The sequence below is a fragment of the Chlamydotis macqueenii genome, chromosome 11 (assembly GCF_036417535.1).
Source record: "Chlamydotis macqueenii isolate bChlMac1 chromosome 11, bChlMac1.mat, whole genome shotgun sequence".
Taxonomy (NCBI): Eukaryota; Metazoa; Chordata; class Aves; order Otidiformes; family Otididae; genus Chlamydotis; species Chlamydotis macqueenii.
Window position 1 is genome coordinate 2,947,723 of NC_141566.1, and position 72,089 is coordinate 3,019,811.

At 40.5% G+C, this 72,089-nt stretch overlaps 2 long non-coding RNA genes across 2 annotated transcripts; both read right to left on the reverse strand.

Annotated features, from left to right (window-relative positions):
• Positions 1–18,791: 18,791 nt before the first annotated feature.
• Positions 18,792–31,945, reverse strand: LOC147599359 (uncharacterized). Its single transcript, XR_015259728.1, has 3 exons — positions 31,835–31,945; positions 27,389–27,535; positions 18,792–19,364 (listed from the first exon to the last, which is right to left on the reverse strand). It is a non-coding gene; the product is annotated as an uncharacterized LOC147599359 (long non-coding RNA).
• A 3,667-nt stretch (positions 31,946–35,612) lies between these two features.
• On the reverse strand, positions 35,613–55,125 carry LOC147599360 (uncharacterized). The gene is made up of 3 exons (XR_015259729.1): positions 54,995–55,125; positions 38,266–38,450; positions 35,613–35,743 (listed from the first exon to the last, which is right to left on the reverse strand). It is a non-coding gene; the product is annotated as an uncharacterized LOC147599360 (long non-coding RNA).
• Positions 55,126–72,089: the final 16,964 nt, after the last annotated feature.

The window sequence follows — 72,089 nt, forward strand, 5'->3', positions numbered from 1 at the left end:
TTACAGAAACTTAATTCCCTTGAGATACCAAGCTAGAAAAGAATATATGATATCATAGTGTCTAGAGACAGGGGTGGAGGGAGATAGGGTAACCGTCTTCAGATGCATCACTGGGCTGCTGCAGGAAGGATGAGTACAAGATGAGCAGGATGAGAAGAAAGAAGACTGAATCACAAAATATTCAGATTAGCCATGTAAGGATTTATCTAACAGTTCTAGCTTCGTTAACTAAATTGCTGACACAAGGTTGGAATGGCATCACTGGGGCTTTCAAGAACAGGTGAGTTGAAAGTGCTGGAAGGAAACCAGGTGTGGTTTGGTTCTACCTACTTGGTGGGCAAAGTGCCTTCAGAACCCATCCATCCCTTATTTGCTGAGATTCAGTTCACGTTAAGAGAACAGGAGACCCAGAAAGGCAGGGTATAAAACCACCATGAGGCATGGCATCCACTTATTTGTAACAGTTTGTACTGAGCCAAACAAAATGAACTCAACCCTGTCATCATCTCTGGCGGACTCCGAGTCAAAGCATAAAGAAACAAACAGGTCTAAGAACACAGAGCTCACTACAGTGATTCTCTGGGGGTTCAACATCTTTAGGTCTGACCATAAATTAAAAGGTTAAAAATTAAAATCTGTAGAGAAGAAAATAATAAATTATAAACAAGTTCCGAAAACCAGCTCGGTTCACTTCTTCTATTCTTTATTTAGAATTGTCCACCTTATTTCTCATTGTCTTATCTCACCCAAGTCATTAAATATTCAGGCAGGGGTTTCTTTTGTTACTTTGCTATGTTTTTTCTCCCCACTTCGGCAGGATTATTAAATTAATCAGTTTCCCTTTAAGGGCTGGACAGCCCTGCCAGCTTAGCCAACATGAAGCGTTTCCAAAGAAGTTTCTTGCTCATCGCAGTAAGGAACGAAATACTTTAAAACCCCAAACTTCAAAATCCCAGATGGTCTCGAAGTCCTTTTTAAATAAACTGTGTGAGTTTACAGTCAAATCTGCCCAAGAAAACCTTCTAATGGAGACTGAAAACTATAAATGTTCTCAGTTTATTAAAAAATGATTTGAGACCAGCACAGACCATTTCAATTTTTTTTCCTCACGTTGCAGGGCTAGACACACTTCTCAAAATATTTGCGTTCAGTAAAGTGACAGCAGCCCCTCAAGAAGTGTTATGTAAGAGCTAGTATTTGATTTTTTTTTGTTGCATTTCATATTATATTGTCTGTTGAATAAAATGCTTTAAAAACATTGATGTAATATAGAATTTCAGACTCTTAATCATTTTGACAGGTTTTCTGAAACTCTTTGGAGCAGCATGTGAGTGAAACCCCCGTGCAATACACGGCACCGAAATAGGTACAGGCCTAGGGGGAAGGGGAGAGAAGGGCTAGAAAGGTCCCCGCTCAAACACACATGCATTCATTAGAAGAGAAAAATGCCTGGAAATTTGGCAGAAAGAAGAGTGTTTAAATGAAGCCTGCCTGAGGGGATAGCCCTGACTTGCACTCCTACCAACTGGGTGGATATCATGTGACCGTTAACAAGTATTACGTACCGGGTAAAAAAATCTCTCCGTAAGAAACCACACCACCAGGCAACACCATGCGCAACTTCAGAAACAATACTTTCTCAGGAGGAAATGTTTCCAGATGGATGCACAGGCTATACACAAACACATTCGGGCAAAAACGACAAGCTGAAATCAAGACACACTACACCGTGCTTTAAGGATGTTCGCTAAAGGTGAATTTGGATCTAAACTTAATTAACAAATAGTCAGGGTTTCAGGTCAGCTTATTCTGAACGAGAGTTATTTCACACCTTAACTCCAGTTTTTCAGTGTGTGCCTTCACCCCGATGTATACTTTAACTTTTGGACCTACGTTCAGGTTGTCTTCATCTTACATCTTAGCTCTCCAAAAGGACTATTCAACCATTTCGGTGCCAAAGTCCACGTGCCAACTTATGTGCTCTCATCTGAAAATCAAATCCACAGTTGAAACAGAGCAATGGACTCAATGTGTATTTGGTTTTCCAAACCACAATTATTCCAAAAGATACTTCGGAACCAAAACAAAGCAGCCTTCGCTCACACTACAGAAAATTCTTGTATTGGCCTGAAGCCCTTGGTATTCGTTGTCCCCCAGAACACATGAGTAACTACTTTCAAATATCTATAAATAAAGCACATAATCTTTCATAGAAGGATCTACTCTGGTTCAAACAGTGTAAAAGGGGACGTACATGTAGCTGTCAGATGGAAGTGCTTTGTAACTTTTGTTCTACACACTTTCCCTTTTAAAGAGAGTTTGAATGAAAAGAACCTCATGCGTTGCTTTTCAAAACATTGCAGTTAGCAAAATAAACTAAAAGTTTAAGGTACATTTCTGTAAGTATACATTGCAACACTGTCAACATCACATTCAGATGGAGACAACTCCCTAAAGAACTACTGACAAGCTCATAGCCACCTTGGCCCATTTTTCTTTTAACTTATGACAGAAATGAATATTCTGTATGAGCCGCTTCCCCAAGAAAACTCTGCTCCGATCCAGCGTCTGGAGGCTGCTGAAGCATCGCGTTTGCCCACTTTCCCAGCTGCAGCTGACCAGCAAGAGAAGGGCAAGCGATTAACCCGAGGTCACCCAGTGAGTCAGGGCAACGGGATTACAATCATTAACACTCCCCTCCGCCCAGTCCCAACCCTCGTCCTTCAACCACCACATACGCAGCCTTTACCAGCTTTAGTACACGAAAATGATGGACTAGTTAATACCAGACAGAGAGGGAAAGGGCAATTTTCCCTGTACGCAGCAACGGCACCCCACTCACTCCTGACCTGTAGACGCTCTTCAACTCCAGCACAGCTCTGCCAATACATCTCACTTCTGGCCTGTCAAATGCCGGTGTTTCGTGCCGTGGGCCCCCGTTGAACAGCGACTGCCTGCTGAGCCAGATGGAGAGGTGGCTGTGGAACTAGACAATTAACTGGAAAATTCAACGCCAACCTGCACCTGCATCCAGCAGTTCTCTGACACCGCAGAAAGCAAGCGGAGTCGGATCAGAGCAAAACAACTGCAAACCTCAGAGCTGGGCTGGATATGCTACCGCGAAACAGTATTCTGTGGCACGGTATTTTGAGAAGAGTTAAAATGGCATCACTTAACCCATAAACAAAACGAATCACTGCCAGTTAGCACCAGTGCTATAGCATACACAAGCCAACCCAGAAATGGATGGTATATTCACGTCCTGCACACAGCAATACCTGCCTGCAAACACCCACTTATACTACAGCTAGAATGGCAAATACAACTCCAGATAGAGGTTGGAGATTACAGCAACTTCAGACTAAGATTCTGAAAATCTTATTTCATTAAAATCAAGTTTAAGTCATAGCGGACAAGAAGCTCAACATGAGCCCACAGTGTGCACTCGCAGCCCAGATGAAATACAGGTTCGATTGCAGTGCCCCCTGGCCCGCACCAACTACCTTTAATCAACTTGGTACCATCATCCATGGAAACAGGGGTGCAGAGGCTTTGCTCACCAAGACCACTGACACCGCATCCACACTGCTCTGCATTCAGGGCTGTTGGTGACCACGACCTGCAGACTGAAGTTTGCTTGGTTGTGTCTATGTGGGACCACAGGCAAGGCTCACAGTACTTTGAATCCATCGTTGCATGAAAAATGCTCTCCTCATAACCCAGTTTTGCACATCCAAAAGGTCTGGACAGTCCTGGAACTGTCTTCTTTTGTCAGATTTGTGAGCACTTTTTCGAAACAAAACTCTGAAGCATCCGTGGCTCACCTAGCGATGTTTTGCAATATCGTTAATCAATCACACCCAATACACTAGACTTCCTCCATGAAAACTAGAACCAGTTTCACCGCCAAAACCCTCCAACTGGTGTCACAGGGTAGTGGCGTTTGTCAAGCAACAGCGCTGTGCGGGATACAGTTTCAACAGCCAACTTATTCTGCTCTCCAGTCAACAGCACGGGATCACGTGGAAAGATTCAGAACTGAAAACACATGGGGAAGCTATCTAACTCTTGAAAGGATAACGCATTTATCCTACAGCAGTGCTTAATTCCTTTTAGGTTTTTCTAAGGACGTTACAGGTATCGCTCAGAACAAAATATACCTGCATAATGTGAATATTGCAATTCTATGTTTTCTTATCAATTATAAATGAAAATATTTTAATAGCTACTAATTATACACATCAGTGCTATGCAGGTACCATTAGTTGGTTTTGATGCTGGAATGAGGGAAGAGACAGAAAACCTGAAAGCTATGTACATGGCATCAGTGGGTAACTTTTGAAGCTATGAGATAGGCTTAAGATGCATGGGGAGACAGGAGTTAGCTAAAAGGAAAATAAAAGCAATTCTCTGGAGCCTTCTACATACGGAGTGACCCTCTATTTTTCTCTGCCAAGCAGCTTGACACACTAAGCACTGTGGGTGCTTTTAAGCGTCACCACTCAGAATCTTGGACAGGTACAAACAGCAAATTGGAAGAGGGTCAGACGCAGGCAAGATAGCCACCTGTAGTCAACCCAGAGGCAAAGGCCACTGTTTCTCCTCACTCACACATACGCTGTCTCTTGAAGGTGGTACTTTCCAAAGTGACATCATCTCCATCTCTGCTGCTGCTGCTGCAAGAAGCAGTATTTCCAGAGAGCTCAGATCTTAAACAAATGAGTCCTCAGACAGCTAAGCATGTACAAAACAAAATAGGACAGCAGTGCTTGCATAGCACCTTTTATTCTAAGATCCTACAATAAAAATATCAAATAAACCAAATAATGCCTCTGACTTGAAGACAGTTCCTTCAATTCGATCATTAAAAGAATAATAAAACAACAAGAAAAATGAAATTAGCACAGTGCATGGGGCCTTATTTACAAGTCTTCTGTCCCCATTTCAGTCCCAGGGTTGGTCTTTTAAGCCAGATAAGCCTGCCTCCAACTGGCAAGTATCTTCAGTTCTCCAGTTCCCAAGCATTCAAGACTTCAGCCACGCAGTGGTCACTAAAGCTCTTAATTAGTATTTGTATGAGGAAGATCCTAAATCAGCTGCTTTGATGGCAGTGAGAGACAGGTGTACATCTGTAGTAACAGATTTCACAGAAGAAAAGCCAAAGGGTTTTCTCTAAGTTGTACAAGAAGTAGGCATTTCAACTGCTCCCACATTGTAGCAGTAACCCAATCCGTTGCCACGCAAGGTACCCCATTCCCAGTCAATTCAGCCGTCTTTTTGAGGGAATTTCCATCATTATGGAGAGCACCCAGGGCAGGAGCGAACACCTTGCATCTCTCTGCTGTAACTCACGTGGACATATGGAAGGAGGCAGTGATGCCTGTGTTCTTTCTGGCCTAGGAAATACCATCTGCAGCTGTGAAATTCACACAAGCACCGAGTTGGTAAAGAAAACAGATGGCAAACAGAAGCACACGGTTAAAATTTTCCCTCCACTGCAACACATGTGAAATCCCTTATTCCAATGGGCTGCAATAAACCTGTGACTGTCAGTGCACATATAATGTGCTGAAGAATTTTTCTTCACAAGGAAATAAATCTGATTTTTATCTAAGCTGGCAGTAAACAGGGTCAAATATTTAACCGTTTCTGTGGCAACTTCCCTATTGTTTTTCAAATTTTAGTTTGGGGTTTTGTTTTGTTTTTTTTTAATCGTGCCAACAAAGTCAGAACACTGCAGCTACACATCACAAGGATGCGAATAAAGGTGAAGAAGGTCAGTGGCAAACACCAACTGTCAAATGAGAAAAGTAAACGTTTGCAGTAAAGAGCTAACGGCGGTGCCAGATAGAGGAACTTTGCTTCACCATCACTGGATTTATTGTGCGTGGTTCAGTCAAGTGATTTATATGGATTACACCACATTTTCCCTTTTTGTAGCTTGCCTTGATAATCAAAAAATCTTTTTGTAATTTACATTAATAGCTCTGCAACATTGTGGAAAATATTAAAAGAGAGACCTTTATATTTCTGGCACCTCCTACTGCAGAGGACTGCACACAATCAACGCTCTTTTGAACTGTTCCAAAGGGTTTGGCAAGAATTTGAGGTACACCCAAAATGTCATGAAAGACCCTGTACTGAATCCTCAGAAAAGCTGGTCAGCGAGTGTCCAGGTCAACAGTTTTCTTAGGCCCAAGTCCGCAGCACGCCCCCGCCAGCAAGAAAAAACATTACGCATACGAGTCACTTCCATTATCTTAACTCAGTGGGTTTCAGTAATAAGAATAATGCACATTATATAAGTGTTATTTCCACAGTCCGCGGATCTCAAGTTGGGGAATACTTTCAGACCATAAAAGGATAACACCGCAAAAAGATTTCAGAATGAAATAAATTTAAAATTAGGCTTTTTCAGCACGTTACTGCCTCAAAGAAAGCACAGCAGAGAAAAGTGCAATACAGTAACTCAGGAATGGAATTCAGAAAATTGAACAGTTTTTGACTGTAACTACTGTTCTGACCTCGGACAAGAGTTCTTTTATTTATAAGAAAATGTAAATAGGGAAATAAAAACTTCCTATCTCAGAGTAGGGTTGAGTGAGTGACTGAAAGGAAAAACCGAAGTTTTGTAAATGCAAAGAAGTCAGCCCTTACCGAAATCGTGTGGATGCACCACGCAGTGCCGGCGGTGCTCTGTAACGCAGGCACAGCTTAACCTAGCAAGAACTACTGCCAAATTGCCATCAAGACTAGTATGCTAGAAAGAAAACAAGAAAAAACAAAAACAAAACCCAAACACTCCTATTCCCCAAACGAAAGAAAATTAATAAAAGTTGGATGTTTCTGTCAATTCATAAACTAGTACTCAAGAAGTACCCCCCAAAAAAGCATACAATGTAGGAGGAAACGCGTGGTGGGTAAGAATGGGAAGCGTATGAAACTCAGTTCATGGTCCCAAATTCCAGCTGAACTGAAGGCAAACTTTTTCCAAAATTTCCCTCCAGGATGATGTGGCTTTCTCACTTCTGTAAATGTAGATATCTTGCTTTTCTTCCACATCTTTTGTGCCTTCTTTGTGAGCTTCAGGAAAACTTGAATCAAAAGAGGATCTGTGCCAGCCTTGGGCACTGAGCACAGGTACCAAAAGGTATCCACCTGTCCACTAAATACTTGGAGCTGTTCGACAAATTGTAAAGATACATTTTACTCATTTTTATTAGTACAAGGGAACGTACGTATAACAACTGATGTAAAATGCACCAAGATGTCCTCAACAAAACGCTGGTCCACAGAAGAACCATTCATTTCCCACGCGATTCTCAAACTAGCGAGAGGCCTTTGGAGCAGTGGCTCGGTTTCCTAAAGGAGATTAGCTGAGAAGTGCCACTCAGAAAAATCTGTCTGGTTGTCAAGCTGTCAGTCCCCACACAAGCAAGCACGGCGTCTTGCTGCACTGGGGCTGCTCACACAACACAAGGACGAGGCAGAATTTGAAGCCGATAATTTGCTATCACTAAGGTATCAGGCCTATGGGCTACACGAAGCCAACACCTAAACTCTCTGATTTAAGAATATAAATTCTTAAATAAGTTAAGCTCTCATTGTTAAGCTAGAGCCAAACCTTGTTCCAAAGATACACAAGACCTAGAGCAGCTCCCAGGGCCAGAAATCAGTAACTCTAGTAGAAAGCTAGGGACACCTAAGATTTCCCCATACACATATTTCTTGTCACATGCAGTGAATCATCCTAGGAAAACTCCTTCCAAACACTCTGGGACTAGCGGGACACATGGGATTTGGATGTCGTAGTATTTAAACACAATGGAGTGAAAGGAACAAAACTGACTTTTACAGCCTGACTCAGAAAGGAGAAAAACCTCAAACAAAACCCAACCCTTAGTATCTCAGAGAGGGATCTCTTTCCCACATATTGAATATTAAGCAGAAATAATTAGGTAGGAGAATAAGCCTGCACGTTTAAAAACAAAGCCACAGGCACCAGTTCCCCTCGTGAAGCGTAACAGCGATCGGATCTGTTAACTACACGCAGCAGATAAAAGCTGCGATGAATTAGCACCAAAGAACCAGGCACTGCGTTCTCTCTGGTTCTCACTGGTCTGAATCACTGGGATTCCAGGAGTTAGCTAAAAATCTAACTACATATGAACAGGATTGACTTCCAAATTTTTGCAGCTACTCAGATACCAGTTACTGTTAACATCTGGATCAGCCCGGCTTCAGAATCCACCCAACCCCGAGCTAATTCTGTATTTAATCGTATTAATTCCAACCTCAACAGGGACAATATGTAAGCCTTGTCCACATGCTGAACAAGAAGGAAAGGCAGAAATTTCTCTCTTAAAATAAAATACCAGTGATTAATAAATCACATGTTTATATCTCTTTGGAGGAATACTTCTAACACAAAGCCATTCCAGCCAGAGCATTCCATGCCAAATCAAACACTCATATGAAAAGACAACGCAACTTCTGCCAGTTCCTATGTTCAAAAACGCTTTAAAAATTGGAAAAATGAAAGCATTTGCCCTCTTTCCATGAAAACCCAGAGTGCTGGGCACCAGGAAACATAATGTTCCCACTGATCTCCAGTAACAGAGATGAATAATAATAATTTCAGAGTTATGAGAAGTAATTCGATGCATTCCACTGTGTGGGGGAAGGAAAAAAAAAAAAGCAACTCTTTTTGATACTGTAGAGAGTTCCCTAAAAGATAACCGCATTGTACAATAATTCAGATTTCTTTCCCCCCCTGTATTGTCCAACTGATGATAAGATGCTTTTCCCCCCACTTACACAGAATTTGGAAAAGCTGTCAGAAAAGAAGTCAGAATAATTTTTTTTTTTAAAAAAAAAAAAAAAAAGACTTGCCTATCATTTTCCCGTACTTGATGGGATGCTTATCAAGATGGTCAGCTTATAAAGCTCGATTTCAGAAAACAGTCAGCTCCAAGGATGAGGTAAAGCAGTAGTTGCAGAAACACTTCATTCAAAAGTGCTAACACAGAGCTGAATACTAGTGGAAATAGCATCTTTCCCCCAAAAAACAAAACAAACAAGTGTTCTCTGGAAATTCTAAAAGAACTTTGGGAAGTCTATTAATTTAAAGCCAATTTGAAATTTAAACAAAGCTAACCAAACAGCCAATAACAATTAAAAATACCCCAACAAAACCAAAAAGCCACCCACAAACAAAACCAAGCAAGAGCTGAAAATAAAAGAGACCATTATTGGCAACCAGGACATTTAGTTCTATCTCCATTTCTCACCAACCGTACAAACTGCAAAGCCATTTCATTTTCCCCATAAATGAAGGTAATATTGATCAGGACAGTCTTTTCCTGAAAAAGCACCTCCCAACACACTGGTTCTGAGGCAACCTTCACCAGTCATGGGAACGTGAGATGTTTCAGAGCTGCCTCTGCTCTCAGAGACCAACCTATCAAATAACACTGTCTCAGCTATAGCCCATTCTTCACCCACTGGCTTCTCCGTGTTTTTCTCCACCTACCTTTTCTCCATTATGGCAAATTCGAGTTCATAATCTCCATTTTGATAACAGTAGTAGATATGCTGAAAAACTGAAACAATCCCAGATTGAACACCCACCTAGTGAAGGTTCGGTTCCCAACAACATAATCCAGTTAAGACAAAACTGGCCTTTTTAGATGAAGCAAATTTGAACAGATGACATGCAAAATATTCAACTGAGAAACATTTAGAAGTCGCACCATTTTTATTAAAAAAAGATGTTCCCTTGCCTGACTAATTTAAAGTTCTCTAGAAAAAAAGAAGCCCACCATGCCGTAAGTTCCACTGTACGAAACATGAGCCATATTGAGTCAGTTCTGGCAAAATCTGTAGGAAATGCCAAGAATAAGTTTTGTTGGAAAACTTGTTCAACAGAATTACTGAGAAAACACAGATAATATTAATTGCTAATGGCACAGAGCAAGGAGGCCAAAGAGAGCTAAGAAAATGCTATTATTTGCTCTCCATTGTAAGGTTTCAGGTTCTGCTATAGCAGAGGAGGCAGCTGCTGTGCTGAAAGCATCACTTCAAAGGTAAAGACAACCAGCAAAGAGAGCTGGCATTTTCCTCTGACCTTGAAAAAGCCAGCTGGAAATGACACCCGCAATAGGAAGATCTCTTCTTCACAGGTGTCTCTTCCAGGTGGGTTCTGCTCTCCTATCTGCCCACGATGGCCTGCGGTGCAGATAGCGTAGCAGTCACTTGGTTGGGGTTTGTTTTTGTTTGTTTGTTTTTGTTCTTGTTTGGTTGGTTGGTTGTTTTTTTATATCTGCGCAGACAGAACAACTATGATAATTGAACTGGAGTAGAAGCTTTTTTTATCCACTCTACATAGCTGCTCATGATGATACAGGCAGAATCTGGAAAAGAAACCATGTTAGACTGCACATTACATCAGCTCAAATGTCCATCCAACCTACCTCAAATAATTGTCTTCACTGGATACCGAGTAAGGATGAAATCAAGGTAAGCATGTGACACTTCCCTTCTTTCCCAGCCTTGACCTATTTTCAACTCCAAGTTATTAATCCTCAACAGGCTGCTCTTTACGAGCTTGCTCTGTCGCTTCTGAAACCTCCACAAGCTTCTAGCATCCACGACATCCTTTGGCAAGTTCTACAGGTCTGCCACCCATCACGTGAGGGACCTCCTTTTCTCCCATGTTGAATGGCTCCATATCAGCTTTATACGATATGCCTTAGTTCTTCTATTAGGAGAAGTAATAAACACTTGAACCCCTCTGTGCCACTGATGACTCTGCAAATATCCACCATTTTATTTGTTTCCTTCCAGACTGAAGAGCTTACTCATACCTAATACTGAAGCTGCTCCACCCATTTTTTTTCCCACCTTTTTTTGTCCCTCTCTGTTACATTTTCACTTCTTTTATGTCCTTTTAGAGATCCACGTAGTGCTCAAGAGGCAGGCAAGTCAGACTTATCTCTAATCCGATACTACCGATTCACAATAATTGATTTACACCGTTACCAGGTACTGAGAAGATCTTTCCATGAAACTGTTGTCATCATCTCCCCCCTCCTTTTAAGTGGTAAGGATCACATTTTACATGTGAAGGTAGTATTACCACTTCCCCACATGCATAATTTTGTGCAGCATTTATTTACACTGAATTGCATCAGCCATTTCACTGCTAAGTCAGTCTCAAAGTCTTTCTTAAACTTGTCATAATCTATGTTATTTCTCTCATAACACATTAATATGGCACATAATCCTATACACTGTGATATAGGCTTGGAATTTTAAGGAGTAGGTTTATCTGAGGTGATTGAGTATATTTTTAGAAAGATATTACAATGAATTATTCTAGAGAGAAAAAAGGGTTATTACAGGAGGATATTCAATTCTACTTGCTACTAGAAAAATATCTCATGACATGAATTTCTAAGAGTTCTCAGAGGTTCATTGCTTTATTTCAAAAGGAAGTCAGCTGCAACTCCCTTTCCCACTGTGCACACACATCATTTTTCTGTAGAACAGCATTAAAATAGTTGTACAGGAAACTGTAGCAGAAAGTTTTGAATCCCTCTATCCTACCCCCTAAGGCAGCCAAACAAGCCTGGTAACTAAACACAAATGGTGCTGCTAGCAGGGGCTGGGACGCCCATCTCGCCTCACACAAGAGCCCTGTGACAAAAACAGACGTTCACTCACTCTTACCTTTACACAATAGAAGGAACCTTCATTTTTTTGTGCAAAGCGGAGCAGCTTCAACAGGTGAGAAACTGTTCTCTCGCTTTTCCCATATTCCATGTACAGGAGGGAGGGAGGAACAGATGCTCTCCTTGGTTTACTTAGGGAAGACGCAAGAGTTAACAAAGCAGTTTGTCCATGGTTAACTCTTGTAAGCGTCCTCTCAGCATGGCCCACAAGTCCAAAGAAAAAAAAAAAAAATCTCAGAACACTTCATTTATGGCTCCCAAGACAGCTCATGCAAAAAGAGCAGCAGGGTTTTTAACTTGCCAAAAAGTTCTTCCAGCACGCTCAGAAACAGGAATTTAGGATCCTGTTAAAAATATTGGTATGTCTCAATCTTACACAGCTCCTCGTTTTCACAGTACACAACCTATAGTCAAGCCATGCTACGAGATACTGTCTACGCTAAAAGTTTACAAAGGTTCAAGGGAAGATCAGACAAGCGAATGAAAGAAATTCAGAGGGTTTTAAAGCACTATCTGTCTAAAGCAGTTGTTGAACTCCAAATTCTTGGGAGAAAGTTTGGGGAAAGTATCTCTAAGATAATATTGCAATATTTTTTCCCTAGGCATTTGCTTTTCACTGGATAAAACAAGAACCTATGCTATAAGTCCTCGTACCTCATCTAGGGTAATGAATAATCCCTGTGTCAGCACCCAGACAGATAAATAACAGAGATTCCCAGGCCAGCCTGCGCCACTTGCACCCACAAGCAGGCACCGCAGCCTGGAAGATGCTGTGGGACTCAGGTCTTGCAGCTGACGGGATGGACCAACCTGCTTTATCAGCCTGCAGGAACGAGGCTGGACAGTTTTCTGCTGGTGATTCCGGAAAGACTATGGAATGTTTAGGTTGCTGTCCCAGCTTTATCCCAACAGTGAAGTGCTTTACAGGACAAACCAGTTCATATATTTAGGTCTAACTTTCCCCATTGGGGTAAGCTTTCACCTTTATTTTAAAGCAGTTGTGCATTAAATTAGAAAAAAAAAAAAGTCACAATCTTTTTTTTTTTTCTGTAGTTATGAAAGTGGACGGATGTCTTTTCTCCCTGGGTTATTCTGGATTCTTCTTTAACAGCTCTGAAAATTTAAAGCCATCTGGTAGCAGCTGTGTCTTGACTGCACACCTGTGCTTGAGCTGAAATGGGGAAAAGTTCAACAAGGATTATACTGTAGGTGCCAGAACATCTCATTCGTTCCAGAAATATCGCACAGATTTAATATTCCCCACCACTTGCCCTTAACTGGTTTGTGCTTTACTCAAAACACACAGATTACAAAGACAAAGCAATTTCTGGAGAGTACAAAGCCCTCGCTGCTAGGTGCACAGCAAAAGTTTCCATGAATCTCTGTTGATCCTGGACCCGCGCTTGCAAAACTATATTGATTCAGGACAAAAATAGGCCCTTGGCTGAGCACCATGGCTTTCCATAGATATCTGCTCATCAGCAAGCCAAAGCAAACAGTGCTGACAGTGAAAAAACACCACCCTGAGCAACCAGACAATACCGAGCTTGGTAACGTCTGCAGCTGCAGGGACCATACAGTCAAGCGCGCTGAGGGAGCACCCTCGGGATAGTATCTCTGATTAGTTCTTTATCTGCCCCTTCCTTTAAATTCAAGAAAATAAGAAAGCTGTGTATGCAGGACACACAAAGAAGAACCCGCCAACCTGCAGAAGTTCAGAACAGGACAAGCTGAATAGGTCACTAATGACTGGTTTTGTATAGCACGGCACCTCTTCACTGCTGCCCATTCACTCTCTTCAGTGGTCCCTGCAAGGACATGTGTTTCTGTACCCTCTGGAATTAAGCAGCCTAAAATATGGGATCTCCCCCATACTTTGATCTTATTACAGTAGGCTGCTTGCCATAATCTAGCACTGGCTTTTCGCCATTGACTTTAGCTTCAATCCCTCCTCAGAGCAGCTCTCACCTTGTTCCCACCTCTCCTTTATCAACGCAAGGCCCTGCAGTTTCTCCTCCAACTCAGTGCTCAGCCAAAGCCCTAGCACTGTTCTAAGAATTCCATGTTGATAAGGTACTATAATTTGAATTAAAAATAAACCCCAAATTATCTGCAGATGATTATTACTGACCCCATGGCATTCTCTGCTCCATCCACCCTTTTCACCTCCACCATCGCCAGTAAGGCTTGAAACAAGCAGCATTCTCTCAAATGGCAAAACACAGAAAACCCCAGGAATTTTTTTAAGGAGCAGGACTCTAACTGTAAAACCTTGGAACATTTCAAGTTAGGTAACTATTTTCCCTTTTATGGTATCTTTGATTCTTGTAGTTAATAATTGAGTAGATTTCATGAGTGTTCAACAGCTGGCACAAAGCGCCATGGGATTTCTCAGCATTAAACAATCTGTGTAAGATACAGTTTCCTTCTAAATCCCTCCTCTCTTTATTAATCCATCACAATGAAGCAACGCAGTATCTAATCTAAGTTTAGCTGCTCTCCAAATCCTTCTCTATAAGACATTAGTCACACTTGGGTGCCCTCTCTCTTTAGAGATCCATCGGCACTTCCATTGTAGCCGGTAGCGATAATGCGTCACCTGCAAGAGTAAAATATTCCCCAGTAGGAACAGAATCTCTTTAACAGAATGTGGTTTTCCAGAGGTGGGGGAAAAAAAAAAATCAATTATTTTTGTTCCAAAAAACCAACATATAATCAAGAACATAACATGTATAGCAACTTCCAAAAGAAAGCGGTGTAATCCAGTATTCACCATTTCCCCATCTCCCATGAAAACCTTTTAGCACAGCAACTGAATTCAGAAAGAGAAATGAGTTAAGTATTTCTCATCGTGAAATTTAAACTAAGCAAGAGTCTTGGGTTTGGGCAAAGATGAAGACAAGAAAGAAAAGTAGGCTCCTCCTTGAAGAACAGAATGCATCATACGAACTTCCAAGAAAATCAGACGGGGTTTCCATTCCCTGTAAACAGGAATACTCTGTTCATCAATCCCATCCTGACATGAATACTGCAAGGTTATAAATGCTTCTCATTGCACACAGAAGGAGCCCAGGCCAAAACTCAGTGTTGTAGCCCCTCTACAAAAGAAGATTGGTTAAAATCCAAACCCAGACTTGTAAAGCTGGCCGTTTAAACAGTCAGCTCGCATGCAATATCCCTGCGCTCTGGGGTGGCTGAAGCAGACTGATTTTTTCAGTTTCAGCGAGATCACTGCCACGTAGAGCTCCGAATCCCAGCCTTCTCCTGCTCCACATACCTGACTTTCAGCTAACGAGTCATTTGCACAAGAGCCCTGTTTCCATTCTCCACTGAAAACTAAAAGGATGTACTTGGGCAACTTTCTTAAGGGTATGCTGAGCGTTTTGATACACCTTTCCTCTAGCTCCGATGAGACTTTCTCTCCCCTCCTCCCCACAATTAATTACATAGCCATTTACAAAACAGTTCGGCTTGTAACAAAACCTTGTCACAGAGGGCTACTGCATCATCATCCCTGGCCTGACTTGAACCGAAAATGGAGACTACAGGAACAGTTGGTCAAACACACTTTGCATTTGGTGCATCTCCTTCACAGCACTCTTCTTCCCCCTGAGGCTGTGTTCTCAGAATGACCCGATAATACAGCCTGAAGACTACATTTAAGGAGATTTTACTGATAAGTCCTTCTGCAGTATCAAGATCTCCTCTCCCGTGCTCAAACTGGAAAAAAAGATTTCGTTGTAGACCTGCAGGCTACAGTCTTCATTAGACCTGCACTATCATTTCTTAGCTACGCCATGAATGTCCCATGTAGCAAGGTACAGCAGTGACGACAATCTCATACTTTGGTTGAATGTTAAAAAATTAAATCCTTTCCACTGAAATTAATAGCCAAACTGGCTGAGCAGCACTCCAAAGCCTTCACTCATTCAACGTTTCTTTCATTTCCCTTCTTAGTACGAGAATGTCTGTTCATGAGAATGAACCTTGGTTCAACCTTGATGTTCATAACTGTCAGTAACTTGCTCCAAAAGAACTGCTATCTGAAAACGGTATCCGTGTACTTCTCGAAGGTTCTGCAATGCAAACAGACGAGGAAATCTGGCTGTTCACTGGGGGCAGGATGTTACACAAATGATAACTATCTGTGATCCATTCATCACCTCAGAATATAAGCATCCTTCTACTTAAAGTATGCAAGTCCTAGAGTAGAAGATTAAACCAAAACTACTCCATATACATTACTTCATCCCATTCCAGTTAATTTTGACGACACTCCATCGTGATATCCGAGTATGAAGTCCCATACCCCCACCGATAAAGGCAGAACTACTTTCAGTGAGGTGACTGGGTTGTGGTAGCACTTTGGGACAGAGTCTAGAACCGTGCCCCTGCTGTGGTAGCTCTTGTACAACAGCACAAAAGACAGACTTGCGCCAAGTAAATTACCATCCAAGTACTTTAATTCCCATTTTGCATTTGTGAAAAGTGATTCACTTGCAATCACTCAGTAAGTTAATGCAAGTGGGATTCAGCCAAGCTGCAGTGCTTAATTCACCAGTGCTTATGAGATGCTTTGAGATCCCGTAATAGGAAATTGCTAAGAAGGACAAGAGATTAAAGTAAAAGCTTTAAGACCGTTAAAGTGCAAGAGTTGCTACTTGCTTCCACACAGATCTACTTGGGAAACGCTTACCGAGCCAGTACTTTAATGGCTTACATACCGTATTTTTTTTCAAAAGCCATTAGGGCCTCAGCAATCCCACAGTGGTTATTTGGCATGACTGGAGAACTTCGATGCCAAAAAAACATTCTGCTCGCCAGGATGAGGTAGGGGAGGCTCCTTGTTAATTGAGCTGGTGACCAGTTCTTCTATGGAAGAGCTTTTAATTCGTTATTTGAAACCACTTTCTTGAGGATAAGGAGAAAATTTAGCGTGTGAGCAGCCCAGTCAAAGAGCAAACACACAGAAACATGTAATATCAGATCAGAGGGAAGCTTTCAATCTGGGCTTCAGAGACCACTTACTAAATAGATACAATAAAGCAGATTTGGATGGTGTTTTCTTCTTTTTTTTTTTTTTTTTTTTTTAAAAAAAAAGCTCTGCCAAAAAGCGGTAAAAAACACATTCAAGAGATGTCAAAGGTACTTACAGATTTTTTTTCTCCCATTTTAATTTCCTTTAAAAAAGATGACAGTTAACTTCACTGGACAGAAAGGAAAGATTGAGCCGATAAAGTTGTTTCCAGGATTCCATTTTAAAAGCGCGTCTTCACTCCTAGTGCTAATGTTATTTACAGGAGTTTTAATTTTTAAAAAAAGTTCAAAGTTCATTGAAATCAGTATGATCATAGTGACATCACATCCTGATAAAAATCAAACCTGACACCTCTGTGATTGTTTAACTCCAGCTACTTATGTTGTACCATTAAATCATATTTAGCCATTCATTTAAAAAAAAAATTTAAAATAAATCTGTTACTTTTTTTATTTTCCCATTTTGGCAGGGTTTTTCATGGAGCTCATGGACAGTAGAACCAAAACACAGAAGTTGTAAAACTTGGAAGTACAGATTATATAGAGGAGTCAAGGGTTTCCTCTAGTTGGGGTTAGCTCTGAAACTCCGAGATGCTCACTTTAATTGAAACATGATGCTTTTATTCTTTTTTTCACTCGCACTGCTTTCGCATCTGGACACGTATCCCAATCTTCTAATTTTCAAACAACATTATGATGTAAAGAATCAGATCATTTAAGTTCAACCTGTTGGGACTTCTCAATATGCATATTACATATTCTCCTTCCAATTCAAGCCCAGTATTTCACAGTAGTTCACTCAAATCAAGTAAAGTTTAGAGGGAAAGAGTTTCAGCTCTCCTCCGTGGCACTCCTCAACCCTTCGAGTCAGCAGAAGCCGGCTCATTCACCGCCAATTAACTACCTTCATAATTGCAATAAGCTTTTCCCAGTAGTGCAGAGGCTACAGCAACTGTTGATTGCTGCAGCACTAGATGGCAGCCTAGCATTCAGCTCCTGGCAGGCTTCACAGCCCTTTTCTCACCCAGACTTGAAAATAATACAGGTACCTGAATTTTATTCGAGTCAAGAAAAAGGATTTTTAATTCTTTACATGGGAATGTGTCTTGGGAAATACCACCTAATATAGTAGTGTTAGATTTGAAATAAAAAAAAAAAAAATCATTATTCTGTTCTATATAAGCAAATATTAGTTCTCCTCAATAAGACAATTTTAGAAATCAGTAAGCAATTCCATTACTGCAAACAGTTTAAAAGCCATTTTAGATTAGAGGACAATATTATGTTGACATGATTCTCTTTTTCTTGCCACTAAACAGTCAAGAAAAAACTGTCATTAATTTCTGAAAAACCCACCTGAGTGCCTCTGTAAATGCTGGACAAGTCAGCAGAGTAGATGGCATGCAAATATTTAGTTGTCCTGAAACAAGGTCTTTGTGTGTTTTGCCAAACCAATCGGCACGCGCTGATTTCCAGTGCCGTTAGGATGCACGGAGGCACCCTTATCTCTAGACAGCACGCTGATAAGAACACAGAGGCTTTGAGCAATTAAATGATAGGGTCAAAACCACAGAGGAAATCTGTGTCAGAGGAAGGAAATGAAGCCATTCCAGGTCAGCGCCTTGCCCAGGAGGCAGTCTCTCCCTCTCGCTCGTAGCAAGGCTTGGGACTTCTTACAGTGCACGTCAAACAACCGGCAGCAGGCAAATTCCACCGGGAACTCATACTTTGAAATAAGGTAACTGGCGTGTGGGTGGATCACGGCATCCTTTTCAGAACTCTCTCATATGACCAATATTCTCCTTTTCTGAAGGAAGGACAGAACAGGATGTTCTATCTCGTCTCCGAATTATTGCCATGAAACTTTATTATGGCAGAGAAAGAGCAATACCAAGAAGATGAGCACAGAATTTTAGGTATATTCTAAATTGCTGAAAGAATAAAAGACCACAGCAGAGGGACAACACAGAAAGCTATTTAATGGTGGTATTACAGAAAACAAGAGCAGTAGAATGAGAATGGCTTAGGAAGTAGAAAACTGGAAGGAAACAAAAAATTACACAAGCAACAAATGTGCCATGGTATTATTTAAAATAATAAAAAGCAGAGAGCTCTATGCCTTGTTAAAGTTTAAATTAGACAACTGAAACTGATTTTACAAAAACCACTCAAGTTACACCAGGGTACATGAGGTCAGAATTGGACCCAAAGAACCTAATCTCTCACCATATCAACAAGTTAGCAGGTGGTCAAGACAGTCCAGCTGGAGAACGGGCTCAAATTTTCAGTGAGCTAATACTCACTAATCTTTCACTTCTGCAGACCTGGATTCAAAAACTTAAGATCATGAACTAAAATTAGGCTCTTGGTTTCACTCTAGTCCCCATTTGTGCACGGCACAAAACCACCATAAAAAGTGTCATGACTGGCGATCGCGCTGAGACAGGCCCAGCTCTGGAACGGCAGGAAATGTTGTAAGTTTGAACTGAAGCGCACTGGCACAGCTGTGTGTGGAATTTTATACTCTCTGCCCACATCACGCTTGCCAAAGCCAAATGTTTTTTCTCCTTGAGTTCTGCAAGCGCCACATTCATGCTGAAAAAATTAAAAAGAGAAAGGAAAGAAAAGAAATACAGAATGAATCATCGCAGTCACTGGAACCGACACCGTACTGATTCACACTCTGTACATCTGCAGCAAAAGCAGCGATATTGCATAGGGTATAAATTTGCACAGCTTATTTACAGCATCTAGGCTTGGGTTTGGTTATTTTGGGTTGGTTTTTTTTCTTTAACGTAGCTTCTTTTTGTCTTATAATAATGGTGCACATTGCTAAGCTGGGTCTATGACTTTTGAACTGGACTAAGTCAAAGTACTGTAAAACCAGTAGATTCTCCCACTCAAGTGACTGTCCCAGCTCAGCTGACTAGTGACCCAACCTGGAAACACGCTTGAATTTATTAACAGAAAATATTCACAGTTATCCATGACAGTTCAGTGGACGACCTCCAGCCACATAAAACACGGATGATCAGCCACGTCAACAAGGAAAAAAAAAAATCACATCCAACTCGTAAGCCCAATATAACATCACGGATTAATACAGGCAGTCATTTTCAATAGTTAAAATCTAAAAGAAGGGCTCTTGAACTGTGCCCTACGCCTCTAAAACCATTTAGTACTGAGACAGCTTTTTTGCAAGTTAAATGTCTTCCGTGCATCATGAAACTTCCAGCCAAAACGGGCAGTGAAAAAATAAGGTCTTCAGTAACACGTAAAGTAACACAAAAATGAGCACTCTCAGGCAGTTACGAGATCTTTAAGATAGCAATTAAGGAACACACAAGACTGAGTTAAAAGGAAATAAGAAGGAATGAACTCATACAGGAGCTTAACGAATTGTTCTGTTTTACAATTATCAGCCATAAATAACGTGACTCCACTGCATCGCAGAATTGAACGAGACTAGCCGACTGGAATCATATAAAGCAGGATCGTAACGGTTGCCAGCAAAAATACAAAAGCCAGATAACAGTAGCAGCAGTAGTTGCTGTTAATCCCAGGAAACAGGTTTTCTCCTTTTGCCAAAGCAGCCATTTTCCCCGAGAGCAATTCCCATTCCCAGGCCAAGGTGGTGCTCCGATATAGTAAGTAACAACCCCGAACTACCTGCTTCAACTCCACTCCTTCCAATGCATCCAAGCGGAGATAGAACCAAACCAATTTACTCTCCAAAGGAGGACTTTGACTTTCATGTGATGGAGTTCGTCCACATAGCTACCAAGTAAAAACGTGCACAGTCAAAACTAGCAGATTAAAAATTAAATGTTCTATGAGTTTACCAGCTTACTTACAGACTACATTTTCTAAGAAAGCACTGCTCCTCATCTGGACTGTATTTTCAGACAGTTTCTGTTAACTTCCAGACAAACATGAGAACCTATCAGCTAAGTTTTGGGTTCTCACTCACAGTTTTTTGGTCTTTGTATCATGAGAGGTTGTTTCCGTTTCAAACATCCCAGAACAGGTGTTCAAACATCAATAAGAAAACTGGAATTTCCCCTCCCATTAATGTATTAATGGGGCAGACTCACTGGCTATTTCTATGTCTTGAAGGCTCCATGCCTCTAGAAACTTCTGAGGAAGAGGAAAGCCTAAGGTGGACACCTAGGATTGCAAAGCAGAAAGACACCAGTTCTCTTTGTGTACCTACAAAAATGAAGGAAGAAGTAACTGGCCACAGAACTGAGATGTTTAAGCTATGCATTTGCAACGTGCACACTCTGTTTCCATTTAATTTTCTTCCTTAAGTCATACTCATAGAAGATCTGGAAATAAAAATACGCTTTCTGCAGATTGAGCAGGTTAGACAGCAAAACGTGATCTTCTGCGGCCCAAATCAGCACAGATAGCACTTCTTTTCAGAAACGTTTCCAAGTGAAAGGTCAAGAGATTTTTTGGATTCATCTGAAGATAAAACTTGCACAGATAAAAATGGACAACCCCATTCTGGAAAGTTCAGTTTTTATTTCAGGCTCACAGTTGCTAATGACCTTGTATTGATGCAATACATGAATACATAAAAGCGACAAAGCCTCCAAGCACAGAAGCCAAGGAGCTCTGCTGATATCCTACTTAGACAATATAATAAAAATTCCACATAACTCTCCAGAAAAAGCCCCCAATACACACAACACTGCCAAAGTGAAAAATCGGAGACCTCGATTTTAAAAAATATTTTCATTTTATGTGCCGGGAAACCCTTCCTGGTAGCAGCTCCCTCCTCAGCCACCTCGCTGCACAACAGCTTAGCTGAGCAGCTTTGGCTAATTCACACCATCCGACCCCAAATGCTTACACAGGTGTGAGCCGCTGAACCTGCCTCTTTTGTAGACAGCTGTGGCAGGAAAAAAAAAATTAAAAAAAAAAAAAATCCTCGGACTACAGACCAAAAGCAAAGTAGGGAAGAAAGGAAAAAATCAATTGACTTCTGCTACCAAGTAAAAACTTTACGGCTATTTTAAAAAGGTACCGCGCCACCAATTTGCTTTGCTATCACACCAGTTATTAGGCACGCTCCTGGCTTTAATAGCCATCTTCTGCTCCAACCACTTGGGTAATACAGAGAGGAACAGAGGGCAAGCAAAACTTGTTTAATTAGAAATGCTGTTTGCTAAGCATTCAGAGGAAGTTACAGAATTGTGTGTTTCACCATAATGATATTTAATCTAACGAAAATTTTCCTAAAATAGGATTTGTTTCCCGTACACGACACGAACATATTGTTCGTGCTAATTACAGCTGATTCACACAATAAAGCAGCTACCATAAAATTAAAACGCGGATATGGGAACAAGTTAGCACAGAGTAAACTAGGTTACAAACCTTTAGGGTACATCACCTGTGCTGCGGTAACGCCGTGTAAATGTTTTCATCCCATGGTAAACTAAAAGTAGCTGATCCTTATTCAAGGAGCTGTTGAAAGAATTTCTGCTCCTTTGCCAGCCAGTCCTCTGGCTTTGAACAGATGTGGTCAGAAAGTACACGAGACCAAGCCCTGGCAGGAACTACAACTCACGATACTACCATGAAGCAAGAAGCAAACACCAGCCCTACTTAAAATGTTGTAAACCCTATCACAGGCTTCAGCGAAAACACAATTTTGCCTGCTCTTTCTGGGTTTGTTTCTTAGAAACCACTTGTTCAATGCCTACAGAAGCGACCTGGCCATTAATCCAACATTTGTGCGGTTGCAACGCAACAGACATTTCAGAAAACTTCGGTCTGACAGAGTGCTTTAACTCAAATTGTTTCTTTACAAACATCTTGACATATGGAGAACATTATCCTGGCAGCTCATGACGACCCCTGGTCTATGTGACAGCGTTGTTACAACAGCAAGAAACACGTATGCAGTTAGAAAGGAAAGTGAAGAGCAGGTTGAGCGCGTACAGAGAGACACGGATAAAGTTTCCAGCACTCTCTAGGGAATTCTGACATACAATATAAACAATTATAATGAAAAAGAGTTATCTGAGTCTTCTTAGATATTAAATTTTTTTCCTCATATGCGTAACATTTTGGATAATGGCATTAGTACTTACTGGAATGAAGAATTACTTCTGTAAGCTGGGGACTGTGTCTAATATAACGAAATACAAAGTCTCTGGAACAAGCCTTCTGATAGCTCAACCAGAATATTATTACCTATTATTGATCCAAGAACTGAGCTGAAATTGGAAAATTTGAGTTCTTTCAGTTAGAATGGAAACTATTTGGACTTCCACAGCTACGATTCCAGATTTCAAAATAAGTTTAGGATACTCCCTTTATCTAGCAACAGTTAGAGTGCTATTATGCCTAGTGTCAGGGAATAGTGTCCTCTGAAACAAAACAATTTATCAACAAAAAATACAACCTCAAAAACCAATCACCTACAAATCATCTCCATCTGAGCCACACTATTAAAGCTTTTAATGCCTAAATATCTGGCATTTTAATGAAGGTATTACTCATAATAAAATACCAGCTCATTAATTCATTTTCAAAACTACCCAGATTTATTTTTAAATTCCAGAAATCCAGTTTGAAAACTGGTTCAAGTTTTGGATGGGCATAAGTCTCCAGACAATGCTTTTATCTGAAGCCAATTAGACAACTCACTTTTGGAACTTCTCTTCAGTGATATTAGATACTCCAGCCCAGTAACTCTTGCTGAACTAGTACCACACAGAGCAAAGATCTCATTATACATTGGGAGTTTCACCCTCAATAACGGTATTTAGCTGGCCACTTAACTAAAGGTGCTGGTACTGGTATCTCAAAACATTGCTTTTTGAGCTTCACTACTGTCTTCTCATTGAGCCTCCCAACAGGAGGAACCACAGGTCTGTCCCCAGCCTTTCACACTGCTGCATTTTAGGTGGACTTCACCATCTATCCAGACATTGTAACAAGCACTCTTTGGTCCTTTCTGGGGAAACTTTACTCATTATTCCACTTCTTCTCATGAAACCTCCAAGTTTCTCTTGCTTCTCCCATTTAGTTTCATAAAGGGAGATCTCCCACTGAAAGCCATCCCCATACACTTCAGCGTCCACCTACGACACCTTCGAGCACACTCATGTTCACTTGCCACGGCTCAGCCAGCTGGCAGTAGGCGGGTAAGCTCCAGTAAGTTAATTACATTCCTGATCCAAGAGAAGAAAGCTCTGTCTTTATCTTCTCTCTACATTGGGTTCATTGCTCGTACGACAAGCAATGACTCGATCAAATTTACTTCACTTACATGCGTCCAAAAACTATGTCTTTTGTGAACTATACCGTCGGGTCCCTGAGGAGTAAAAACAACACAGAGCTCCTCTCTCAGCTGTTCAGATTGAACACCATGTCCCCAGATCTGGCCAACAGCATCCCAGCAGCGCACAACTTCCTGCACTAGACTCCGCTTCACTCGATGGGAAAATTAATAATGGAGAAAAAAAAATAATTTTGTTTGGTTGGTTTTTTTAAGTGCTTGAGAAAGTGACCATCTCTTTAGCTGTTAGATCAATTATTTCTGTTAGGAATTAATTTGTGGATGCGTCCACAACTACAGTTTTCCAAAGCCCACACAAAAACAAATTACGTGGGGTGGGGGGGTTAAAGTTATAGTTCATTTTTTCAGATTATTTACAGTAGGGCTCAACAATTGAGAAACATGGATTGTACAACAACTACTGCAAAATGACAACCATTAACATGTCATTCTATAGAACATTTAGATACTATGAATATTTTCCAGCTGCAATCTGTCCAGGTTTTCTTTTATCCAGTGCTTCGTGTTTAGTCCAGGAACATTAACGATGAAAATCTAGACAGCGTTACATTGTGTGAACTGTTAGATGTACACTGATGGTACTTGATTTTATATTGCCTTTGGCTTAGTCAGTTCATAGAATTTAAATGATCTGAATTCTGGCTAGCATCTGCTGTCGAAAGAGTAAACAGTAAATCAAACTTAAGACTTCATTACAGAGTTGAAAGTCTGTTTTCCTACAGACCTGGTACACCACATGATGCAATCAAACACATTATTATCTGTCAAGCATCCAAAAATGAACTAAATGACTCATAAAAGCAATAAATAAGATATGGTCTCTGCCCCTGAAATACCTTATATCGTAAAATTAAAACAAGACCCCTAGGAAAGACCAAATCCCGGGGAACTCAGCTAGTTCTATAATGGAACGGAAGGACGCGGGTGACAGCACAACAAAGCGCACAGACACGCTCCTGCAAGGGCCTAGGAACGGAGCTTACGCTGCCCAGAGCTGCACTAGGCTGACAGTCCCTGGGCATGTTTTCTCCCCACAGAAAACGCGAGTTACCTCATTCACTAATTCTGTTTGGACGATTTCACACCATTCATGTCACCTTGGGCAGGAGATTCTAGTTTTTCCTCTAGATGAACGTACATCTGCTTCCCTACTTTTAGGGAAACACCCTACAAATCCATGAGGTTGCTGTAGAACGCTCCTGAGTTTCAGTGGGTCTTTCAGATTTGTTAGATAGCAATCAATAGCTATTTCCAGCAAATCAGTGCTAATATCTCCTTGACTACCAGTTGTTCACACACAAGTAACTCAATACAGTCAAACTTCAAAAGCTTTAACTGTAAAGCAAGAAAAAAAAAAAATCCTAGTTCTGTGCAGCAATAAAGAAAAAAAATCATAACTGCAGAGCATACTCAGCAGGCATCCCTATGATTTACAATACAGCCTAATAAAATAATGCCTCATGGAGAAAGGGGAAGAATCTCCCTCTATCCCACCATGCCTGGCTTGCGCGACAGGCAGCAGCTGCTACCGAGATAATTCGCAGAAGGCAGAGTATATTTCAAGACAGCACTTAAACATCCAAACCCTGCTGTACATGTACACAGCCATACACACATTAAAATAAATGTACGAAATAATTACAGAAGTCTCCATTATACTTACTGCTTACGTTTTGCAACTAGGCACTAAGCGTTTTTTATTTCAAACATAAGACGGATTTATTTTTTAGTAGGAAGGTCTAGTAATCATAACACAAACAATGCTTTCGCATTCTGTTAATTCAGACTTGCTAAAATTAATGACATTTAAATGTAGAGGTATTTGGACAACAGCAGGCACAAAGCTCCAAACTTCTGCTTTGCTTGTAACAGCCAAGGAGTACCACGGTGACTCCAGACTGACCCTGCTGCTAGTGACTTTTCTCTTGATAAATCAGGCCTTCAGCACCCTCTGCTACTAGCTGTATTTTTTGCAATTTTGTTTTCAAGTACCTGTACTCCATGACTAGGCTCAGTGGTCCAAATAGACGGGCTGGAGCAGCTGATATCATAAAAGCAGTCACATAAAATGTAATAAATAACAAATATTCCCTTACGTTAGCACACAAGTGAAGTACATTCACTGGCCCTTAGCAGGACTATCCTCAAACCCTCCAAAGAGCACCCGATTCACGCTCCCTCTTGGATCATTTCAAAAGAACCTAATCCTTTTACTACTTCATGCCTTGAATACAGTAAAGCTCTTTGCAGTTTACCAAAGGTTTGCTCTCAAGTTCGCGTGGTTCAGAGCTGAGACCTATTTTCCCTCACGGAAAAGCAAACGTACACTGAACTGTAGCTACTCTGATATCCTATCGACAGAGCATTAGCAAGCAGGGAGAAACAGCAAGGACTTGTCACCTCACAACGAACTGGCAGTGTGGGGCAGGGAGGAGGAGGCTCTCCCTGCCTTCTCAAATGCAAGTCTACTTCGGTGTTGTCATCTGCCAGAACCCAGTACAGAAGGCAACAAATACTCAGCAACAGCAATGAGCAAATCTTCAGCCAAGAGATAAACCCACACACAAACAGCATGCAAAAGATTTCAAACATGTATAGATACATATATGTGTGTACATACTGATAAAAGCCTTTGAGTCTCGTATTTAAAAGCATCCATGGTTTATTACCATCAAACGAGGTGTCAAAAAGCACAGATCTTGGTTGGCTAAACTTGAGAGCAACACTAAGTGCCCATAGACTCTGCCTGCCTTGAGAAATCAGTTCCTGCTGTGAAATAACAGACTTTAGCACATTCTGTAGAATGACATCACCCGAAGTGGCCTGCCAAAAATGTTACTTTTACATTTCTTCAACAAGAAGATTTCCTTTCACCACTCTTCTTTAATTTTTTTTTTCAGTTAGTCAATCGTTCAAAATATGAAAGTTCTAAGTATTTCCAGGCCTACAGATTAGCAGCTTTTAACACAAGCAAGTGACTACGCCTTTTAAAAACGTTGCATATATATGTATCTGTTTGCCTGGTTCTTTGTAGTAGACTTGTATTTGCAACCATGCAGAGCTAAAATAATACCAGGTGATGTAATTACCATACTGAAATGATTTTTTCCTTTTGATTTATCACTATCTCACTGAAAAAGCTGTTTAAAGCTTACTGGATGTCAGTTACAAGTAATGCATTCAACCCTTCCAAACAAACAAAAAAGTCACTAAGTTAGTTGCAGAAATTAAGGTTCTTCCACTAAAATACTCAAGATAAGGTCTTCACTTTCTCACTTCTGATGAGGGTTTTGCATCTTACCTTTGCAGAAGCCACAGCTGAAGGATGCTGAAGTTTTTTTCTTTGGCACTCACGCTCAGGTGTTGCTATTTTCTCCATCAGTACATTGTATGAATCAACAGCCGGTTCCTCAATGCAGAAATTGTCTCTTCATTACTAGGTTTGAACCTAAATAAAATAATTCAGTATTAGTTAATGATGTAAAGGCTGGGACACTTTCCCTTTTGAAAACCTCAGAAGGATTAAAAAAAAGAAAAAATTAAAAAAAAAAAAGAGAGTGTTCAAGGTAGGAGCGAGTTAAGAGTTCTATATACAACCTAACGCTATTTCTTTGTGGTATGAAAATGTTTAAGCATCTCTTTTTTCCTCTCATTTTCAAGCAAATGAATAAAAATACTACCGAAATCCAGATCTTTTTGGACAGGAGCTGAACTAGCCACAGTCCTAAATCTGAAGCACTCGGTACGGTCCAGGAGATAAAGCAGCCTCAGCAAACAATCCAGTGCTACCCAGGGGAGAGACGAGACAGCCCAATGCCATATTCTAGTGTTTGAATCTAACGCTGCAATGTCTTAAACATCACCAAAACTGTCATACTCCTAATGAATATTTAATAAATAGCGTACATGTGTGCAATATCTTTTAAAGACAGAACTCTGGAGGAAACAATATACTTTGGTTATTTGTCTCAGTGCTTCCACAGCGATTTTTAATACAGACTGATTACATTAGGAAAAAGTAGAGCAGAGGATGAATGCAACTGTTTTGATTTGCTTGTACAGGAGCTCCTATCTAATCTTCTCCAAGAACATATGTTGCAGTGCTCCTGTAAGAAATATTTTAAAAGGTTAATTTTTTAAAATTCATTTATTGTTAGAGAGTCTAGGCAATAGTAAATTAAGAACCTCAATTTGCACTGAATTAATTTGTTATCTATGACTATTTTTTAATGTAAACCTTGAGAAACTTCCACAGGTAATTTGGGTTTGAGTAAATGAAGGAGAACCAGGTTTCAAGAGTCTAATTTTGTTACCTGCAGCTCTTCCTTCCTTATGTCATCCAATTGCAGTTACTTTCATGATGCTTTCTATTGCTTGTCTTCAGATGACTGAGAAAAGGCTGATACTATGAAACTGTGAATGGAGTCTTACATCGGCATAAAATGAACTCTTATTTGTTCTATTAGCTCAGCAATTCCAGGCTACAGAGGATCAATTTAGATTAAGTATGTTTATACAATGGAAGGTATTTTTAAAATACAGAGGAAAAAACCAACACATGGGCCTATTGCACAGAGAATGGGAGATTTCAGTCATTCTGTATATGATACAATATTCAGTACAATTACAGTTGCTTCTGAAGATAAAACAAATTCCTTGCATTTACAGGGGCTTTACTTGCAGATTGTAGTCCTCTTTCTACATCGCAGCAAGGTAAGATTAAAGACAAACTTTATAAAGCACCATTCTGTGGTATTAACTGTAGAAAAAAAAAAAAAAAAAAAAAAAGGAACTTTTCCCTTCAGTGCTTGTCAAGGCTGCTGTAAGAACTCCAGTGCTAAATGCTCAAGTTACACGTAATCCTCCAGCTGCGAGGCGACAATTAGCACCAGAATCTCTAGAAAAGCTTTCAGCTCTCAACAGGTGCCTCACCATTGTGTTCAGGTTTAAATCAAAATCTGGCAGAGGGAACGTCCCACCTCCTGCCACCCTCTGAAACAACTCCTCTTACAGCCCCTATCAGAACAGCTCCACTCTCATTTTCTCCAAAAAGACCAAACATGACTTTCACTCTTTTGTTTGAGTGCTTTTTTCCCCCATTATCCTTCTTAAGTATCTGAGCGATCTGAAGGCAGGAAGTGGAATTTATTTGTTGTGTATTAAGAGTCTGCTACTCCTCTCCTGACTGGTGAGAACAGGAGCAAATCCTTAGAGAGCCATATAATTATATTGACAAAAATCAGAAAGTTTTTCCTTTCCTCTAGACAGTTTCAAAAATGACCATCCAGAAAAGCCTCAGAAGTATGTCGGTCTGTAACGTTAATATTGTATCTGTATTAAAGTGCGAATTGCAGATCTGTATCATCTCTGTAACATCCTGCATTGTAAAGCTTCCTTCCCTATGAAAACCCGCAGGCATTCTTCAGATTAAAGCTTGTTTCTGTCACGTCTTCGCAAGGCAGGAATGGCAAAGTGCTGCTTATAATTCCAACTTCATCAGTAAATATAAACAGTTAGAACACTACTCAGAATTTTTTTTCTGTTTTCCAGTGTTGAGGCACACTCTACCCAGAAGGAATATTTATTAGGAAGAATTCCCTCCTTACTAGCCAAACTTTTCTGATCCAGTAACAGAAGACCAGATCGGAGAAGAAAATCAATGTCACTAATAGTTTGCCATTGGAAGGAATAAGCTTGAAAAAAGTATATTGAAAAAAGTTTATTCATATGACTGCAGCAAATCTAGTCAGTAGAATTCATAAGGTAGAGTTCTACTAAGTCGCAGAATTGAACTTTTTCTCATTAAAAATCAAAACAAAAATTCAAAGTCTCAGATTTTCATATATCAAAATCGACTCCAATGAAAATGCCCTAAACACTTAAGTTTACACAGCATATTCTCTTTCATTAGTGCAACTACTATCACTTTGAAGAGGAAAGCCTAGAATCTTTTATTCTGGAACCAGAATGATAACGGAATTTTTAATTTTTTGTCTCCACATCATTTTAAAGCTAGTAAATTCATTGAAACGTCTCTCCTCCTACATCATCTTTCAATATCCACAAAGCAGCAAATTTGTACTGAAAACAAAGTCTTCACCTAAATGTTTCCAACCCGCTTTCCCAGAGCTGTTTAGTGAACAGCTTGACGTGGTTGAGGATGACACGAAGAGCTTGCCCTGCCCACTTACTTCATTAGGCAGGTAATCAGCAGAACACACGCAAAGCCAAAAAGACAGAATTTTGACTCCCAGCCACCCTAGATTTCATGCCAATTACAGAGATTAGTGGACAGCGTGAAGTCATCAGTATGTTATATATCTCACTGGAAAATATTCATCTTTTTTAGGGATTCACACTGACCATAGCAAACACCCTATATCAAAAGATTAATTTCACTCTGCTGAATTATTTTGTTATCAACAGCTTAAGATTCACTAGAAGCCTTAAATACAAGCCAAGACTTAACTGTCCTAGTTTTTGAGTAACGGTAATAAAAAGACAGGTCTCTGATCCAAATTATTTACAATTTAAGCAAGACTCAAAATAGCAAGGAAACACTGAACAAGTATTGATCACTATGAACAGAAGTTAAGTAAGCAGAAGCCCCTTGGCGTGGACTTTTTGTACAAGTGAGTTAGATTTATTTTGGGGAGCTTCTAAGGAGCCTCTCCAAAGCATGAGGGAAGCAGAAGTGAGAACATAACAATAATTTAGCTGGAAATGCATTGCACAAGTGACAGAGTCATGTCTCAGCACTGAAAAAGGGGCAAAATAATAAGCAAAAGACATTCAAAATTAAGACATCAGAAAGAAAACGGAAGAAATCAGGAAAAAAGAAGAAATCCAGAAGCACCTATACAGGGAAAAAAAGTGGACAAAGGAGAAAAGGAAGCTGAAGGAGTGAACTGGAAACGGAGCAAGGATTGCTGGACTTAGAGGTGCAACTCTGCTAGTTTGCCGCAGTTCAGCTGTTCTGCTGAAGAAAGAGCAGAAGCGATGGATGCAGCCTAGTGTGGGATAATCCTAAAGTCAGAGAATAGATGCTTTGAGTTTAATCCAACGGCAGAGTTCTGGCAAACATGCTGCCTTTATAGAGGCAAATACATCAACTGTAATTTTTTAGCACTGTGCTGCCCTTTAATTTCTTACACCCTGAAGCGTACACTTGTACCCCTTTTGCTTACCTCTAAAAAGTGGATCACTTAGAACAGCCCAGCCTTTCTATATGAAGCCAACTAACAGCTCTTGCCTCCTGGAATTTTCTTTTGAGATGTACTGCTATTTTCCACTTGTTCTGCCCATTTTCTTCTTAATCAAACACACATTGAAGTGTCTTCCTAGGAAGGCAGAGCCATACCAGCAGGAACCAACCTGGTGAGCTTATCCCCAGGAATCCCAAATTATCCCAGGTCCAGAAAGCCTCCTCTCTCCCACATTCAAGCTTCTCCTGCCACACCCACCAGCTCTCCTCTGATACCTCCACGCGTTTCCCCATTAACTCAGTAAAAGCCCACCGCTAATTGCATTTTTCCCTCCCTCCCTCAGCTGAGGGTTGTACTCACACACCTCGGGCCTCCGCTCCCAGCTCTCCCCAGCAAAGCCACACTGCCAGGCCTCTCCACAGCATTCAGCTGGAGGCAATATCTACACCTCTCCCCCACCAAACCCAATCAGGCCTTCACACCAATTAAGCTTATTGACACCAGATTTTATACATTCCTTTGCTTTCTTAAAGTGAACAAACCTTTGAATGTGCAAACACGGCACAAAGGTCCTGAAAGGTAAAGCCATCAGCTCTGGCCCAGCAGCCCACTCCCTTTGAAGCCGAAAGAGAAACGGATGTTGCAACAAGGCTGTAAAAAAAGGAGAAAGCATTAATTTTACACCTGTGGTTGCTTTCATCCCCTGGCAGCTGAGGGACACGGAGGTGAGGAGTGCAGAAGGCTTGGGAACCTGCGTTCGAAGGCCGCTGCGGGTAGGAGAGGGACAGCAAACGCAGAGGAGGGTGAAGACATCTCCCCCTCGCTCCAGGGCCCCACTGGCTGGCGGGGGCGGGAAGGGAAAATCCCCCCAGAGTGGGCTAAAAGGGGAGCCTGGGCTCCTCCCCATCACCACATATGAAGGAGCTGAGAGGCAAGGCTGCTGCTTCCTGTGCCTCCAGTTTCCATTTTGCAGGTGCTGCTGATACCCGGCTGTGGCTAAGCTCTTCCGTAAGCGCGGAACGGCTGGCGGTCGTTCTGATCAGGGAGGCATTTCCCAAGGCCAGCGTCTTGTACAAATGCACTTATTCTCTAGATTGCACAGGAGTGAGCTGCTGTGCATACACTGCAGCAAGCCGTTACCTGCAGACCTGGTTTTCGGTTGTTTTGGTTTTGTTTGTTTGTTTTTACAACCGCTGAACCTATATGAACCCTGCTGACGTGAATGGGTGCAGAAACCCAGCACCCCTGAACGCGGGAGCACACGCAAAACTCAGCCAGCTCCTCGTGAGTTACAAAGCAGATGTTCCCTGGCAGCGTCCCTCCATAGAAGCGATGCCTTTGGGATCAGACCGATCTTGCATCGGTGGCACATCTTGTGAACGCGCCACGTTTCTGCCCACCTCCAGCACGCGGAGGAAATTCATCTGGCGGCGAGCGTCGGAAATGGTCTGCATGCAGCGTGTCAAACAGGCTTCCAGTATTGCTTCACCAAGACATAAATTTCAATCTTGTTTGTTCAGAAATGACTACTGCCTGGTGTTGCCAAGAAAACCCAACTCTCTGAAACATACAAGCTCTAATTATTTATTAAGATTTTTTTGGCTCCTCTCAAGCTTTGTATTTTGTTTTCATTTATCAGATTGAGCACTGGTTGGCTGTATACTGAACTAGACTATGACCCCTGATTCACTCTTCCACCAATTCTCTTCATATCTCTTAATTGTCTTGAAATAGCCAGACTGCTGCACGGTAATTAATGTTACTGTGCACTTAGATACTGGAAATCCTAAAGCGATTAGATTTCTGGAGGGCTGAACGGACCAGGATCTGCAGATGGTATGCGGAGGTCTGAGCAGAGAAGTTTAAACCGTGAACCGCTGACTTCAAAACCTTGGGTCTACCTTGCTGTTCCGCCTCTGTCTTTCCCTTCGCAGTACAAGGAAAATCTCTCTCTTTATTCGCCTGCCTCCCAAGTTAGGGGCATAAATCTTGAATGTGATGTAAGTGCTAGTGCTGTAATTAGCAGGAAAGACTTTCCCCATTCATCTCAACATATTCAAAAACACAGATGCCCATCACTTTAAAAAGACCAATCAAAATTTAAAAACATATATTCTAGATAGAATATTTTTAAAACAAAAAGTATTCAAGATGAAATTGTCTTGACAGTGCCTGCCGTGGAAAGGCACAGGCCAGCTCATTTTGTTTAAAAAATTTAAACTGAAAGCTTGTAGGACTGGCTTTTGTATTTTTCTGTTATTAAAAAAAAAAAAATCTGTTGTAAACAAAGAGATAAAAAAAGAGTTTTCTTAGTGCTGGTAAATTAGGATGTCATTTGTAATGACCCTAAGGGGGAATCTTGGGATTTACTTTGGATCCAAAGTGTCATGGGGCATTAAGAAGAATCCTGCAAAGCTGCCTGAGCTCAGGCTTTGAGGAATTCCCCGTCCCACAGCACAACAAGGCTACAGCCCCACTTCTGCCTTGCGGTAGCGCCTTGAAAACAGACACATCAGGATTTGGGCCCACAAAGGGTGGAAAGGCGGCCATCGTTTTGATCAGCTAATCTCTACTTATTGTATAGTGAAATATTAATTTATGCAAAGAGGAGAAAGGCAAAGATAATTGCCAAAGCAAACTGGGAAAGCAAACCCCACTATTGCATCTTGTAGAGTTTCTGATCTAATATAACCCCAAAATTTTCCACCCATAAAGACATTAACACCCAGCTCTGCCAAAACATCGACCATCACTTGAGAAGTGTCAAATGATCCACGAGCATAGTTTTATACTCAGACAGATGCGTGAAATACAATTATAAAATGCTTGTAGGTCATCCTAGGAAAACGATAGCAAACATGACGGGAAAGTACAGACGGATTCACTGAGAAATTATCAACTGATTTTTAATCTTCTCATGAACATTATGGGAAGAGCTGTCTGCAGAGTTAGTCAGGATGATTTGTCACTATAAGAACCTATGTTGCTATTTTATGTTGCTACTGAACAGCAGACGAGCAAGCCTGCAGGACCAAAAAGTTTAAGACAACTGGTCTCCTAGCCACTCCTCTGATTCTACAGTAGAGATTTTTGACACCTGAAAACCAGCAGTTACCATGCCAACTATCTGTGAAGGCAAAAAAATAATTGTGATTTGGCCAAATGAAGAGTATTTTTAATTTTATAACTTGACTACCTATGTCAAGAGTAGGTAAGAGTAGGAGCAGTAATTCAAATGTTGTTTGATTTCTAGAAAACATGCAATCATTCTAAGGTTTCATCTTTAAAGTGGTAATAACATCTACTGGCTTACAGAGCGTAGCTAGTATGCATGCAATTCATGATATATAACTGTTTCTATCTGAAATGTAATGGCCAGGTCTTGAGGAAACAAATCAGTTACAGAATTGATAACCTGCCAGTTCTTCAGGCTTCAAGCTCCAAGCAAAATGGGAACATAAATATGTCACAGTATAAATTTTCTGGTGATGTGTATGAAATCACTTCAGTGATCATGGAGCAGTTTTTGGTGAGCAAGCCTCTGCTGTACAAAACTATACTGTTGGCTCTGGCTGTCCTTTTTGCTAACAGTGTTGGCAGAGAAAGCGAGGACTCGCTGACAAGAAGGGACTCTTATCTCCAGAGGTGGTCCTCAGGTCAGAGTTGAGGAATGTTGGCCGGATAGCACAGGGAGGATGTGCTGCCGCTGCTGCCTGGAGTATGTTTGTCTGTTTCTTCCATGAGCACCTAATGCTCCATGACATAATTAGGAGCAAGAGTATAGCTATATACAAAAAACCCCAAACATTTTATCAATGACAACAACATCAAGAACTCAATTACTAAGGCATAAAAAATTTTTGAACCTCAAGAGAAGAATTAAAATGGAAATAAACCCTCAGACATGAAATTTTAATTACCAGATGTTAGGAAGGAGCATTTCCTTTGGGGGAGGTTTTCTGAAATATCAACTGTCATATTTTTTGCGCCTTTTCCCAGTATTTGAGGCAGAGTGTCAGCCTGGATGAACAAAGGCAATTCATATGCCATGGCCAAAACTCACAGGCACCTGTAAGAAATTCATACCTAGAGATCATTCTTAAGTTTTCTGTCAAAGTTATTTGAGCAGCAGAAAGGAAATGCAGTTGCTAAACAATTGCAAACCCCATTTAATCCAGAAAGACCGAACAAGCAAACCCAAGGGTTTTTTTTAATCCAAGGCTGAACCATCCAGTGTGACCATGTGAGTGGCACGAGCTGGAGAGGTCAGAAGCAGAACCCGTACAGGGGAGTCTCCCCCCTCAGCAGCGACTGTGCTCGTGGTGTAACGGGATTGCACAGGCAGCCGTCGGGGACATCACCTGGGGATTGCCACTTTATGAGCAGCAACAGTGAACGAGGAACACATCCTCCATCTCCTTCACATCCTCCATCCTACGGCCCGAGGAGCCCTAGGGAAAAAAGTATCCTGGGAGCTAGAAAACAATCTCCTTGCTTTTCACAGCTGATGTGAGGTCACTAAGACAAAATACACATAACTGTAGAAATTTGTATGTCTTTTGTTTTAAGTCATCTGGAAAAAATCTGAACTGAAATCTTCATGATTTTTAAGTACTTGCAATATTGCTTCTCTCTTTTTCTCCTTCACCAAGCAGAAACTATCACACCACTGTGTCAATTAAGGTCAGGCTTATCTGAACAGCCTCTAAACTACTAATTCTTCTCTCTCCCAAAAGTGAAATCCAAGCCTGTTGAAACTGGCCTCACTTTCCACAAAACAGGATGTGCAATGAGGGCTGATAGCCCTGAAAGTAATGAGAAAACTCAAAAAAAGTTTGCTTTTGTAATGGTGTTAACAGTCTAAATACATGACAGATTTCTAATATATCAAATAGTCATGGAATAGTACAAGATAATATAAATCAGGAGCATAAAAATCCAGAAATTTGTATGTGTCAAATGTTGTATACAACGTATATACGTACACACATATACAAATATTGTGTGTGTGTGTGTGTCAGGAAGGAGTTATATCCACCTGCATATATATGTGGGCTAAGTGGTTTTTTTTTTACTTCATAACCTTTGTGCACAAAACTAACCAGCTGTCAGGTCCTTAGCAGAAAATGCCACAAAGGACAGCATTTAACAAAAATATTCTTATCATAGAGGCATCAACCTACATCAGGGTATGTACAACCTACATACGCAAATTGGTATTAGACATGTAGTAGGCTTTTGAGCATTGCTTTTACAATTTGACTGTAAAATTAATTTATGCTGAAACAGTTTGGTTTATTGTACTTACCACTGTCATTAAAATGCAAAAAAAGAATTAACACATTATACATACCTGATGTTTATGTGAATGAAAAGGCTAACAGAGTATATTTATTATTTTCTATGCCTGTATCCCCTTGTATATTCTTCTGTTCCAGTGTTTGCTACTTGATGAACAAACCAAGTGCTTATTAAGTCACTTCGAAAGAAGTACATGAGTACGCCTAGAAATACAGTGCTGTTTGTATATCACACACATACAAGCTTCTGCATGCATTTAGCATATACGTATGTGAAAACATACACAGTGATGGTTTCAGACATACACATCACTCTCAGGTCATTTCAGGCACACAGCTAAAAAATCCAGAACAAACAGCTGCAGCATCAAGGTGCTGCCTGCTCGCCGTAAGGTCCAACCTTGATCCATTTTGCAAATTTCCTGTGTGTTTCCAGGATGTTCCTATCAATCCTACTGAAAATAAACAAACACAAATAGCCAACATGACCTTTAAAATGAGGTGTCCAATATGTTTAACTATTTAAACATGTGCTATTCTGCATTTCAGACAATTAATCCATTAACTTTTGCATACCCTCATCGCAGTTTGTGATCAAATTGTATAAATACTTTTAATAATTTTTCTGATGTGGATTTCTGAGTTATGCAGACTGTTTACATCTGTACAATACTAGCCTTCCTTCTGAGGGACGGTCTGCCTGTCTCTTAAAGGGAATGCCTTGTTGTCTGTCAAAATCAGACACCACAGGCAAAGACACAATTGTTTTGGACATAGAACATGAAGTGATGATTAATCTTTTCCCTGTGCATTTTTCTCAAATGCTTACCTCACCTCTCACTTTATTCAGTTCTCAAAAAACATCTGGCCCACAGTTCTTTTTTTTTTTTAAATATATGTTGCCTGATTGTTGTTAGTTGCAAAGAAAAGCTCAAACCAATGATGATGTGACTGCACCAGGTGCCTGATATTACATCATGCTAGACATTATCTTGCAAACCAGTCAAATACTTATTTTGGCTGAAGCGTTTTTTTTTCCAGAGGAGGACTGGATATTCTTACACACACACACAAATGTTATTTTCTATTCCACTACACAGAGGGCCATGAAATGAAAGAGAATGAAGCCTCATAAACAAATAGAAGAATGTGTTCTCCAGAAAATGTAAATGTCAGTCTTTTACTTGTGCCTTCATGTATCAAAATCATTGAAGTTCCCTAATTCTGTACATAATATACAGAGACCTCAGTCTATATAAACTACTCGTTGACATCATCAGATATCTCACATAATGAGAGGCACAAGCACGGTTCAAGGTAGAGAAGAATAAACGGGTAATATTATGTCAAAAAACCCCAGCCCTTACAAAAAAAAAAGTAACTTGAAGCTCTTAAGTGCACTAAGGCATCTGGCCAAAGATGAGAAGCACTGCCTTTCAGGAAAAGCAACACTTCGCTTTGATATATGGACTCGTCCCACAATTAAAATTTTATTCTTTATGCAGATGTTGAGTTAAACCATTACAAATAAACAAGCTCACTTCCCTGTCTGGGCATTCTTCTACCAAATAATAAATGGGTTGCTTTGTGTCAGGTGAAATCCCCTGCAAAGGGACGTGCCCAGATAACAGTGTTTACTGGAATAATTTTACCGTGCAATTACGCTGGTTTACCTTCACAGTTCAGCTAAGGCAAAGCGAGATCCAAGATCACTGTGTTGCTGTTGGACTGTGATGTTGGACAGGCACTTCCAAAGGACACTTCATCTAGCCAGGGCACTGTATCTTGATTATCTCAGCCATCTCTCTCCTGGTTGATGGATCATCTCTGTCTGTCCTTTTCTGGCTACACAGGGAACCTAGAAAAACAGATATCTAATTTTTGTCTGAAACTCAGGCTAAGTGTCTGATCCCTTTTTACACTGGCAGCTGGGACTAGGAAAAGCAGACCTTCTCTGAAAAAAGGTTAAAAAAGATCACCGGGAATTACATTCAAAGCGCCAGGGACCTTTTATTTGCAAACAAAAGCTCCTAGCCCTGTCTTTTTTGAGACCTCCTATATGTTTGTAGATTTGTGTTGCATATTTTCATTAAATTCTCAGTCAGTGCTTCTGCTTCTAGGGCTATATAGAGGTCAAGACACCCTTTTTGTTCTTCTGTTCTCCTTCACAACAAACAATCAACTAAGTGATTAAATTATGCCCAAGCCCACACATTTTTTTCTAAGTCAATAGTTTTTGCCATCAAACTCTCACAGTACATATACTGCTTTTATAGTATTATTTTTGTCTGCTCTTGAAATTAAATGTCTCTTTGGTTCTAAATCATTAACTAAACTCTTAGCACCATGGAACACCTATACTGCAGGCAACTTTCAAAGGACTGTGCAGTGACAGTATAATGTTTCACTGTGAAATTTGGGACTGTGGAGTCATGACAGACACTGTTACATAGTAAGTTTGACCCTACGTGGCAATCCAGGACAGATAAAAATAAATCCTTCCTCTCTCTTTCTTCACCTTCTTTCCCCCCTTTTCTTATTTTTCCGGTTTATAATGACCTTCATCCTACATAAAACCAGACTATTCCACTTTCCCACAAATGTTACTGGATTTGTACTGTATCACTATTAGAGGAGAGACTTTGATTTCAGGACTTTCCAAACACTGTGCAAGATGAGAAAGTAGCCCAAACTCTGTGAAACTAATTCCTAAAATAAATAAATAGATAAATACAATTAAAATGCATACAGCAAAAAGTGCTATTATAAAAAATTAGAGGTTTACAGCAACAGTTTCTGATCAAAGGTTTCTAAGTTGCTATTGCATAAAGGCTCTACTCGCTGTTACAGCTCTTCTATTGTTCTCAAACACAGCACAGGTCAAAGTAGCAGCATAACAAATCAATTAATGTCCTACCTGCCTCCTTCACTAATTAGAGACTCAGCCTCTCTCTCTCTCTGCTCTTGATATTTGAAACTTCTCAGAAGGTGAAGATTAAAGTAGCAGCTCTCAGACTTTTGCAGAGCGTCTCCTTTTTAAGCCTTACCTTCCCTGACAAGTATGGATTCAGCTGAGGTGAAAGAGCATTAGGAAAGCTCTGCTCCTTTTATTTATTTTTATTCACCCCTATAAACACAATCTGTATAAACGCTCTACAAAGGAATCTCTTTATTATCTTTCCTCCAATTCCAGTTCTAAAAATATTCAGATAATCCAAAATATTGTGCATAATGCAGGCAAATAAAAAATTTACAAAAGTACTTCAGCTAAGTATATAAACAGAATATCAGGTTTCTTGATTAATTGACATTTAAGGGAAAAATTAGAACAAATACAACAGCACTGATCCTCATCCAAGAATGCGTAAGTTCTAAAAACATTCTGCTTTGGCCCAAAATGTAAAGAATGTACGTAGAATGGTTTCAAGCTTCTTAAGAAAGGAGTGGGCTTTGGACGTTGATCCGATGGCCAAACGAGAGAGAGGGAGCTCAGCTGCTCCATGAACATTACAGAAGAGAAGGAAACAACAGGTATCCTTAGGAGTCCCTGCACACTTGATGTGTGCAGTTTTGCCTCTGTCTCTGCCTAGAGACACGAAATAATGTTTATGCACCTGATTTGGTGGCTTCATTCCCTAGCCTGTGCCAACAGAGCATGCATACTGAAGCAAAAAGTCTTTGTGACCAGTATCACAGCGCAAAACGTGTAAGAAGAGAGTATGGCAAGGCGGTCTCACGTGACTCCCTATCTCCACGCCCCAGCTCCGCCCCGCATCTTTGCCCCTCATGTATTATACTGCCTTAACTGTAGTGTTCCTCTTCATAACAAAACAACAACATGGTTCTTCAAAACATTATACGATAAAAGAAGGTATATGAAAACAAAATGTATTTGCTAAAATCTAAAGTTGCCGCACATGTGAGATGCCATCGCGTGGACCAGACTACTCCTCAGCTCCTTCCAGGCTGGAATGTGAAAGGACGGGCACGCCCATTTCCCTTGAACACATCTTTCATGCCAAGAGAATCATCAGTCAGTACCAGCTGATTTCATAAGCTCCATGAAAAGGTTACTTGTCTTTTCTTAAAATCAAAATCCAGTCATTTTCCTTCATGTATGTTGCCAACATGAGAACACGGGGATCTAATCCAGTCTCATTATCAAATGTGCAGGGTTTTGTTTCCATTACACAACTTTTCTGTGTGGAATAGAAGAATTTGTTCTTTGTTGACACAGCTTCTTGGACAAGCACAGAATTTGCATATGTACACACAACCAAATGCAACACAGGGCTGAACCCTGCACATGCATGTATTGCACATGGGTAAGGGCTTCTCTGCACATGAAGACTGTTCTGGAGTGATGCTGAGAATGATCACACCTAAGTAAATGCGTGTATAGACAAACCTGAGACAATAAAGTAGGAGCGCTTTTGCAGGAATTCTGGTCTTGGAAGGGTTAATCCAGAGCTTCACTATTCTTTGAACACAGCACTTAAGAACCACATCCACAGAGGCTCTGTGCACTCGCAGCATTCACTGAAGCCAGTGGGAGTCATGGCTTCTTCCCGGAGTGAGCCATATACACATAAACTCAGTTAAAATATATTGTTTACATACTGCAAACCTAATAATTCACAGAATCCCTGGCATCTTACCGCAGGACTTTCCTTCAGACACAGCCACTTCTCCAGAGCTAGTTTTTCACGTCTTGGTAGCAGTTGACCCTAGAACCATTTTCAGACATAAGTCAGTGTTTTCTTAACCTGCCAGTGCCCTACTGTAAGCACGTTCGTCGTGCAGCTGTGCTCTTAGTCAAGGCCCCTTGGGAAGGAACCGCAATCACCGCACTTCACTGGAGGGGTTTTAGCCACGTTCGCGCAGTGCGCCCTGTTGGACTGCACGCAGCCTCCCGCGCGCCGCTCCCGCCTCGCCGGCCCAAAAACGTACCCGGCACATCCCAGGGACAGCAGAGCTCGCCCTTCACTATTCTACCGTGCTCGCTGGTTTAGTGTGTTTATCGTGACGCTAAGCAGATACACGCAAGACTACAAATAGCAAGCGGGGCACAGCAGTGCTAGCATTATTTCTGACAAGTCTCAAATGAGCTACTTTATTTTTATTTTTTCACAGTTCAGATTATTTAATTTTTTTTGCTATTCATTCCTTCCTGATTTCAAACTATCATAGAAGTTAAAAATTGAGCAAGTATGTTAGATCAAGTTAATCTCCCTAAAATTTATCTCAGCCTCAAGAGATACCAATTACAATACTCGTTGATTATTAGTTTTATTTTAACCAGACCGTTCGTTACTCATGGCAACCTCTCACCTAACGGTCCAGATTTCTTTCAAATGTATCAGCTCCTAGCTGGGATAGCAGTTTTGAGAAACCAGTGGAGAGTTCATCCACTAAACCAGAGTTATGGAACAGTTAGCAAGGGCTTCTATTGCTCAATATTTAAGATGAATTATGTAATTCTATCATAAGTTAATTTTTAAAATGGGTACCTTGAGGGAAATTCTGACATCATTCTCAAAAGAGCAAGTCTGTTTGGTTATCTTTTTCGATGAGTAACTTTCAGACAGAAAGATGACCTTTAATTCCAGTTTTTCCCAAGTCTTTCTTAGATGCCACCTCTAACAGTACAAAATGTTTTAATAGAAAACAAGTAACTTGAGCAAGATGATTGTATAATTACAAAATATTCTGATTTTCCAAAAGCAGATGGAAAAAGCTTATGTTGAAAGACATTTTTCAGGAAATGTTAGAACCATCTTTTCTATGGATTGTATGTTGAAGGAAACAGAACATGATATAATGAGAAAGGACAGAATGCAATTATTCTAATATTTTATTTCTATCAGAAGCCAATTTTAGGCATTCCAATGAAAGGCAAAAAAAAAAAATCTGAACTATACAGAGACTCAATGGAAGAAGTTAAAAACTGGAACAGGTGTTGGAAAATTGTATCTGCCCTTTTTTATCCAAAAATGCAAATTGCTTTTTACCAGAAACATTCCAGCTACGTTTTAGCTTGAGAAGATTTAGCGTCTATTCACGCTGGTGCTGAGAGAGAAAGCCATAACTGTCAGCGCACAGCAGTCTGGAGTTCATAATCACACGTCTCTCAACATCCTTCTACATAACGCATAGGACTAGGTAATTACAGAACAATTTTTTTAAATCTTATAATTAAATAAAATTATGATAGAAAAAATAGAGAAGCAAGGAAACTTATGAACTGAGGCTGCCAAATACTTATAGTTAGGCCAATTTTCTTAAGTAACTGTGATATGTAAACCCCAAAATGATAAGAAATCAACAATTTTCACTCACATATAAGATTCTTTAAAATTAAGAACTATCTTCACTTTGTTAATGGCATAAATAGGCAGAGCTACTACGTCTAGGAGCAAAATTCACGCTTCCACAGCGTGAGCGGAATCCTTTCCTTGTTATAGACACTCCCACCCCAGTTCTCAAACTTAAACCAGCACAATTTTCTCAACTCCTAGGCCCAGCCAGTGTTGTTAAAAGTGCAGTTTTCTCTTTAGAACCTGTTACTGCAGGACGGGTCGATTTATTGAGAAGAGGAGCGAGTGAACCACTTGCACTAAGAGGAGTTTGACCTCAGGCTTCGTGCGGCGTCCATCAAAGTCAGCCCCGTAGCTCCTCTGACACCAGTGCGTTCCGGTGCCACGCGTCCAGGGAGCTGTGCCCGTGCGCCACAGTCCCAGTCTGAAGAGCATCCTCACAGACCGGCACAGGCTTTCACTAATCTCACAACTCCCCTTGACGGGCTCGGCAGGTAACACTGCATCGTCCCGCGCACTCGTAGCCTTCCACAAACACATTCCACTCCTGACCTTCAGTACCTGCATGCCATTTCCATCACGGGTGGTCCTCCAACACACTGCAAGTCAGACCCACAACATCCACCGAAATTTGTGTTCTGGGCCTCATTTAAAAGCGGCGCTCTTTTTATTACTCAGATGAGTAAGAGCCGAAGAATGAAACCTTTCCTTCAGGACCTTTCCAAAGGTCTCCGTCCCACCTGACACCCCACTGTATATTCACTGGCCTTTGTTCTCTTTTGCTTTAGTGCCTTTTAAATACCTAGTGGAGGGCTCTGAAGTATTCACACACGCATCTGATGTAGCTTGGTATCTAAACAAATAAGTGAAAGGAAACCAGGCCTACAAGAGGTGAAAGACCAGCATAAATCTGAGTGGACCACCAACTTCCTCTCTTTTTTTTTTATGAAATAAGTGGTATTTCTACAATCTAGCATTAGCTTAAAGTTGCATTGCATGCTTTGACATATTTTAATATGGCATCTGCAGATCATTTCAAAGAGAAACAAAGTTTTCTGGGTGCTTCGTTTTACTTCCAGAGCTGGACAGTCTTGGTTATCCACAATATCTTGCATCCGTTTGGGAATTGCTCGCACAAGATTCGCTTGATGACAGTTCCCATTAGCACACATTCATTTACGCATACTTTTTTTGCATTTGCAAAATTCCTTTCTTCAAGTGGATATGAAAGATTATTCCTTTAATAGTCCCTTCCCCACAGGTAGATAAGTCTCAACCGGGGAAGCTGTCGCTCACCATGACCACTAGATCAAAGGGGCTCCAGCAGAAAGACTATCTCTGAATCTGTGAAGGGTCACTCGTCCGCTAAGCCCTGGCTGGCATTCACATCAAACGATGGGACAATTCCTTCCCACCTGTTTTCACATTACAGTGTGGCTGGAAAAGTGGTATTTTCAGTAATGCTGCTTCACGTCAGCTTAGGTACTAATCAATTACTCCATAAAATAAGGCAAAATTTATTTGATCAACGTATCTTCCTCCTTCTTCTGGGCACTAAAACACAAAGAAAACCTTGGCTAGTCACCACAGCTATGATGAGATGGTTAGCTGGACATTCACCCTCTGGCCAACCAGCATATCTCAAACCAGAATTGATTTCTGGTCCCTCTGTACATCAAGTGCTGACACTTAACTGAAGGCAGATCCTTCCTGGAAAGACAAACTTACAGGAGCTGCGATAGGCTTCCTTTCTCTCCCAAGCTGAAGGAAGTGTCCAGAACATAATTTCAGACAGGATTAGATGGAAGGCCTGCATATGGTTCTCAGCTGATCCTCTATCAAAGTGGATTACATCTTTCAAAGAGATATTTTCTACCTATTATGGACTGCTTTTGTTCACTATATAGCCGATTGACTTCAATAAGGCTGTCAGGTCTAATTATAAATCATCTTCTTCAGTGACTCTGAGCAGCCTCAGCATCTGTTTTCAAACCTCAGATACATTTAAAAATTTGAAAAATCCCCATCCTCAAACATAGTATTAAGTAAAAATCAATTCTAGGTTAGCCCTCAAACCTTTATATTTTTTGCCAGTGGAAAGTTTCCAAAGAGTGGAGGAATACACTGGACTTTGGTTCAGCTGAAGCCCCTTGCACAATTTTAGATTCAGTCCAGCTGTCCAACTAACTAGCTTTAAAAAAACAAAAATACTGAGAAGCAAGTTGAGGATCAGTTTAGAATAACATTGTTTGACTCATACAATCTTACGCAGTTACTCTTTCAGTTCGGAAAATTTTGGGAATTCAGAAGAACCAAGAGGTATTTTTCAATCACAATGAAATTATTTTTTCTTCACCCTTTATATTAAAACTGTGTATTACACTTCCATGACGCTTCCATCCTGAAGGACTGCTGAGGTCTTCACAGATTTTCTAACTTTTGAATCTCCATCAGACATACAGAAAACTTTCTCACATTTTTACTTGAAGCAAAGCAGACACAACAGGACTAGTTCCATCTGCACATACAGCAGCAAACCCCTGTTCACATACCTCGAGCAACCAGCTAAAACTAAAGGCATATTTAAAAAAAAAAAAATTATATCATAGCTGCACTGTTGTGAACGAGATCTGAACCCACTGGCATCTACGGAATTTTGCCTGCGTGAAAAACAACAGTTTTAGCCTCTTTCTGTATTGTTTGTATTCATATGTAGTGAAAACAAGGGGTATCTGAAAGGTGGAACAGGGACAAAAAGGTCTGGTAACTACCAGTTCAGAGATAAGGGTAAAGAATACACTGACTTTAATTTATAAACTCCTCCGCCGTTAACAAAGTTCAAATCCTTACCTGTATTAGAAGGGCATAACAGTTACAAAGCCACAAAAAGAAAAGTTTTAACAGCAGCAATATTTTCTACTCTCTTTCTGTTCCAAATTATCAGAGAGCTGAGTCCACTCATGAAAAGCAAGATCCCACCTCTGGAAAGAACGGTCTGTAGGGCTGACGGCAGAAGGTCAGCCCTAGATACCATCGTCTTTTCCAGAGCGCGAGGCAGGGTCTCCCATTGACTTTAGACAGAAAAGATGATGCTTGGAACAGCTTAAAAAGTCCTTGGCATACAGCAGAATTAGGACCAGTTAGACACTGCTGCACTCATTATTGACTCTTATTCCGATTTTAGGAAAAGTCTATCAAGTACTAGGCACCCTGAGCAGACAATTCAATTGCCCAATTTGCCTGTAGTTATCTTCTTTCTCTTTCTGTAGTTGAGTCTGAGCCGGGAATTCAGCTGCAAGCATTTCAACACTGATGATTCACTGTTTGAAGGACCTCCAGGGAAGTCCTACAGTACCTCCAGACAAAGTTCTCGCCTCTGGCTTTTCTTGGCTTGCAGGTTTATTACCCACTAGAGAGTTTAGACTTATAATATATCCAAATATAACTTAAATTCTAGGCTCGTACATGTGCTGATGGACTCTGGAGCTCCTAATTATGATTGCATATTCATATCAAGAGATGAGATGCTAAATTGCAGACTTGATCCCACACTGTGCCTCTGCACAAAGCCACAGCTGATGCTGATCCTCAACTGGAAGAATGGGAGGGGGCACAGGAAGATCCAGCTGTTGCTCATTGGACTCAAGAAACAAAACCATTTACTTTCTGATGTGCAAATTGATGAGAATAAAATAATGTGAGCAAAATAACATTCCCCACCCTCTCATTTACCAAAAAAATAGCTAATGTCTTCAAACCTAAGGCTGTAACAAAAGGACAGTGGCATATAATAACGGGAAATATTGCTTAAAAATAAGTTAATGAACATTTTTACACTTTGTTTCCTCCTTGAAAGTTTAGCCAAAACAAATCTTACTAAAGTTAATTTCTCTCAGGAGTAATAGGGTCGATGCAGCATTACACATTCATGCTCTGGATTCCAATAAAAAAGTTGTTACCATAGCAAAAAGTATTGTTGCAAAGACAACACACACAATGTAACATTAAAGAAAAAAAAACCTCAAAAAATATTTCCAGTGCTCAATAACATAGGATGTTTTCTCCTAATTACATAAAGATGACTGTGCTACTGCTTTGATAGTCTCACTGCGATGAAACGGAGTGGCTCCTTTAAGACTCATTTTTCAAAATGCAAATTTCTAAATTATTGGAGTTTTTTCATGTTGCATCAATTATTTTTAACATGATGCATATCACGCTGCTGCCTGCGGCCAGTCAAGGGTTGGAGAAGGTTGCATTGTGCAAGGTACTGTACCCTAAATTGTAAAAAAGGCAGGTCATACCTCCTAATCTAGGTTAATTCGGGGAAACAGAGGAATAAAGGGGTGAGCTGGGGTAGTATGAATGGAAAGACAAGGCAGCAGTAATCTGAATACACGTGCTCACAGTTTGGCATGCCACTACCTAGTCAGCCACTATTGTTTCAGAAGCATTTTGATACAAGCTAGTTGTAAGAAAAGTTTCAGACACTAATAAACTTTTAGGTTTGTGGGCTTTCTCAGACACCTCACAACATGAGAGAAAGCATGGAAATGATTGCGGGAGTAGACTATCACGTGGGGAAAGCTTGCACTGCTGGAAAATGAAGACAGCTGTAAATAATGATGCAGTACCATCTGAGACATGGAACAGGGCTAAAGTGGAAGAGAGAAGACAGCAGAATGTGTGAAAGAGGATGAAGAGCCAGGAAAATGATCTAAGTAGCAGAGTTTGAATGGACCCTGCAAGGGCGAGGCTGCAGAAAGCACGACCAGAGAGGAAGACATTGCTTCAGTAAAACACAAACTGGAAGGAGCCCAGAAAAGCCTTTGCATGTGCGTGTACACGTTTGTGTAAAGGCCAGGTTCTCTGCATGCCATGTTAGAAAAGGCAGGAAGATTTACCCACACTTACCCGTTCTACCGCCGGTGCGAGTCTAGAGAAGTGAAGGCCAAGCTAAAAAATAAACCAAGATACGGTCTTTGGCAATAAGAGTTCACAGTAGCAAAAGGAAAAGGAAATGCAAAATAAAGTGCAAATGTAGGGACTAGGATTTGAGGGAAACAATCTAAAAAGAGAAATGAAAAATAAATGTGCAGAATAAGGGCATATGAGGGGAGGAGAGTAGCAAAGAAGTTCACTGAAGAGGGCAGTGATGAGAGGGAAGATGGGAGCATGTAACATAGGAGAACGGCAAACAAACCTAAGTGAACAGTTACACTCACAAGCTAGTAAAATAATGTTTACATTCTTGATTAGCCGTCGTAAGACCTTTGACTTCACATTGTAAAGATTATTTTAAGTTTGAAGAGGGAAGAGGTGTATTTATTGACTTGACTAAATTCTTTTACACTGAAAATCAAATGTCATCAGGTAGAATTCCACCACACCAGCCAGCCAGCCCACCTGAGATACACAACATTCTCTGCTTGACTTTGCCACTGGGATGAGATGGAGAAACAAGCCATGTCTTTGGGTTTCAAGTGCAGAGGTGCAGTGGTTATAAACCACTTCTGTCCCTGTTTCTCTACATTCTCTCCAGAGCACCCTTTCCAATTTTTCACTATTAGCTTTTTTTTTTTTTCACTGTTTCTAGATCCCTGCCTTTCTAAGTTCTTTTTTTTTTTCCTCTTACCTCTGTCCTATTGCCCTGCCACTCTTTCCCTCACCCACTGTCCTTCACCTCTGGCAGCACAGTAAAGCAGATTCCTCCTTTTCTCCACTACCTTAGCCCTAGTCAAGCGAAGCACAGAGAGCTTCGGAGAGTTGGTCATTCTTGTTTTCCAGTCTTCTGTCCAGACCTACTGCAACTACAGTGCAACCAGAGGGATGCAATTGCTTGCTAGGTCCCTTTCAGCCCGTGCTCAGTGTATCTGCCAACTGGACTGCATGTGTGCTGCTTCCATGCTGGAGCTCTCTGGTGGCATCTCCCAAAAACATAATTGGCAAATTAAAAAAAAAAAAAAAAAAAAAAAAAAAAAAAAAAGAGGCCAAATTTCAAGCCCTCTCTACAGACCATGGAAGCACTAATATTTCTCAAAAAGACAGTTTCTTATTTATACATAGATATGGGCATAGATACATGCGTACCTACACATTGCCCTGCAAACACAGACAAAACAACATCTTTTTTTTTTTCCCCTAACCCTAGTTGGAGAAATGGCTGAGCATTTTAGAGTAAACTTTCATAAATACTTGCCCAAGGCACACAGCATGGAAAATTTTGGCCCAAATGGTTTAAGTTTGGCAAAGTTCTAAGCAATAGAAAACAGGATCTTATAACAGAAAGTGCTGGGCAGCCTTATGGCAGACACCACTATTTGTGCTGCTTGTAAGACTTCATTTGCTTTAATAGGAGCTGCATGGCAGGGCTCTAATACCCTGGGGCTTCCTGTCTTTCATTTCCTTTGAATATAATCTTGGTCTTAAGCCTTCCTTCCTAAATAACCTCTGTCTTTAATTATTTTTTTTAAGCAAATTACAACTTAACAAGCACATATTCTCTTAAGACAGAGCCTCTAATTATCAAAATGACAGTGCTTCTTAGAATCTGAATTTCACAGTAATTCAGTGACCAATTCAACACGTCAGCAAATAATTATACACCATCACTGCCAAAAAATAATTAAATAGAATGTTAGTCATTGTGTATACCTGCACCTTGCACTACTCCATCACCTGGATGATTCTCGCAGAGGAGTACTCATAAAATGAGCAGCAGGGAGGTACATATGTGCAGTCCCAAGTTGTCACACGATTAACAAATATTTGGAAGCCTTATTAAATTATTTTAGGATAAACTCTGAAGGTGTTTCTCCGTTGTTATTTAGGCAAGACCGTCACAAGTACGTGTAAGAGACATCAGGATGAGGTTCACCGCTCTTGGATACATTAACTAAAATTATTCTGCTAGAAGTGATTTTATATTCATTATCTTGCTGGGAATAACTTTCAGATCCTTAGGAAGGATGGTCTCATTGTGTAGGACTGGCTTAGCAGACTACCTAGACTCACAGTACAGATATGTTGCTTCATCCTCTGATGTGACATAAAGTACTCACTGTTTATGAAGCCAAGATCTTTTAAATCTAAGCCAAGTTTGCTGCAGAGTCCTTAACTCTAACACCTTCCAGGGCTGTACATTTTAAGCTGGAATATAGCATTTTGATTGACTGTCAGTTGCTTTGGGGCTCTATTGTAGCATTAGTACTCAGAGATTTCGGCATAATTTCTTTATGCTGCTTAAAGAAACGTGTCCAGCTCTGACCCTCAATCACCATCAGTACTAATCCATGCATTTCCAACAATTCCTACAAAAATCACAGTCATACCTGAGGAGATGAGACTCAAACAGTGAACCAAACAGAAGTGGCTACTATCTAAACTATTGAGCATTTAGGGAAGAAACTCTGGCTAATTCTGAGATCACTTACTCTCCGTGACCTTTGAAGTTCCTTTCCAACCCAAACCATTCTATGATCTACACCCCCCTCTTTTTCTCTCTGCTCCTGCACACATGCAAATACATATTAGAGTTAGTCTAAGAGGAAAAGAGCCATTTTAGCAGCACGCCCCCTTTGCAGAAGCTGTTGAGAAAGTTTTCATTTGTTCTGGATGAGGGCTGCCTGGGGCGGCTGCGGGCTGCCTTACGAAACCCTCCTAACGCTCTGCTTAGCGGCGAGCAGCCTTCAGGAGTTACCAGCTTCACACCAATGTGACCAGTTGAACCAGAACTAAGAATTTCTACATTCCTATTCCAAATTTCCCCGAGTTAACCACACAACTCCTCTACAATGTATTTTTAAAGTTATTTATGTGATGTTAGGGGCTTCTGTATGTAAAAAACAACATGGTGACTAACAAAATGATACAGCAGTTTCCTCAGAAAAACAACCGCCAGTTTTTACAAGTACTTATTCAGAGTGAAAATTAGTCTAAAAATTTTAAGTCTTTCCTTTAATTAATCAGTAAAATTATACAACAAAATTTTTAATCCTCAGTTTGAAAATGAATGAAAATTCCTGAAATACTTGACTCACCTTATTCAAGGTAAAGACCTGACTCAAGGAAAATTGATCCATCTTGAAAGCAAACTAGAAAATAAGGGCTACACACATCTTCACGTGTGTTATGCTAGTCTAAGCAAAAAGATGACTAACATCACCCTAGATTCAACTTTCCACAGCAATTACCTGAAGTATCTCAATTTATCTTTCCCTGACAGTTTATAATTTTAAGGAAATTTGAGATGTTTGGGTTGTTGGTTTTTTTTCCTTTTAATGGACATTTTAGCACCATCTGCTGGTGTTAAAACTTGCTCTGGAAACTAAACACCAGCTACCTGCTTCATTTCAACTTCCTTAAGGTCTGCTTCTGGCTCTTATTAGGAAAGGTTAATTGCTTGCTTTTCTACTACAGATCCCAGGATTGGCTAAGTAATTTATCTGAATGAATCATGCATCCAGATGGAGTATACCTTCTGGAGGCCATCTATCAGTAGCAATGTGCTATTAAAGAAATACCTCGTCTACAGCTACGTCCAAGAGTAGATGCAGTTGGTTATTACACTGTAAAAATGACAAACTCCCCCTCCTCATTCCTTAAGGGGTAAAAGAAATTTTTTTCTTTCATGTATCCTAAGCTGATGGTGGTATTTAGACTAAAGAATTACGCTGTGATATTGGAGATTTAATGTCTGGTGCACACAGTCAAACACTGACCTACTAAAATTACCTCTGGCTGTAACCAGTTCTATAATTATATGACTTATCCCATCTAGTTCATCCACCTGCTTTTTGTTTTCCTCAGATTATTTCTGGCTCAGCACCACTTCCTTCCTGTTTCAGAACTTCTTGGGGCACAGATAGTCTGAAACCACTTTAGGAAATGGTCACAGTAGGTCTCAGCTGCCTTTCTACAGCACCCGCCCCGAGTACATGAAACATCTCCCACCAAGTACAAGTTTCATCTCTGCCTTGGTTAAGCCAAGCTCACAGAATTCCTCTTTTACAAGACATGCCAAATGCCTGGGTTTGACTGACAGCATCACAGAGCACTAAGAAACCCGCCACGACTTGATGGACTCCCCAGAGGGAAGGGTTAGCATCAGCCCATTTGAGTTCAGGCAGGTCCAGCAAGGAAATGTGCCAGGGGAATTTCAGGTTGTTCTGTTGTGGCTGTTCTTCAGAGCAATGACTCCTACAACATGAAAAACTGGGAATGGAGATGGGGATCATTTTTTTCAGTCTTCCCTTTCAATAGTCAGTATTAATCTTTGTGGCTCTGTCCTGGTTTTGGCTGGGACAGAGTTAATTTTCTTCCTAGTAGCTGGTATAGTGCTGTGGTTTAGATTTAATACGAGAATAATGTTGGTAACGCACTGAGGTTTTGGGAGTTGCTAAGTAGTGCTTATACTAACAAAAGGACTTTTCAGCTTCCCATGCTCTGCCAGCGAGGAGGTGCACAAGAAGCTGGGAGGGAGCACAGCTATGACAGCTGACCCAAACAGCTGGCCAAAGGGATATTCCGTACCATATGACATCATATATAGAAACTGGGGGAGTTGGCTGGGGGGCTGCGATTGCTGCTCAGGGATGGGCTGGGCGTTGGTCAGCACGTGGTGAGCAAATGCATTGTGCATCACTCATTTTGTATATTATTATTATTATTGTTGTTGTTGTTGCTATTATTATTTCTTGCTTTGCTGTCCTATTAAACTGTCTTTATCTCAACCCAGGAGTTTTACTTTCTTCTGATTCTCCTCCCCATCCCACCAGGGGCAGGGGAGGAGTGAGCAAGCAGCTGCGTGGTGCTTAGCTGCTGGCTGGGGTTAAACCATGACAGGCCCATACTTCAATCTCAGTTCCATGATCTCCCAGCTGCTATTATCACAGCCCTGTCTGTACATCTTTCATGCACCCCTTACTCTATGGAATGCACTCCCTCCCTCAGGTCCCTCCCGCAGTCATTAGTCTGTCTTCCCAGTTGACCCTTCTTTGTGTTAAAAACTGCTCCATACAGAATACCCATGGTTTAAAGCTGAAATTCAATTGTCTGAACCTTAATTCACATAGAGAAACAATCTGTCCAAAAAGTACATTCCAGATTGCTGTAAAAAGCTCACGTAAAAGCAGCAGACAGGATGAAATGCCAGTTTAACAGCATGGTGTGTCAAGATGTTATCGGCTAGCAACGGGGCTGGGAAATGAGTTCCTTGTAGTGCAGCAAGGCGACGTGCAGCCCTTCTCCTATAGATATAAGTAGGCTCCAGTATAAGAGTATCCTGCCATGGTCAGCTTAGGCAGCAGTTGCCCCAAGGAAGCTAAATAGCCATGGGACAATTAATTACATTTTGCTTTCCTTCCAGCCACACAGATAAGGTTAAGCAAAGCCCAAACCCTGCTTGGCCATAAATTCTCTATCCTAGAGAGTGGTGACTGAAGAGTTTTCAGATAGATGTTCTTGGGTAAGTTTTCAAAGTCGTGCTCAAAAGGGTCAAGTCAAAAAATAAATCCTGTTATTTGTTAGAAAGATTTGTGTGTACACCTCCCACATTCGCTGCTTTGAAATGGACCCCTTAATGTCTGGAGGGGATACAAAGCCTATGGCTCTTCTAAGGTTTCAGAAGGAGGAAGAAAGGCCACGACCTTTAATAAGGATTATTCTGCAGGAATAGGTCTGCTTGCCTTTGCATAATCTTTTACAAAATAAGCTTGATGAAAGGTGCAATGCACTTATCTAGAACAATTCCTTAAGAACTGTAAAGAATCAAGGAGGACCTTGAACACATTATATGTATTGATAAAAAAAAACTTATGATCAAGAGGTTTAGACCAGAGATGGTTCCATTTGCAATACCCAGCCTCTCCGGATTGCAAAATAAAGAGGTCTTTTTGGTATAATTAGCCCAATTATGTCTGCCAACACTGGTGAATGTCAATTCAAACTAATTTCAGAATTGCTTCTTTCCACATGAATATAATTCATCTCTAATTTCCATCAGTATCAGTGAAATTCAGAAAGAGGTTTATCAAGAAGACATTATTTGGGCGGAGAGGAGTGAGAAAACTCTTTGCTGTTTCAGCAAAATAGAAACCGTGGAAGCAAATTAATTTGGGCAAATTTCCCATTAAAACAAAGCCAAAACCTTTTGAAACTATCCAAATGTCCTTTCCAAAATATTTTGAACAAATGAGTTCCTTTGAATTACAATCTACTTCTGCTTTTCAAATTTAAATTAATGTATATTCAAATAAAAGGTCAAAGTTGAAATGAAAACTTTCTGAATTTAATAAAATTACTTGTCCTGGTCTCACAGATAGCATTAGTGACAGGAAGCCACCCCGTGCCTTGGGAACTCATTGTGCACTGAGACTCAGACAGCTTCACCGCACTTTCTTCCAGTGGCTGCAGATATATGGGAAGTGAGAGCGCAATATGCTGCTAGGGATGTCTTGTAAAGTCATACGGAAAGGTGAGACCAATAATTACTGCATTAGAAGACTGCCAAGTGCATTCAGAAAACTCGAGTAGCTTTCAGTAAGAGTAGGAAAGCATCTGAATTTCATGCAGCAAATTTATCGAAAGAAAAATGTGTTCTCATTACATTTGCCTAGTAAGAGATGTACACTAGAAAACATACATACTTCAGCACATTTCTTAATATCTGAATGTAGCTTCTGTATGTCCATTAAGAAAGCAGGTAACTGAAAGACGTATAGAAATCCCAATTATTCATCTAGAGTTCTGATTCTATGTTTCCAATGTCTTGAGACAGACGATAGGATATTGCTAACAATATGTGGTATAAGAGATAAAATAGATCATTTTATTTGTTTCATTAAACTGCCTTAGTCAATTATGGAAAACATTTTGCATTTTAGAAGTGGTAACGTTTTAATTACGTGAAAAGAACAGACATAAGATTAAACTAAACCAAAGACTTATTTTACATGTGTTTCTCATTTCTTTTCTCATCCTATAGGCAGAAGTAAGAAATTTCAGAATAATGAATGAACATGCACTGAAAATCCCCAAACATTTCTTATCTGTGAATCTCTATCTCAGAGAAAGGAACAAGACTTACTATTTGGGTTGTCAGAGTTCTTGAAGCTGTTCCACGTTAGCCCACGTCCTTTCAGTGTTTGGTTTCAGATGTGGTCACTTTGTGAAAAAGAAATGCCACACTTGCACATCTGATGGGTTATTTCACATTCTGGAAAAAAAAAAAAGAAATAAAATTTTTCCATGTATAAAATATTTTAATTTAAAACTTCTGGCTTAATTGCATTTTCTTTTTACCCCAAGAAGTGCAAACTTACAAGGCGTTAGGATTTTCACAGGCCACACAAAAGAACTCCAAATTGCAGTAAAGGCTCTTTCTAAGTCTGGCAGGTGCTCCCCCATCCACGGCTTCTCCTGCCCTATCTTCTGGGGCTTTGTGCTCACCCAGTCCCGTTATCCTTATATCAGGCTATACAACGTACTCACAATACATAACTAAACAGTTTAAGTGGTTGAAGCACATAGTTTTCAATCAGTCTTGCCCAGAATAGGTTTCACTGGGTGAACTGGGATAGTGTCGGATCAATTGCCTAGCACAACGATGCCATTTTGTGGTTATTCACCTTCCGCTGTTGATTATTAGATATAAGCAAGTTGTTACTCATCTTTACCTCTAACCTAACTTGGGCACTCATCTTCTATGGGTATGTTTGCTGCTACTAGAAGAACACAATCTGTAGATGGCACTTCTCCTTCCAGAAAAGTACTCTTTTACTGTGATCAGAAGAGGAAAAGCAAGGCAAAGCTCAAATATTAGGTATATACAGAAATTTAAAAAAGGAACTACTAGTACATTGCAGTGAAGCCATGCTAAAGGTGACAATGAATTCAGCAGCAGAAAAAGATTACTTTCATAAGGGTTTTTATTAACACAATATAACCTGATAGCAGAAAAAGAGGGCCACCTCCCCCCAGTCATGGTTCAGGTGAAAAAAATTAAAATCTTGAGCAGAAATCCCTTCAGATCATCATGAAAAGGTCTACGCACAGGCTTGGTATAGCGCAATGAAATTAAAAAAGATGTCATGTAGCCATGTCAGCCACATCTGTGACCCATATGGTGCATGTAACAAGAGCATATGTCTATACCTACAGAGAACATTATATGCTGTATGAGGCGAGGGCAAATGTAAAAGTGAAGTAGAACACCTTCACATTACAAACACAGTTTGTTATTTGTGTCACATCAAAGAAAGAGTCGCTAAGAATTATTGCCCTCTGCAGTCATTTAATTATGATTAAGTGAACGAAGAACTAATGTAAATGGTATTTTATACCCCAGTGAATTAAAGTATGAGATCTAGTCAAGGTGAATAAGATTTACAGCCAAAACTCATGCAACCTTACAGTAATTTCATGACACTTTTACTACTAGCCTAGACATTTCAGTTCTTGAAATAATTAAAAGTACACAAGCAAATTTTATTCTTTGGATGCTTATAATAAACCACGGACAGAAAAGAGAATAAGTTGCTTCTCAAGTGATTTATGCACTTCTACTTTTATTATAAAAGGGACAAAGATAATGCAGGGCAAACACAACCTTCAGAGTTTACTATAGAAAAGAAAAAGAAAAGTAAGCATAGTAGGATGCCCACAAACCTCTTTCACTTGGACTAAATCTGACCCAGATTAAAGTCTCAGGACTCATCTTTGGCTAATCCCAAATATGTCTGCTAAAGAACACATTTGTTATGTTGGGACCCCATGCATAATACGAGCAGGGAAAGTCAGCCAACTCACTTTAAAGATACTAAGGATCTTGTCACAGATTTTTAACTCTAAGGAAAACTATTCCCCAGTATTAGCCTTCAAATAGAATTAAGAGTGTTCAAGAAGAAATGCATAACATATCAATGAATAGTTATATTTCACAGCTTTTCCAGCTGGAAGTAAACTCATTTTCCAGTGACAACTGTTAATCCACTCTCTTCTAGAGTCTCTGAAAGGCTCCAGGTAAAGAACAGAAACTTGGCTGACAGAAGAAAGTACCAGATGGCTTCTGGGATGGGAAAAAAATTGAAGAGAAGAAAACAGTGAAATGTGAGTTGTAGAAATAAGGATTGAATCACAATCAAAATGTAAGTAGAGAACCAGAGCCTTCAGGTTTTAACAGGAGCCATGTTAGCAACATAGCATCTACCCAAGTGGTAAAGCTGATGGCCCCAAGAGGCCCTTAAAATGCAACACAGCATTAACAAATTGCATAAATTATACGTATAAAGAGTGCTCTTTGAATAAGCTCTTTTTGCTTACGCGGCCATACACATTTGCAACATACCTATCTCTTCGTACCTAAGATGTGTCACCTCGAATACTCAGGCTATACCAGTATGTGCCTCTTACATAAACTGTGCACTTTTCCATTCTTTTTTTTAAAAAAAAAACCTTAAAATTCCCAATAATCTCTTTGGGAATCAAAGGGATCAAAATTCATTTGCTAAAAAAGCACCAATATAAATGTTCATGCTGTGGTAGTAGACATTGCCTTTAGTAGAGAACGGTGTGGAAGAAAAGGAATGCTGGGACCAAAATTTATCTCTAAAGATAACATGTAACTGACTTAGGAACACAAATGAGAGCGTCTGAGTTACACAATACATGTTCTTGACCTATTGCTCACCTCCTTCCAGCTCTAGACACTGAAGTTATTAACACTCTTTTGTAAAAAAAAAAAAAAAAAAAAATCGGTCCCATTTTAGCTTGCCTTCAGAAATACCATCCTAAAGGAAGGTACCAGTACTGCATTAACATTCCCGGGTCCAGATTTGTATCAAATTTTGCATATTTTTAGCGTATCCCCCTCAGTTGGGGACAAGCATGGTGACTGTGTGACACAACCCACTTAAAAAGCAGGGCCACCGCTGTCAGCTGTGCTGGGTAACAATAGCTCAGGCATCCATTTTATACCCATCCTGAAAAATTATGTTTTGAGAGGATTTTTTTTTCAAATAGTTAGGCGTACAGCTAAGGCTGTTTATGAAATAACAAGTGCTGCATATCATAGAGCAAGCTCAGTAACAAAACGCTTGCTCCTAGCTTGCTCAGACACCCAGACTCATCACACCCATCCTGAGGCACATCCTTCTGCCGCCTCTTCCTAGACACAGCACTGGAAAACAGCCTTTCCCTTGCCTGCCTTCATTTGCCTTTCCCTTCCATTTGATGATCCTCAACCCGATTGGTACGAGAGACTTCATCAAAAAATTCCAGTTGAACTGAACTAGCCAATTCTTACTGCCAATGAAATTGCTTTTGCTAAGAAGTCTGTGTAAAAGACGAGTAGCTGGAGACACCAGAGTGCTCAAGGGATTGGGAACAGGCTATGGAATATTTAACCTCTAGGGTACTGGCTTAAATCCAGAGTCAGGACCAAACTTGAAGCATCATTCTTAGGCAGGCTGCCACATGACACCTTTAAAAATTACACCCGCTCACTCAGGAGAGCCCTTGCCAGTCGTCTTCTGAGAGACTTTCTCCAGTCTGAACCTTACAGCTGAGATCACTACAAGTTGGCGGGCTGTAATTGAGAAACATGCAAAATGTTATGCCAACACAAGAGAAGAGTTTTTGTGTGACTGTATGAGCAACCCTATGAACTCGATTTAGTGGTCTTTCAGAGGACTGACGTGTCAACTCATAATTTTGTTGTCAATACATGCTAGAACACAAGAGACCAATAGCAGAACTTCTCTGTGCCCAGAGCATAAGGACTACATGCAATTATGCCGACAATCTGCTATTTCCTCCACACTGAATCCTTATGGACCAAAAATCCAACTAAAAAATCATAATAATTAACATAAAAAGAAGAAAATAATTTTTAACGGAAATTAAAAGGTAGTAAGGGTAGAAACCATCAAACCTAAAAAACAGTTAAAGCCAAACAACACAATGGAAGTTTAGTCTGTTTGAAACAAAAGACAGTCCCCTGCACCTTTTCCCATACACAGCAGCAGCAGCTGTCTGCTCCTTCTCTCTGACGGTGTTGGAAAGAAAATTCCTATGCCACTCCCTTCCCTCCTCCTGTGCTATCGTTGTCCACAGCACATTTCTTCACACCCTTCATTAAACCTGATCCTCTAACTCTCCGTGCAAAGACAAAATGATTTGCATTTGTTGTTTTGTATCACTGTTCGTCTCAATGAAAATACAGTAACTCCCTTGATTAGTGACTCCCAACTTAACAGGTCTGTGACTGTACAGTATCAGTGAAAGCGCAGCTGGAGAAATAAAACCCGTGTAAATAGCTGAAAAGATAGGTAAAAGTCTGGGCAGTGATCCAAAAACACTAAACTACAGACTCCCAACATCTGGTTCAGGGTGGATTCCAAAAAAGACAGAAAGACAGAAAAAGAAAGACAGAAAGAAAGGATTGATTTCTCTGTATATTTTTTACATAAGGTTTTCATTTATTTTTTTTAATTCATCAAAAATTTTACTCAATTATTGTGGTTTCATTTCTTCACCTTACTGCATCCTGTGGCTTCACTGGTTTAGCCATACTAATCAGAAGGAAGCAGTGCCTTGGACAGGAGTTACGAGCAGCCCTCACTTTCACACTTGCATATTTTATTGTGATAAAAGCGAATTACACAAAAACCTCTACACCTTATTATCCAGCCTCTCTCTCTTTTTAGCTAGGACTAGGCTTATGACACATGCATGAGAATCTGTACTGATTTCATGCAGGCAAATGGTCGTAACAGAGCTAACTCTGGCAGTTACTCAGCTTATCTAAGCACTACCGACTCCAGAGCGAAGCCCACGCTGTAAGTACCTACACGAGGCACCCAGGACTCCACCACGTTGACCGCTGCTGCGTGAAGAATCATTTTCTGCTTTGAACAGTGTTACTAGCCAAAAGCTTCTGCTGAGGAGCTCAGAGAGAACATAATTTTCAAAAGCTTATACATGATTTAAAACCCTAAAAGCCCCCTGGTTTTCAGGGATATTTCTACCCTTAACTTACCCGAGGACTTTTCAGACTCCTGCCTCACCGTGTTAAAGGAGCAAAACATCTACTCTGCATCTGACTGCCTGTTCTGGCTGCACAGAATGCCCCAGGCTATCAACACCAATACATTCACATCACCCTTCCTGCATCTTTCTTAACTAAGAGACCAAAGATGCCGTTCTGACACATGGCTTGCCTCTCCAGAAAAGCACTGCAGCCGTAAGGACTCTCTCCCAAGCAAGGGGCACTCTGCCTTGGCTGGGTGGCTTTACTCAACAGCGGTTTTTGCCTTGCATTAAGCAACTGGTAGCAGATGTGCTGCTGGGCCTCCACGCTGCTCGCACACCAGCTTTGTCCCCTCCGTTTACCAGGACTCCTTCTCCCGGGTACCGGTACCCAGCTGCCCAGCAGCTGCGTGCCCACGTTGCAGGTAGGCCTCTGTCCCCCCAACCGCTGCCAGCGGCATCCAAACCTCCAAAACTCTTGATGCGTGCACTCACAATAATCATTAAATGCACAAATGAGATAATGAGAAGCTCTGAAAAGTCTCCAAACAATTTCAAATTTGCCTACTTTGTGCTTCAACGCTGCCTCACTCGGAGCTGAGCCATGAGCGCTTGTGTGCTTTCCAAGTGTTATTATACGGAATCAAACGCAGAGAGAGAAAAAGATTCACAGGGGGTAGTTGTGTGATTCTCCTGCCCAAAGACTAATTCCCCCCTACACCTTGGCAAAGTATGCATTTTCTTACTTTCTGCTCTCTCAAAACAGAAAGAAGGTTCAGGACAATGTTTAGGACTTGGCACCGGGCAAGCGCACAGCCAGGCTGGCCACAGCCATCTCAGCTCTTTGCCAGGGGCACCAAAGAATGTATTTCCATCAGAAACCCGTTTACGCGACCAGCTAGGGACTGCCAGGCGGTACACGCTGTGAGTTAAACGGCAATAGGCCACTCACAGGCTCCGCGATGAGCTTTCCACTGATGAGAGGGGGCAATGACGTTACTGAAATGGGAATCCCGTTAGGGCACTGACAGGTAATATAAGGAATGAGATTAATTCTGTCCCTCAGAAACAAAGTCCCTGAGAAATAAGGAAGCTACCGTTCTTGAAGATCCCTGCAATTTATTCTTTAAGATTGGAGCCTAGGGGCAGCAATTACATATGCACATTGTTCAAACCTGAAATCTTTTCTTGAAATTCTCTTTAAATTATGCCAGGGTGCCAGACTACCTTTTCTACCTGCTCATGGCTTGCTTCCACAGAAAGATCAGCTTTGCCCCACAGCCTGCCCTCCTCCTGCCCATGCCATCTCACTTGTCCCTTTCCATCAGCCCTAGCTTTGAACTGACCCTTCAGCAAGCACATGCAGCTCTCTAGACCACCAGAAAACAACTGACTTTCACTCTGGAAATACTTGACTGATGTTCCACTGCCCCAGGCAGAAGAAAGAGAATAAAGCAGCTTGCTGCATAGTTGACAAAGCACGAGTGCTTTGAAAAATGACTGATAGGCCCTCCACCCCATACCTTTGTGCTACCCACATCAGTCTAAATGTTCACACCCAGGCACCTAGATCACACACTGCGCTAAAGGAACAGTCACAAATGAGAGAGGTAATTTCAAATCAAACAGAGTTTCCTTCTGAGATATACTAACACCACTTTATAATGAAAGCGACAGAGGAGTTGCATGAAATGCCCTGATCCTATCCAGTACCTTTTACCCCATCTCCTGCAGTTATTAGATTCTTCTGCAATCGAGTAATCTAGCAGAAAGCTAACCCCAAAAGACAGGGCAGGACAAAGTTTTCACCTGAATTTCTTTCCAATGAGTTTGGAACCGTTGGGTTGGCTTGGAGACAGCAAGTACTAGCTGCTGTGCAGCTCGTGGATTAAAAATAGGGGGAAGGAGGAGAGGGGGAAATATCTGAATACAGCCTCCGTGACTCGCCTTGTCAGGCAGATTTAATGAAAGCATTTCACAAATATTTACATTAGACTAGGTAGAATTCTAGCATTTTACAGAATGTCTTTTTGCAGCCCATGAGCCACTCGAAAAGATGAATCATGACAGTCAAAAGCACATCTATATCCTTCCTTTACAAGGCTCTTGCTTTACAGGCAGATTTATACACTGCCAGGGCAAAAATCTAGCTGAGACAGTATGGCCTCATCCTGTACAATGAAGGCAACACACCACGTCAGTGAAGCTTAAAGGAAGTCACTTTTTTCTAAATTTCAGCCCTCTGGCTTTTCACCACCTGGACACCAGTTCTGAAACGATGACCTCATCATTTATCATTTTACCTTTCAGTGCTTTACTTAATACATGACCTGCTCAGTAAAATATTTGCAGACTTGGTACTCTGGTACTTTATCCCATTACAAAGGCACGCATAACATTTCACATCTCTTTCATGCAGGTGGTCCTCTGTTCTAACTCAAGGCCAAACAGAATATAAAGTTAGGCCAGTTCAGCAGGATAGGTGAAGGCATCTGAACCGAGGAGAGGGAGTATGGTAACTGCAGATGCCAAGTGTGGCTATACATTTCAAAGATAGCGCTAATTTATTTATTTGCCTTACAGTGACCGAATCCATCTGTCCAGTACAGATGATCAACCACAAGACGTCTAAGAATCACTATGAATCAACATTTTTTCATTAAAATTGTTCACATATGTACCAAGGAGCCACAGAAAGGTGTATTAAAAATGGTCCCGTTCTTTCAGGCAATTCCACTCCATTAAATTTTACGAGTACACATGTCTGAGGAGGAGAAGAAGAGAGGAAAAGGAAAAAAAAAAAAAAAAAAGTATGTATAAGATACTTTCATGTTCCCAGTTTATTTTTAGAATGTTTAACAGTGCAAAACCTAGTGTCTTTTCAGTTCATTTCTCCATTTTTTTTTTCTCCATTCCAATAAAATATTTCCTGTGCTAGATGATCTCTCTCTCTCTCTCTCAATAGTTTTATACCGAACGATCTGGTTGCAAACATCTTCAGATGCAGTGATTTAGATTTACAACCAGCAAACAGAATATATCGATGGAAGTATCTAGACAGAGGAGTTACAATACACACAGGCAGAAGGCATTTCTCTTCAGCTTACTTCCAGAATGCATTTGCACAACTGGTTTTGATTTCTATTTCTATTCCTCACCACGGAGATAGAGGTGAAATTTGGTGCTTATGGCACTCGGTGCTGATAGGTACTGGGAACGCTGCCATCTCCAAAGACGACACTGTAAACTGCGGGGACTCAGTCACATCTACAGATCTCTACCAAAGGAAGTCTGCCCTTTCAAAAAAGAAACAGAAAAAAGAGTCGGGAAGAAGATTTCCTGTGCAGTCTAGATTTCTGTAACACATCCCTTCAATTCTGGTTCAGAGCCTGCCTGAGCAAAAGACTGTCACGAGAGCAGAAGAGCAGATCCAAAGACACACAGGTGACAGAATCTAAGACTGAGAAGTACTTTTCAGAGCCCTTTATTATGAAAGGTTGCTAAGGATATTGTTGGGTCCCCAGTGACTGACTTACTATTATTCCTCTTTTTTTCAAAGACTCAGCTATTGTGCTCTCAAATTAAGATTTGGCTTCGGCTTTCCGAAAGGCATGAATAATAATAAAACCATATTGCTGCACATATGACTTATGATTAAGCAGCTCTCTGGGTTATATACAGAGGAAATGTCTGAAAAGGCACTGGCTGACACTTATCAAGGAATTTGGAAATGGAAATTACAGCAAAAGAAAGTAAATTAGCCAAGAATTTTAAAAGAAACAGAACACAATGATCAAACAGATGACATCAAATTAAAACCCCAGATCAGGAACCAATGCAAAAAACCTAAGGAAGACGTGCTTTCAAGCCGGTGGCATCATATTTATGTATGTTCTATGTCATTCAGACATATTCTGGTACTTTCATTAAAGACACAAAGCATATGATTTTGAACTCCTGTGTTTTTGTCTCTGTTGCATATTATCAGCTTTCCAGGGCTTTGCAGATTAGTGAAGTCAGCCCCCATTCATAATTCTGTTGCTCAAATTCTACTTAAAGTCAGTGTTGGAAAGTAGTGCTTTCCAGTAGTATGCTTATTGTGAAGAAAGAGTACAGCATTTTTCAAGACATGAGTTAATGAGTCATACTGTTTGTGTTTCCCAAATAAATTAATAACAACAACTAACAATTCATTCCTTAAGTTCCTGCATGCCCACAATTCCAACCAACTGCAGCGGGAGCCAGAAATGCTCTGCAGCTTTCAAAATGAAAGCTGTCCTATGTGTTCCAGCAGAATTTTCTACAGATGAATCTGATGACGATTAAAGGTGACGCCTAAAATCTTTGGAAACTAGATTTTAAAATTAGAAATCCTAAACCAGTAAAACATAATAAGTTTATTATAGAACACAGTCTTTTAAGACTATGACTCCTTTTACCTGTGCAACCTGCTGTTGAGTAGCAGACTCCACGTTTATCAATGTTATTGGCATTGACAACATTATAATTAGAATCATTTATTACCAGTTATTCCTTGACAGCATTGGTAGAGCAATCCAAAGAGAAAAGTGTTCACTTTTATGAAATGACCAGCACCTGGCAAGAAAAGCCGAAACCTGAACTCATGTCCTGGATGAATCTATTTTAAGTGTCTGTCGGTATACTCTGTACGTAAAGCACATCTTTGTGCAAGGATCTCAGAGATTTGGAGTTTTCATTTGTTTGTTTGTTTTGGGGTTTTTTTTGTGTGTGATTTTTTTTTTTTTTTTTTTTTTTTAACAAGTTGGGTGTTAGCATTCCTTCCACGTGGAAAGACAAAAGGTGGCTCAGTGTGGTGCACAGGTTAACCCAGCATGAAAACAGCTGCAGCAGCCTCACATGCTGGGCTCCAGCATATGGCTAAATGGGATGGCTGTGCAGTTCTTTAAGGTGAACAGGTTTTTAAGATTTCATTTCAGGGAAGTACAGTAATGTACAAAGCCACTGTGTCTTCCACAGCTGCTAAACAACTGCCTTACCTCTGCCCTGAAAAGAAATACCCCAGAACTGGGACTCTTCATGTTTAGCTATCAGAAACAAGAGAGATGGAATCAGAAATGAAGATTGACTTGTGTATAGTAAGCCTGGATGGGGGGTGAGGACAGCAGTGCTGTTTAAGTGAGGGCAGCGGCAGTTCACCTATGTGGGGAGAGGAAGGTAGCGCATCGAGGGTTATATAAGCAAAGTCACTTGTGGAATGTGCAGAATGTACACAGAGGGTGTGCCCGGAGCTGGGGGCGCGGGGAAGAGCCTCCAAACCCATATGTAACAGGTTGCCTGACAAAAGGCATTTCCAAAACGCAGCCCATGTTCTCTGCCCTTACTGCTGCTTCTGCCCTTGGACTCAAAGCCACAAAAGTCATCAGACCTTAGCGTGGACAGTACAGTGCGTTATTTAATACCACTCAGATAATCATAAATAAAATAGTCAACATTTCTCAGTGCCCTCATCTCCCTTCCTGAAACAGGCAAGACTTCTGCAATTGTTGGCAACAAAGTGCAGGCAAGATATCCAAATCAAAGGTAAAGAAAAAACTTCATACCATTTCTGGAGCAGTCTGGGTTTTTTCCTCTTGCTGCTTTGGATTTTTTTCCATGACTAATTAACACATGACCCCCCTAAAACCTACTCAAACCCCCAAGCAAATAAAGGTCAAAAAGAAACTATTTTGATTTTCAATGAGTCTGCTCTAACCACTGTAACACTCCTTTTGTTTTCCTCTTCAGGTGCCACTTGAAACAATCAAATCCAACCAGCAAAGGTATTGAAAGTAAGTCCACTTATATTTACAGATGTTTGTAAAGCAAGTCCTCATTAAATTCTGGAATAAAACCTCATCCAGCTGAGAGGCAGATTTATCTACCTAATGCACAAACCCAAGGATCTGTGGGAATTTGTGTGTTGAATGCACTTGCTAAATACTTGACCAGTGGCTTTGTGGACCTGCAAAGAGCGTACAAAAGCGTGCCTGAGTATCCTCTGACTTCAGTACAAAATCAATTAGGGGCAGAATTCCACTCCTTCCTGCTCAGCTACAGGAATGCATCCTGTGTTTTGCGATTGCCAACAAGAAAAGTGAGTTAAACTATCTACAGTGATACTTGAACTAGCTTTAGTGATCAGAACTAATTATAAGAAAAGTTCACACATTGAATGTCAAAGATGACTCCACAGAGGAAATATAACACATGAAACACATGTTCCAGACACGCTGTTCAAAACAAATCTGAAAAAAAAGATCAAGGGATCTGGAGTATTTCTCACAGATTCTGCAAGCTAAGTAATGAAATGGCATTAAATAAATTACTTGGTTTCAAATTACTCACTATGCAACCACAAACTACAAAAGAATACAGTTCTTCAGGAGTACCCTGCCCACAGCAAGACAAATGTGTCTGGAGAAATACACAAAGAAGAGCAGAAGCTATCAGATACTGTTTAACCGTTGGCCATGACTTACATTCTGTTCCGTAAACACCAACAAGTCTCTTCTTCATGAGCAGGATTTTGGATGGACTCGCTAAGCAGTTCTGTTCTGAGAAGTTGAGAAGACAGCTGTTAGCAGGCACTGAGAACGATACCTATGTAACACCTCATTGTACAAATGCCTCCAGCAGCAAATGGACACGGACATGCAGTCCCACAGGCACCTCTGAAGCCCTATCCCATTGGCTCTGGGCAGACCCCAGCACAGGACTGGGGCACTAAGGTAAATTCCATTGAGAACCAGACATAGTTCTCAGTGTTTAGTTCATTTTGCAGGTCCAAAACTTCACACAGGACCACCATTTCCAGAGATGGCATTGTTTTTTTTCTAAAAGGATTGTTGCCCACGCATTCAACTTCTGTTAGAAAAGGGATCCTCATTTCTTCTGGAAATTTCATATTCTCAAGTGCCATTTTCCATAGAAATGGCCTCATTTTAGAGTTCATAGAAAGCGGAAAAAGCAATAAAACCTTTAGATGTGAGGTGATTTTTCATCTTGCTAGAAATACTTTAGCACAATTCTAATTCACCGTCATCTCAGGAAAGGCTGCCTATAATACACTGAAAGCCAGCTTGGGCTTTAAGCCAGCAAAGCACTCCAGCATGATTTCAGCTTTTATCTCAGGCACTGTACCACTGACTTCAGTGAGGTGGCTTAAAAATTATCACAATTAAAAAGCTTAAATGGCTTGCCAGGTTAGAGCCCTGGTGTGAACTTCCTGTAATGAGTGTCATAGCACACAGCTGTACCATTTGGAGTTTACAACGCCCTACCACACGACCCAACCCGAGTAAGGCCCTACAGATGAGCTCCAGGTGAAATTTGATGGGAACAGACAATGCTTGCAAAAGGCCTTCAGCAGAGGCCTTTGTATTCAAGAGTCTCTTATCCCAGTGTAGGTGAGAGCATACTTTATACATCCCAGGAGGAAAATAACTTACTCAGAGAGCTCTCAAAGAAAGATAAAGAGTACAGACAGGAAAGCTATTGTGCATAAATCCAGGTGGAATCATAAGTCTTTCTCAAAATGCTGAAAAAATAAATCCCCCTCCCACAAACTACATCAGACGATGTGGTTCCCATCCACAACTGAGTGGCAAAACAACTTCCCACATAGTCACATCTGCCTCCTTTTTCCTCTGTTCCATCGCTTAAATTCTGCCATGAGAGTAAACGCAAGAGGGGGCAGGGGCTGTATACGCGCATCGTCAGGGGAAGGAGAAAAGGAGGGAACAGGATTTGTACCTTAGATGTTTGCACATGAATTTGGCTTCAGCCTTCATTGCGTTTACATGCCTTTGAACACTTTCTGTTTCTTTCTGCATTCTTTGCTGCTCTATTTTTTTTATTTTCACCTTCTGCTTCTCAGATCTTTTGCCAGACTGCTTATTTAATTCTACTTGTTGCACTAAAAACACCATTGTTGTCATCCAAATTAATCCCTGAACATAATAAAACCCTCAGAATAACTCAGACGACCAGTTTTCCATCCTTTGGTCTCACTTGAAGTGCAGTATAAAAGCCAGATCTGAGAGTTTACACAGGACCAGTCCTAGGTACATAGCATTTTAGTAGGCAGGGGAGTTTTTTTCTTCCCTACCTATCTTATGCCACCAGTTAAGACTGCTCAGAGTTCCCCAGCCCAGTTAGCCCCTCTTCCAATGTAATCCGTTGCCAGACTTAATGGTTTCCAAATAAACTTGGTACTTTTCAAATATTGAAGTGGCCTTTTGTGACAGGTTAGCTGAGAAGCAAGATAAAGCAAGATCACCTTTACTTTTAGGGATGAGGGAAGAGAACCATCTCCTAAGAGTCTGTAGTGAAGTAGTAGGGCACTCTGGCTACAGATTTCCTGTTAAGTCTCCTATGTTCTTCTCCATTCAAACTGCACAGGGGAAAAAAAAAAAAAAAAAAAGACAAGAAAAGAAACAAACACGATAGGATCAGTATTTTTCTCAAACCTGTATTGCCATTATCTGCCCTGATTCTCAACTTTTTTCCCCGTGAAGGCTTCCCAGAGATGAGAAGGGCTCTGAAAAGACTAAACATTCTTTTGCTGCAGATCAAATATCTATCCTTTTAACAGTCAATCAGGATGGAAGGGAGCTAAAGTGAATGAACACAGCAGTCCAGGCCATTAACCCAGTCAAGTATTCATATCATGCATCACGGGGAACAAAACGGGAACGTTGTCATGTTTGAGGAGCTGGACAATCCTTCTCAAACTAAAGCTTTTGGGGCCAACTGTGCATAGGGGTACTCTGCAGCACAATGAGAGCACAGGCAGATGAAGACACCCAGCAAATGACACAACCTGATCACAGGACAGGACCTGGCCAGTCTGTCAAATTTACAATTTTTAATTACTATTTTTTTGTGTATTGTTTTTAGGGAGAAGAAAGAGAAAGCAGCAGATGCTAAAAGAAGGAATCGCTAGAGGAAGGAAGATACGTAAAGCACTCAGAAAGCAGTACAGACTCTACTTAGTTTTCTTAGAAACTTCAATCTCAAAACCTCTCAACAATAACAAAACTTCTGAAACTGTAAATAAAGAATCAATCTCTTCTTGCTGGCTTTGTCCAGTCAATCAGTACTGTATTTTTTCAAGGGTAGCTCACCGATTACCCTTCAGTCTTTTTCATTTCCTTGATTTGAACTAGATGACAAATAAATATCATAAGGTGAGTTTAAACAGCACATCAGTGAGACAAATATTTATGTGAAATATAAGCAAAGTACTCAAACTGAGACTATAATATTTTTTGAAGCTGTTCTGGCTTTTAAAGGACTACTTTAGACCTTTTCTTACAGTCTCAAAGATTCCCTTCCATTTTATTTTTTTTCACAGAGAATTTACAATTGTTCCTACCATTTATGTCATCCAGTAGTGCTTCTAAATTAGAAAACCAGACTGGAACTTCCACAGCCCGTCTGGGTCTTAACCAATCTCAGCTCCTCCGCTCTGACAAAGCCCTGGCTGAGAGATAAAAAAGAAACACATACCTGCTTGTTAAGAGCTATTCACGCCAACTCTTCCTTCCCCTTGCTACTTTGCATTAATCACAAATTAGAAAGCATTTTAATATTGTCAACACAGAGAGCTTATGCAAAACCAGATGAGAGAAATAAATCAGAACAGTTACAAAATCTTTGAACTTGTGCTTATGCTGCTTTAGCAAAAATTAATTGACTAGACTACACACAGGCTGCTTTCTAGTCTGTAGACACAGAAGATGCTATTGTAGCAAATAGCGTAGTTTGAAAAGTAAGTCCTTAACAATTAAAATTGTGATTAAGCCCAAAACATTTTAAGTATTCACTTTTTACATTTAGGATCTCACTTGATTTTGCCATTCGCTGACTGGAGGAAGCTAAATTGTAGTTTTCTGCTCCACTTTCTGTTCATACCAGGCTCACAGTTTAGCTCTGACAAGAAACTCAGCAGGATCGAGTTTAAATAAAAATATGCAGTTTCCAGTGTTCTTGTGGATATATTTTCCAGCTCACAGATATTCACACTAATATCAGACTCTGTAAAAAGTAAAACCAAAAGCAAAGTCTAACCCACATTTTAGTCCTAAAGTATCTGGCAGCAGTCCTTCAATCCTGAGATAAAACCACAATAAGATCACTACATTTACGAAGAGCAAAAAGCCCTCCTAAAATAAAGCCTGTGGGGTTTTTTCCCCGAGTATTTTATCATGCCCTGAAATAGCCGATTGCATCAGAAGGTCTGAGACAGGAGCAAAAGCTGGTTTGACATTGACACTTCCAGCCTCAGCAGAAAAATTATCCTGTCGTTTGAAAAGGTATTTACCACCTTGCAGCTGCTCTTTCCCACGGCAGTGTTTCTGGCCTCTCAGAACTGCTTAGGAGGGATGCTCTTCCTTATTTTAACTTATCTGCCATCAATAAGAGGTAACTGATAGAGAAGAAAGTAATGTACATAGCTGAAATCCTTTGAACTAGAAGCCCCTCAAAGCTTTCACCGAAAGGCAGGTTCTTGCACTCAGACTGGGGCTGATATCCCTGAACCATAATATTTACATTCTTTCTCTTTTACATTGCTTTTCCTTAGCACTTCCATGAGACTCTTAAAAATAGAAGGTGAGCCACTATAACTAGACAGCAGGCTGGTTAGTGGCATAGTGCTCCCCGTGGCTCGTCCGTGCCTGTTCCTTTTTGATGAGCAGGGGAAATGCCTCCTAGGTCAACCGGCGCATCTCTTCCTACTCCTGCCAGTGCAAGACGACTACATTGCACCTCTCCACGCTGGCTCACGCCCAAGAGACTACGGTACCACTTGCACAGGTTATGTAACGAAGGCTGCCGAGAGCTTTACGTAGCCTGTGGACTTAGAAAACTAAACGGGCTCTTCTCATGGAGGCTCTATTCGAGGTGGTTCCTCTGTTTATCTGACTTTCATGCCACTTCGCCTGCTGTCCACAACTGTTTCAGGAAGTTACCTGGCATTGCAGCACTTCAAAATTTTAGGAATTCGCTCTTTCCCAATTCATGTCGTCAACATCTTTCAAGCAAATTTAGTTGTCTTTTCAATGTCACTTTCTTAAGGTCTCCTCATAGTAACTAATCTCTTGAATACCTAAGTTTAACACAGAAATAATAAACAGTTTCATTCTATCTAAGGCCTTTCATCCCAGAAAGTTTCCTGCACATCTGATCTGCTTCACATGGGGAATCTCTAAACTCTTAACCAGTGTGGAAAGAGTGAGACCTGTCAGCCTTCTTGCTGCTTTTTCATCTTTCTCCACAAGTTGCTAATACTGTGACACAAATAATCTCTGTGCAGTGTCAGAATGAAGTAATATCTTAACACAACAAGAATTACTCTTATTTGGTGCATAATTTATATGCACATGGGTGTTTACTGCGCCAATGCTGCATTTCAGTTAAGGCAAGGTAATTCATACTCCGCACAGCTGAAACACAAAACCATGATATAACTAAAAAAGAATGAAAGATAATACTGCCTCCAGCTGAAGGATAACACACAGAAGAAACGGTTCTTGAAATTACTAGGATCAGTCATCATTTTCTTCACAATCTGCATTTACATAGCTTAGAAAGCAGCAATGTTAAAATGCATCTGAGGTTTTTTCATTCCAAATGCATATCTTTTCTACAAATAATGTTTAAATCTGTCTAATCGTATTTTAGCTGCGAAAAGGTAAAAGTGACTAGTCGATTTAACTAATTTTACTAACTTGATTTTGAAAATCCAAATATTGGCCTAGTTTTTCACATTTTAAAAAGTCACAAGTAAAATGATTCTTCTAATAAGTTTTCTAATCAACTACCAGTGCAGAGGTTTTTGTCTGTTCATATTTTCTTTCTTACAGAAACCAAAAGAGCCACCTCTACTCCACAAGGCCATTTGTGCCATTTTTGTAACATACAAAACAAATTAAATACATCTTGGAACAGAAAAAAAAGAATAATAAAAGCTTCCTATCAGGAAAACAAAACTTCCACTTATTATTAATTACACTTTAGAGCCTAGAATATTTAAGGACCTAAAAAGAATGGTTTATCACCATGAAAACAACCCCACTCTATTTAATGTATTATACATAGACAAAGGAGACACACAAATTACAGTGTCTTAC